The sequence below is a fragment of the Ctenopharyngodon idella genome, chromosome 15 (genome assembly GCF_019924925.1).
Source record: "Ctenopharyngodon idella isolate HZGC_01 chromosome 15, HZGC01, whole genome shotgun sequence".
NCBI lineage: Eukaryota > Metazoa > Chordata > Actinopteri > Cypriniformes > Xenocyprididae > Ctenopharyngodon > Ctenopharyngodon idella.
Window position 1 is genome coordinate 32501415 of NC_067234.1, and position 72089 is coordinate 32573503.

The following is a 72089-nucleotide window of genomic DNA, read 5'->3' on the forward strand; positions in this document are numbered from 1 at the left end:
TATGGTGCAGCTGTGCTTCAGGCGACCCGGCTCGAGGTTTCTCAAGCCAACATCAAAGTTTGTTCACAAAATTTAGACTCTAGTTGATATTTGCTATACTATTGAAAATTGACTTTTTCGCTCTGTAATTTTATAAAGCCTTGTAACGTTTTACTTTTAAAGGGTTAGTTCACCCAAAAATGAAAATTGTCATTAATTACTCACCCTCATGTTGTTCCACACCCGTAAGACCTTCGTACATCTTCAGAACACAAATTAAGATATTTTTGATAAAATGCGATGGCTCAGTGAGGCCTCTATTGCCAGCAAGATAATTAGCACTTTCAATGCCCAGAAAGCTACTAAAGACATATTTAAAACAGTTCATGTGACTATAGTGGTTCAACCTTTATGTTATGAAGCAACGAAAATACTTTTTGTGTGCCAAAAAAAAACAAAATAACAACTTTATTCAACAATATCTAGTGATGGGCAATTTCAAAACACTGCTTCATGAAGCTTCAAAGCTTTACAAGTCTTTTGTTTTGAATCAGTGGTTCTGATCGTGTATAAAACTACCAAAGTCACGTGAACTATTTAAATTTCGAAACACTTATGATGAAACAAAGCCTTGTTTACTGAAATCACGTGACTTTGGCACTCCAAACCACTGATTCGAAACAAAAGATTCGTAAAGCTTTGAAAGCTTCATGAAGCAGTGTTTTGAAATCGCCCATTACTAGATATTGTTGAATAAAGTCGTTATTTTGTTTTTTTGGCGCACAAAAAGTATTCTCGTCACTTTATAACATTAAGGTTGAACCACTGTAGTCACATGAACTGTTTTAAATATGTCTTTAGTAGCTTTCTGGGCATCTGAAAGTGTTAATTATCTTGCTGTCAATAGAGGCCTCACTGAGCCATCGCATTTCATCAAAAATATCTTAATTTGTGTTCTGAAGATGGTCTTACAGGTGTGGAATGACTTGAGGGTAAGTAATTAATGACATAATTTTAATTTTTGGGTGAACTAACCCTTTAAGGTGCGATGTGACCTGGGTTAAAAAATAAAGTTAAAAGAAACATTAACAAGTAGAAACAGGAATAAAATATTTACCTGTCGGCCTAATCCAACCAAACCTGCAAATCCATCATATTGTGTATACCATGACATTAATCACAGCTTGACATTATATTTGCCAAGACACCATGGTTTCTTTGAAATATCTTGTAAATACTGCTGAAAATGAACATAGATGTATATTTCAAAGCACAGTCTAATCTGACACAATCACCATACTATGGCACCAACAGCTACTTTTTTTGAAAGAAAATTTTGATATTGATGTGTGGAAGAGAAAATAACATGTATGTTTGTGTGTATTCAGCAGTTAGACAGGACATTGTCGACACCCTAATTATCATCATAAGACTATATACTTTTAATATTTTTATGGTGTGCATAGCAATGTTCAACTTTTTTTCCTTTTGCCATTTCTTAATTAGTTGTTTTCCAGGCTGTATAAAACTGTTATTTCAGAATGTTAATGGACTTCATGTCTCTGCAATAAAACTTGAAAAGATGAAGTAGCATTATTTTAGAGTTGATTTGGTGGTAGAGTCGCAGGTGTAATCACCACCAGTAGGGGGCAGCATTGCAATAGAAATAAATCATCAGGTATCTATAGGTAAACGCAACAGTTGTGCAACAGTGTGCATGAATATGAAATAGATAATGAGAGGGGAAAACTAGAAATTTAGACCAGTGTTTTTGTTAACAGTTTAAGGAAGTCTTTAACTGTACTAAATAGTGCAGAGCCAATGGAGCTTTGCTTTGAATCTATTTTTGTTGTTGGAGCAAAAATTAACAAGCTACCTGGTCATATTTTGTTTGAAAGATGAGCTACGTGATATTAGCTTCTTATTTAACTGTTATATGAAAACAGTATCACACTCACAATCACAGCTGTTTCAACAGCTCTCTTGCCTGCAAAAATCTGCATTGTGTCATATGATTTTGAAAATGTTAAACCAAACTGATGCACAACATGCATATCAAATGACTTTCCTGCTCATTATTATTTAAAAAAGCTTTTTCCCTCTAATTATAGAAGAATCAACAACAAATGCGTTTCCCATATGAGAGCGTAATCAAGTCAAGGCACATGTTTGAGGATCAGATGAAAAACAGATCAGACTGTAGTTTTATTTTCATCTGCCTGAGCTCGTCCTCTCTTTCACTGTGATGAACATGTGCCAGATCTGTGAACTTTACACTTTGACCCCTCAGATGATGGAGCAGGGTGAAGGAGAGGACTCTGTTTGAAGGTTGGCATTTACAGGGGAAGACTGCGGGTCAAAGGAAGCTTCTGAGAGAGCCAGTGAAAGAAAGAAAGATGCATGAGCTTGACATAAAATAGCATCTGTCTCCCTGTCTGTTATTCTTGAGGTGTTTTGAGGAGGTTTTCAGTGTTCACAGGTAAAAGTGTTTGATCAGCTGAGGAAGAACAGAGACATGAATCATCCTGGAAAGTGTGAAACATCAGTTATGAATGCAGACAGATGTGTGAGAGATGTATAACCTTGTTTTTATGTAGCCTATTATAATGACATTTTGAGTGAATTATAATGACAATATACAGACTAATTAAAATCCTAAACCTTTTACATAAAAAAAGCCATATTAGATTTATGAATCTATTTTGCAATTGACAATATCCATTGATGCACGCACAAACAGGGTTTATTGTCATACAGTGAATGATTTAATTAGGCAAAATATCTGGAGGATACAGATACGCAATCACACACACATACAAAATAAATTAATAAAAAAACATTCAGAGTTGTTGTGGCTGTATTGTCTATTTTTGAGCATTTTTAGTTTTTATCATCTCTGGTAAGAAGAAAAAACAACAAGGGAGGTTTTAGTTATTGTGGGGATGCATGAGCACATTTATATTGCAATCTTAAGCATATCAGATAATATCAAATCAGTAGAAATATGTTTACTAAAAATAAAAAAGTCATTTTTCACAGTGCAGCTTTCCAACACCACGAATAACAGCACTGCTATAGGATTTTTGAAATGTATAATAAAACACAGTATTATTTCAAACTCACTTAAAAGGTATAGCTACTATGTAGACTAACTTTTAGTTCAAAATGAAGTCATCATCAATCCGTCTTCCAAAATGTTTTGTCTTATACCCTGAATCATGTGGTAAGCCTGTTATAAGTGTTTCTATTTTAGACCTGACGGGATGGTTTTAGCGGGAAATTGGGTACATACGTCACTCGCCCGTGCGTCATATCCTTAATAGAAAAGTTGCTTCGGCTACTTTGACGTGTGTCTGGTGTGGAAGTGGCATAGATTAGTTGTCACAACGAGCGAGAAAGTCGCTAAACCTCCAACCTCAGGGGAATCACCCATTTTAAACAAACGCCGAACAAAGAAAGTCAACAGAAACAGAAGTGTTGCAAAAGTGAGGTGGAGAAGGCGTTTTTTTACTCAACAGGTGAGTAAGGTATTTTATTGAGCGGATATATTGCCATATGTATCTCTTTAACAGAGTTCATTGTAAAGCATTATTGTGAAGGCTCATTTCTTTACGGTTGTTGTAGAGCTGTGCTGGAATTTATGTTCAAGGAAGTACCGTGTATGTTAATGGGTAAAGCAGTACTGTATCTTCGGCTAGTTAGCTTGAGATCCTTTCCATCTAAACTGGTTATATCTCTCAAGCAGCCCAGGCTCATTAGAAAAATTCACCTGTGGGAACCTTTTTTCAAAACGAAAATACGTAGCGCCATGTATGTTTTAATGTGAAAATGTCCACTGAGTGGCGCTAAAAGCGTGTTCAGTTTTTTTCCGAAACAGATGAACGTACATATGCTACGTTTTATTTTACGATGGATTTGTACATATCACCGTAGTTCTGATTTGAAATGTCTGTTGAGTGGCGCTAAAAGTGTAATGCTCCATTTCTTTTTAAAATAACAATCTACACTACACCTAAACCTACCCGATAGTGTTAAAGGATTAGTTCACTTTCAAATGAAAATTAGTCCAAGCTTTACTCACCCTTAAGCCATCCTAAGTGTATTTAACTTTCTTCTTTCTGATGAACACAATCGGAGAAATATTAATAAATATCCTGACGCATCCGAGCTTTATAATGGCAGTGAGCAGGATCAACGAGTATGAGCTGAAGAAAGTGCCTCCATCCACATCCATCCATCATAAACGTGTACTCCACGTGGCTCCGGGGGGTTAATAAAGGCCTTCTGAAGCGAAGCGATGCGTGTAAAAAAAAAAAAAAAAAAAAAAACAAACACAAAAAACATATTTAACAAATTATGAAGTAAAATATCTAGCTTCCACCAGACCGCCTTCCATATTCAAATTACAAAAAAAAACGGAACTGGCGTCGCGTCAGTAAAGCTTTTTCCGTAAGTTGAATAGGGAAGGCATAGGACGTATCGTAAGCTTTTTGAACTGCGAGAGTTTTACACTTTCTTCATGAATTGAATACGGAAGGCGGTCTGGCGGAAACTAGATATTTTACTTCATAACTTGTCTAACATGGATATTTTTCTTACACAAATGCATCGCTTCGCTTCAGAAGGCCTTTATATTACCCCCCTAAGCCGTGTGAAGTATGTACATGATGGATGGATGTGGATGGAAGCACTTTCTTCAGCTCATACTCGTTGATCTTGCTCACTGCCATTATAAAGCATGGATGCATCAGGATATTTATTAATATTTCTCCAATTGTGTTCATCAGAAAAAAGAAAGTCATATACACCTAGAATGGCTTGAGGGTGAGTAAAGCTTGGGGTAATTTTCATTTGAAAGTGAACTAATCCTTTAACAAAAGCAAATGTGGCATAAAAACGCCATCGTAATCATGCCATTTTAGCTTGTTTTTCATCTCTCATCTGCGAGCTCTTTTATCATGCATCATGTTTTCACGGGATTCGTACCCAAGGCTTACGCAATCCAAAGTACAATTTCGTACCAGCTGAGCAAGCTTGTTATGTCAGAAAAAGCGAAACATATGGAGCTGGTTAAGCGATGCAAAGTCCAAAATATTTGTTTACAAATCATGCACTTTGGTAAAAAGTGTTTTGAGATCATAACATAATATTGCGCACGGAGACGTGAAAACAAGTCTTTGTTAATCCATAATCTGACCCTGTAATCATAACTGTGTATGAAAACGATTAAAAGTGCTTACTGTTTTACTGCCTCTAGTGTTCATTTCTTTTGGAAACTGCAGTGATATGTACATTTTTTGCGTTTTGCTAAAATGTTTCCATAGGTACGTTTTTCCATGAGATCAGATTGCTCTTAAGCCTAGTAGTGAATGTTTTATGAGCAGTAGGATAACCATATTCATCCACACAGTCACGCACAACCAAAACACAACCAAGTGTTAAGATGCACACAGTTTTGATTTTTTTTTAGAGGCCCAAAAGTTACATAGGATACCTTTAAGCAAAACAGTTCCCAAATACTGTATAACTTTCTAATCATCCCTCATTTAAAAAAATAAAATAAAAAATTATCATTCATTGTCAAGGAATGTGCGAGAAAAAGTTCATTGTCCTCTCTAAAATATTTGTCTTTTATTTACAACGTGGGCAGAGAGCGATGTGTCTGGCATCATAAGAACGGCGATCTCGTTCCAGGCTCTTGCTTTGGACGGCCGTTGGTTGCAAAGACCTCAGTGGCTGCGGATGTCTTGTATGAATGTGGCCATGCATTTCTATTTCTCATATTGCACTTAAACATGTTTTGCAGTAAAATCATACACAATTGTCTCCTATTTCATTTTGATTCAGCTTGTCTTGTTTTGTTTTCTGGGATTGTGGATAATTCTGTTGGAAGGCTTTTTGAAGAAGAGTTCAAGGGAATGTTTTAGACAGAAAAAGCCCTTTTGATCTGCCGGCTGTGTGTGTGTGTGTGTGTGTGTGGCTGTGCCATCCTGTGGCATAACAGTTTCATTTTTATTGCCAAGTCAAAGAATTTTGAATCTCTGTCTGTGGAAAAACCTAATTCCGGCTTTGAAAATGCAGGACTTTGGGACAGTTGAGTTGAGCGACCCGTTCAGGCAATTTCAGGCCTCAGATAATGAAAGGAATCTGGAAGAAAAGAAAAAGAGGATTTGATACGAATTCAAATATAAAGAGCACAATGAAAATGTTTCAATATTGTTAAATGATTTCCCATATGATATGCAGCTTTTGTAATATTGTTCTGATAATGTTTGCATGAGTTATTCCAGCCGCCGGACTCCAAAAGAAAGCATGTGCTGTCCATTTGACACAGCAATCAGGCTGGCAAACGCTGACCCTCCCCTTCATTAAAGAGCTGCCGTATTTGTGCGGCGGCCATTTCATCAGAGCGTAACTGTACGAGTGACTGTGAGCCGGGATAGTGAGTTAGACAAGAGCAGCTGCTTCTCATCATGATACTGCCACAGGAGATTAGCATCCAACCATGACATTCACACACGCAAACACAGTCCAGATATTACAGAATCAGACCTCTGCAGATCACATAGAGCTATATACAAACATCTGATATGAGCGTGAAGCCTTTTACCCTATTATTACATGTTCAGGTTCAAAATCTCAGGTCACGAACAAACTGCGAGTACTAGGAGTGACAATCACATTTTGTAGTTATTCTTTCAGTTTACAGACACTATCACTATCAAAATTGCAATGAATGACATAGCGATTATATAAATTATTTATAATGTATATCTCATGAAGGTGTATAATTGCTGGTACTGTTTTTTTTAAGAATTAAAAATTAAGTTTATTTTTGGCCTTTTTTTGTTAATTGAGAAAACAATTACAGAAAATGGTGCATACAGGGAAAAGAGGAAGGTATTCAATCAACAATTGATCCAAACTAGAATTAGACGTACACACTCCAGATATTAGAGGATGTGCGCAAAGACTCAAACTAGCAGCCTGTAAATCAAATTAGAAGGATAAAGAAGGCAGACAGTAATAATGACCTTACTTTGTCCATACTGGCTGTACTGGTAGGGGGCGCTGTGCTCCATGCTGTAGAAGGAGGCCGGGCCGTAAGACTGTGGACTGGGCAGGTTGGAGAGGGCAGGTAGAGTCGACAGGGGCTCGATGCGCTGAGAGCAGGTGCTGCTGACGGATCCACCCGACTCCAGAGCGCCGCTGAGAGACGACAGAGAAAACTCAGCCTGGGTCTGATGTGCAACTCCAGCTGGAGTTATTAGTCCCATAACCTACAGAGAAAGAGAAAGATCAGAGTTCACCCTCAAACCATCTGTATTCACACACTGTCTGTTCTAAATAGTAGGTTGGTATTAGAGCATAGAAAATATTCTGCAGGCCAATTTTTGTCAGTATGATCACATTGTACTGATCATACATTGTATTTGTAGAAAAACAGGAAAGGTGTTATATATATATATATATATAAACCAATCAGGCATAACATTATGACCACCTTCCTAATATTGTGTTGGTCCCCCTTTTGCTGCCAAAACAGCCCTGACCAGTCGAGGCATGGACTCCACTAGACCCCTGAAGGTGTGCTGTGGTATCTGGCACCAAGATGTTAGCAGCAGATCCTTTAAGTCCAGTAAGTTGCGAGGTGGAGCCTCCATGGATCGGACCTGTTTGTTCAGCACATCCCACAGATGCTCGATTGGATTGAGATCTGGCGAATTTGGAGGCCAAGTCAACACCTCAAACTCGTTGTTGTGCTCCTCAAACCATCCCTGAACCATTTTTGCTTTGTGGCAGGGCACATTATCCTGCTGAAAGAGGCCACAGCCACCAGGAAATACCATTTCCATGAAAAGGGTGTACATGGTCTGCAACAATGCTTAGGTAGGTGGTACGTGTCAAAGTAACATCCACATGGATGGCAGGAAGGTTTAACAGCAGAACATTGCCCAAAGCATCACACTGCCTCCGCCGGCTTGCCTTCTTCCCATAGTGCATCCTGGTACCATGTGTTCCCCAGGTAAGAGTCGCACACGCACCCGGCCATCCACGTGATGTAAAAGAAAATGTGATTCATCAGACCAGGCCACCTTCTTCCATTGCTCCATGGTCCAGTTCTGATGCTCACGTGCCCACTGTTGGAGCTTTCGGTGGTGGACAGGGGTCAGCCTGACTGGTCTGTGACTCTGCAGCCCCATACGCAACAAACTGTGATGCACTGTGTATTCTGACACCTTTCTATCAGAACCAGCATTAACTTCTTGAGCAAGTCTGTTGGATCGGACCACACGGGCCATGACGCCCATGACCCTGTCGCCAGTTCACCACTGTTCCTTCCTTGGACCACTTTTTATAGATACTGACCACTGCAGACTGGGAACACCCCACAAGAGCTGCAGTTTTGGAGATGCTCTGACCCAGTCGTCTAGCCATCACAATTTGGCCCTTGTCAAACTCGCTCAAATCCTTACGCTTGCCCATTTTTCCTGCTTCTAACACATCAACTTTGAGGACAAAATGTTCACTTGCTGCCTAATATATCCCACCCACTAACAGGTGCCGTGATGAAGAGATCATCAGTGTTATTCTCTTCACCTGTCAGTGCTCATAATGGTATGCCTGATCAGTGTGTGTGTATATATATATATATATATATGTATATATATTCTGATCAGTGGGTAATTGTTTGGTGCATTCCAAACATTTGGTGAATATATTTGAAGTGTGCATGTTTTTTATAAAATACAATTGCCTTATTGCCCATAATCCCTTGGGTTATAAAAAATGGATTTAAAAGCAATAAGAGCCTTGAGACGCTGTGTGTTGTGCCTTTAGCCGGGACTCTATTGTTTAAATAACACACACACACACTTGCATGCAGATATCTGGATAGATCTCTGTGACCTGCAATTGATCAGGCAAACAAATAATTGAATTTGGGGATTGTTTAATCTGATTCTAGGACTAGAACAGAGCCAGAGGGCCGTACAGTGTGTGTGTGTGTGTGTGTGTGTGTGTGTGTGTGTGTGTGTGTGTGTGTGTGTGTGTGTGTGTGTGTGTGTACGCATTACTTTTGTAACCTAGAAAACACTGTGCTGCATTTCAGGAATGTTGCATGTGTGCTCTGGGGAATAAAAGTTCCTGAAGCATAATTGAATCTACCACCAGAATTATGGCCAAAATAAACACATACTCCAGTTGCTGCACCAAATAAGCACCTTTACATAGAAACAGAAAGAGAAAAGCATGTCTCCCAGGCTACAGGATCCTGTTACATCAGTGGATACAGTCAAAGCAGTACAACACACACACGGACACACGGTCACGCACATGGTCTCGCTTAAACCATTTCCCATAGTGGAGCAGGGAGTGATGTGTACCGAATTCACGATGGAATTCTGTTTTTGAAGCTCTGGAAGATTTTTCTCTGTCAGTTTTGGAAAATTTAGCAGGCAACAAAACCAAAAAAAAGCTAATACTTCACATTAAATTTACATTGTTAGTGGATAATGTTTAAACTTGATTTTTGCATTTTCCATAGAAATTCTGAGTGGGAGTCTGGGCAGTGTGACCATAGATGTGTATACATAGATGCCACATTCGACCGCTCCAGACGCTGCCGACACATCTGTCATCTTGGAATTGTCAACATTTCATGTTACTCACAGTAAAAATCAATGAGTTTTCCAAGATGCCACAACGTTTGGTTATAAAAACCATTTGCTGAAGTCTATTTACAGATATAGATATTCATATGTGTATAACTACAGCTGCAGATGCTCAGTCAGCTTGCTCTCAAGTGTTCATGAACAGGCTTTGACTGTTCCAATATGGCGAATGGCTTACGAATAAACGGCCCAAAAGAACCCACAAGTTACGCTCAAAGTTCAGTGCAAAGGAAGATATTTTCTTTTAAAAAATTCTGTTTAAGGACTACAACAAATGGCTGGTAGGGACTACAACAAGCTTCTTCCCGAGTTAGTGACATCACATACCTAAAATTTACATAAACCCCGCCCCCGAGAACACACAACAAAGGGGGTGAGGCCATGTTGGGCTACTTTAGAGAAGAGGAAGAGTTGTTGTAGAAGAGTGTTGTTGCCATGCCGTCATTTTACGCCGGACTGCTTCACAAACGAGGGTCAGTTCACATGAGATTAACATGACGGCACATGCTAGTTGATGAGTTGAATCAACTCCACAGCAACTACATAAATTTATCCACTAACCATTCAGAAACATCCAGTTTCATTTTAAAAGTTGTAACTTCTTCCTGAGTCTCTCTATCAGTGTCCCATTCCGGTTTGAACAATGTAAGGCTGAACACCGTTACTGACAATCCTCATTTTGGCTGCGTGAGATTCTCCAGCTTTGTTGTTGTTGAGCAACCGAAGCGCGAGCTGTTAAAGCTCCGCCCTCTTCTGGAAAGGGGGCCGGGAGCAGCAGCTCATTTGCATTTAAAGGGACACACACAAAAACGGCGTGTTTTTGATCACACCCAAATAGGGGCAAATTTGACAAGCTATAATAAATGATCTGTGGGGTATTTTGAGCTGAAACTTCACAGACACCAGAGACTTATATTGCATCTTGTTAAAAAGGCATTATAGGTCCACTTTAAAATGTAATTTATTCCTGTGTTCAAAGCTGAATTTTCAGCATCATTACTCCAATCTTCAGTGTCACATGATCCTTCAGAAATCATTCTAATATGATGATTTGCTGCTCAAGAAACATTTCTTATTATCAATGTTAAAAACAGTTGTGCTGCTTCATATGTTTGTGGAAACTGTGATACATTGTTTTCAGGATTCTTTGATGAATAGAAAGTTCATAAGAACAGCATTTATTTCAAATAGAAATCTTTTGTAACATTATAAATGTCTTTACTGTCACTTCTGATCAATTTATAGCATCCTTGCTGAATAAAAGTATTAATTTCTTTCAAATTTCATGTGTAAGACAGAGCACACATTGAAACATCCATCTCAATATTACGTTTGGATGCTTTGAATCTTAACAACATTTTTCACGTAGAGATGATGACAGCGAGAATGTGAGACTGTACTACACTCGCTCCACACCACATTCACACCCGTCAGACCTGTAATTCATAGCGGTCTGTCAGTGTTCTTGACAGACACCCCCCGGTGAGGCATTGGTGCGCTCTTTTACAAATGAGAAACATGTGCGGGTCAATCGTCCTATCTATCACACAGAGGGGGGTGTGAGTGTTGCTGTGTGTTCTGTGCATTGCTTTGCACGGTCCAGTGAAAAGCTAAAGATAACCGAATGAAAAATGGCCCGTGGATGACCCTCCGATGGTGGAATTTATCTGCGTAACGCGTCGTCTTTAAGGTGTGTAATAGTTTCTACAGAAGCCAGAAGAGCCCATTAAACTGACACTCAACAGGTGGGATCGACTACATTTTCCACTGAGTCACTTTCAACTGGATGTTTTTAAGATTTAAGGTCTTAACCAAAAATATGAATACCATTTATCACCTTTTTAGGCCGTGTTTTAAAATCTCCAAAAGTATATTCCAGGTTTAAACATCAGGCTGTCAATTACCACAGGAAATGAATTAGACTGATTCTAGACAGTTTACAGCTCATAGTTTTGTGCGTACATGAATTTGTCAGTAAAAACATATTATATTTGAAGTGGAGTGTCTAAAATTGTCCTAAACTGTGGGACTATTTTTCTGGGTTGATGAACTTCTGATAATACATTACTTCTGTATGATTTTTAATGCACTCTTATGGAGGATTGAAAGCTCCACAATAAATGTTAATAAAACAAATCTTTCATTAAAAAAATTAATCAATATTATAAAAATTATACAAAATTATATAAATATTATAAATATATTAATAATATATTACATTTTAATATGATAATTTAAAAAAACTATATGAAAATATATTCATATTATGAATATTAATAAATATGATATAGCAGAAATATAATAATATTATATTACATATTAGTATACTTTAAATAATATGAATTTATTAAATATTATGTTTGTATATTTTTCACTGAATATATATATAAATTATATAATGTATAGTAAATTTATATTTCTCCATTGGAGGAATGTCCTTTATATTCTTTGATCTATCTATGTTTTTACATAGTTCTTACCTGAGAAGACAGTCCATTACTGATGGAAGAGTTTGCGTGACTGTTATGAGGTCCAAAGGTATCTGAATATCCTGCGTAACCATGCCGACTAGAGAGACAGTAGGAAGCCCCGCCCTCCTGCCCCGCCCCTCCAGAACTCTGATGACTCGAGGGCGGCGGCAGCGGCTGAGGTCTGTGTACAGTACTTGAATCTGAGAACAGATACAGTCGCCAGTAATGGTTACAGAATACATCAGGATATATTTTATGTAACATTGGATTTTATATATAAAATGTTTACCTTGAGAAAGGCTAGCAGGTGGGTACGGGCTCTCTGACAGCTGATAGGGGGAGAGACTGGACATAGCCGGATGTGAAAAACCACCAGGGATCAGGTGATTGAACGCCATGAGCTGATTGGCTCCCGCTTGCTTCCTCCAACGAGCTCGTCTGTTACTAAACCACACCTGAGAAAAGACAAACATAGGAAACAGTTCATATGAAATTCTGTCTATTCTAGTTGAGGTGTCTCGGTGTATTTGTACCTGTACTCGTGCCTCTGTGAGTTTAGCTCTCTGAGCAAGCTCTTCTCTGGTGTAGATATCAGGGTAATGTGTGCGTTCAAAAGCTCTCTCCAGCTCCTCCAGCTGTTCGGCCGTGAATGTTGTTCGACTTCGCCGCTGTTTCCTTTTCAGCGGCAGATCGGGCTCAGATTCCACGTCTGAACCTTCATCAGAAGGACTCGCTGAAACACACACAAAAGCAAAGAATAGAGAATGTTTTATACAATCTATAACTGTTATTTAGAAAATGCATTTAAAATGTAAATATTTTATTATTATTATTATTATTATTATTAATGTTTTGAATATAATTATATAATATAAATATATCAATAATGTAATATAAATATAATATATTACAGTATAATATTATAATTGTCTAAATATATATATATATATATATATATATAAATGTAATGCATTTTTAACAAATACAAAATATTTAAATTATATATTTTTACATTTGTTAAAAATGTATTATATATAAACATAAAACATATGACATAAATATATATATATGATTAAATTATTTAGAAATTTATGTGTGTGTAATTTATAATATATAATTTTTTATATATTATATATTTATGTCATATGATGTTTTATATGTTAATTATATGTTTTATATGTACAATTTTCTAATGTATAATAAAAACAAATTAAAGTTTAGTATTTTGGAAACAGTAGAGGTTAATGTAAATGGTAAATTTTATACCATAAATAATTTTCTAAAATTGTCTAAAATTATATACACACACACACACACACACACAAATATATATATAGCAGCTTTTTCTCAATTTTAATGCTATATTAGTAGCAAATAATAGTAGCGTTTTTGTGAAAGGCTTCAGAACCAGGCTTATTTTTGGATGAAAGAGAAATACAGTGGAGGAGAAAAGAAAAAAGCAATGTGCTGGATGATCAGAATATTAAATGGAAAAAAAGACGAAACTATAACAGAAAAAGATAATAAATCAAAACACGACACATTTCTTAAAAAAAGTTAAAGTGGAATTGTTTTTCTTGTTTCAAACAGAAATCAGCCATTGTACCTGAGGACTCATTGAGTACTATGGGAAATTCCTACAATTTCACAGGGATTTGGTAGAGGGAACGCTGAACCATGTGGAAAACTGTTCATCAGCCTGGAATGACTTCACAAAAACATGCCAAAAGGAGAAGCTGGTAACTATATATTCATGGGGCTGGAATTAAAGAAGACTCATATTTATTTAATTTATATTCTACAGACATTGAGCTATTAGTGCATCACTCTCTCATTCTCTCTTCCCCTCAGTCTTTGTTGGATTGATTTGCACGCTCCATCTGTGGAATCCGTCATGACGGCCAGGGCTCTCAGTGGAGGCCATCACCTGCCCTGGAGGGGGTGGAAGGGGCATACGGAAGGCCAAAGGTGGGTGTGTGTGGGGCAAAAAGGGAAAGGGGTGGGCGGGAGTAGTTCAAGTGCTAATTCTCTTCAATAACCCATTCACAAAAAGCGAAGAAGCACCTGAAAATTCAGATCTGGATGCAGACAGATAATTTAAAGATCTGAAATCCATTCAAATCTAATTCTGATCCATTCTAGGAATAAGAGCTGAATAATGATTCATATATAGGTTTTCTGTGCACTCGCAAATCTAGCGAGAATATCTATTTCAGTCATGAAACTCTGGCACAGGCTGATAGATCCTTTACAGGCAATCTGCAAGCAATCACATCATTACCACATGGCACATGCCTTGAGGAAATTGCTTGCTCAACATTTAAACAGTCTGGTTCATTGTTTGCTGTAAGCTAGTCCTGTAGCTCCCTATCAGAGTTCCTCTGAACCCCTCCACCTCCCCAGCTCCACCTGCCTAGATCTGCTATGGGATTTATGTAAATTTATTTATGCAGCAGCAGCATATCTTACATGCTCACAGTAGCGTTTCTGTGTATCTTTTAGCAGTAGCAAGTCCATACTTGCTCTACAGCAGCAATAATCAACAGCAACAGGAGCAGTGTAGCAAAAGAAAAAATAACGACTTTTCAACAATATCTAGTGATGGCCGATTTCAAAACACTGCTTCGACTCTTTTGTTTCGAATCAGTGATTCGGATCGCATGTCAAAATGCCAAATTGCTGAAATCACGTGACTTTGGCCCTCCGAATCACTGATTCGAAACAAAAGATTTGAAGCAGTGTTTTGAAATCAGCCATCACTAGATATTGTTGAAAAGTCATTATTTCGTTTTTTTGGCACACAAAAAGTATTCTCGTCGCTTTATAATATTAATATTGAACCACTGAACTCACATGAACTGTTTTAAATATGTTTTGATACCTTTCTGGATCTTGAGAAGTTCAATGGCTTTGCTGTCTATAGAGGCCTCACTGAGCCATCGGATTTCATCAAAAATAACTTAAGAAGGACTTACGGGTGTAGAACGACATGAGGGTGAGTAATAAATGAATTATTTTCATTTTTGGGTGAACTAACCCTTTAAACCATTTAAGTTTTAAAACCAACAAGCATGAGTACTGTAAACTCATTTACATTGAGTTAAATGTACTTATATTTTAGTGTTAGTTTAGTCAATCATTAGAGTAAACTCAACAATTTTAAGTTTATTCCACTCATTCAGTTTGAATTCAGGTAACAAATCTAACGAAGTCTTAACAGCTATATAGCTACTTAAATGATCTGAGGAAACCAATTGCCTTAAAGTTAATCAAACTCAAAGTAATAAAGTTACATAAGACTAAGCAAAAACTAAAATTGGTACAAAGCGATCTAACTCTTAAATTTATTGTTGTTGGTGTAACCTAATAGGGTGACTTTATAAATTTTACATTTTATATATATATATATATATATATATATATATTGTATTTTTGACATTTTTTTGTATCTTGAACTTAGATGTTAACACATCAAACAGGCTGATGTTTTTTTATTATGTTTGTCTGTATAAATATGCTCTAGACATTATCAATATAAATGTTTCTCAATAATTCTTTCTCATGTCACGTAGTGATTGAAATGTGGCAAATTGGAAAAATGCCATCTCAAATGAGATTAGACTCTGGAAGGGTAGATTATCAGTGAACAACAACTTAAATTTTGATCGGTTTCTCACACTAATCTATTGTAAGGCTTGAAATACAGTGCACAAGTTACATAGACTGCTTTAATTATACTTCTATGGTGCTTTTTGTCATTTTAGAAGCTTGACAGACATGTGGAAAAGAAAGAAAATACAGGATCGTAACAACACAAGTAAAATGGTGTCAAAATGTTCATGTTTGATATCTGATCATCTGGTTGAAAATACTTAAGCACTTGCATTTTTATATTTTTGCTGACTGAACGAGAATCAACAGAAGGAAAGAGCAAACAGTAAACACAGGTTTAATTGAGGCAGAAGAATACAGACCGCAAGCGTCTAAACACACAGAACCAAAACCCAAACGTCATGGAAATGGAACCACTGGACAATCTAGAGATATTCTGCCTTCTGTAAATACACAGAGTGTGTGTTTGCCATTGTATGTGTGTGTGTGTGTGTGTGTGTGTGTTTTCAGGTCTTTGGCATGTAAAGTTAGTGTGTAGTGCACATGAGTATGTGTTTTAAGGTCTTGCTTAGATATTTTAGCTCTCCGCTATGTAAACGGTGCGGTCACTAAAAGCATCTCCAAAGTTTCTTTTCAGCTCTGGGCCCTCGTTGCTTAAATTCAATATTTGGAGGTGAAATATCACCCCAGGCACATGTACCTTGTGCGTTCATGTACACAAAATCCACCTAAGAAGTTTTGTTAATACTGCAGGATGGCGAGAGCATAATCCAGCATGCAGTTTGACTGCAAAAAAATTAAACTTTTATAAAATTTCTTATGAAACTTTTATAAAAACGTAAGACTTAAAGGGTTAATTCACCCAAAAATGGAAATTATCCCATGATTTACTCACCCTCAAGCCATCCTAGGTGACGTTCTTCTTTCAGGCAAACATAATTGGAGTTATATTAAAAATATTCTGGCTCTTCCAAGCTTTATAATGGGAGTGAATAGTAACCATAACCATAATAGTAAGCCCAAAAAAGCACATCCATCCATCATAAAAGTAATCCATTTGACTCCAGGGGAATAAAGGCTTTCTGAAGTGAAGCGATGGGTTTTTGTAAGAAAAAATATCCATATTTATAACTTCATAAACTAGAATCACTGGCTTCTGTACACCAGTGTTAATTTCATTAACAAAAACTATGAGGAAAAATGTTCGTTGATGACCTTTTTTTCCATGACTAAGACAAGACGATGAGAGACGACACCAATGTCATTAAACGATAACGTGACTAAAACAACACATGCAATATCGTTGACGAAAAAAGACGAGACTGAAATGTGTCTAAAAGACTAAAAACTTTACCAAAATCACTCTTTTGAAATCACATTTTGTTTTTGTTGAATAGAGACAAAACATTACAGACTGTTTTTACAAGCGTTCATGCTAACGGTTACTATTGCTAAGAGTGCAATGTCAATACAGCCTGTTACCTTGATTCAAATTTTTCATAAGCCTAAATGAATTGGTCTAAAGAGAAAAATTATAATGACTTTTGTCTAAAGACTACATTTAAAATAGCTATCGAAATTAATGTTGGTAACTGTAGTTTGACTAAAAGTAACAACTAAAACTAGACTAAGAGCATTTTCGTCTTAAGATAAAGACTAAGACAAAAACAAAAATGGCTCCCAAAATTAACACTGCTGTACGCGAAACGATTCCGGCAGAAGACTGACCTCTGACCAGATGCGTGACGTATTGACGAACGCGGAAGCGCAGAGGATAGGGCAAAACAAAACATGGGTCACAAATTAGAAGTCTAAAATGAGAACTTTTACAGAGAAACATCGGAGGAGCTTGAGTTTGTTGCACAGCCCTATTTGTTCAAACCGTGAGAGGCGTCTAAGCTTATGCTACTCCTACATCCTACGCCATATGCCGGTACTCGACTCGACTCCACAAAAACCCATCGCTTCGCTTCAGAAGACCTTTATTAACCCCCTGGAGCTGTATGGATTACTTTTATGATGTGCTTTTTTGAGCTTCAAAATCACGGTTACTATTCACTCCCATTATAAAGCTTGGAAGAGCCAGAATATTTTTTAATATAACTCCAATTATGTTCGTCTGAAAGAAGATAGTCATATACACCTAGGATGGCTTGAGGGTGAGAATGAAAAATGAAAATTCTGTCATCATTTACTCAACCTTATGTTGTTCCAAACCTGTATGGGTTTCTTTCTTTTGTAGAATACAGAAGAAGATATTTTGAAAAATGTTGGTAATCAGACAGTTGACTGTAGCCATTGACTTCCATAGTATTTTTTTTCCTACTATATGGAAGTCAGTGGCTACCATCAACTCTTTGGTTTCCAACATTCTTCAAAATATCTTCTTCTGTGTTCAACAGAACAAAGGAGCTCAAACAGGTTTGGAACAACATAAGGTTGAGTAAATGATGACAGAATTCTCATTTTTGGGTGAACTATCCCTTTAAGAATGTTTAGATTTTTGTAATGGAAAACAAGACTGAGTATTGCAGTATTGTGCTTAGCTTTAGACTGGGCCAAGCGGCAGAGGTCCAAGACAAAACCATATGTGCGTGTGTAGCGCTCTGAGTTTGTGTTTTGGTGTGTGTTCTGATTCTCTTGGGGGCAGGTAATGAAGAGGGCTAATTGAGCCAATGACATGCCCCCTCGCCATCAAAAACAGCCAAAAAAGAAAGACAAAGAGGGGAACAAAAGAAAGCTTGGGAACAAATGCAGCGTCTCGAAGAGGGGAGAGCGAGGCGGGTCCTTTTCAGCGGCGAGGTTGGCTGAGTGACTGCCCGACTACATTAAGCAGTACATAGAGAACTAACAGATGCCGGAGACAGAAAGGATGAGTGACAGCTCGTGGGCCCATCTGCCCCCCAGCGTTTAGGAACAGAGAGAAACAGAGGGAGGACTTGACTTGCTAAAGAGCAACTGTGACCCTCGCAGCTGCCCTCAAACAACCACACGTTTCAGCTCTGCGCCAAATGTGCTCTTCGTCTGTTTAGCCTCTTTTTCTTTGCTTTTTTGGCTGTGTGACTTTTGTGAAAGAAGCTAGTGTGTACGCAACTATAAACATTTCAAACAGTAGTATGGAGCATGCTGTGGCCTCATCGCATAACACGTTTAATTTGCTGACTGGCATCAAGTTATCAATTACAGATGATTATTTTGCATTTTGAATCCAAGTTTGTGTAGAAATGCATTGACTACTGTTTAAAAGCAAGGATGGATATTCAGCAAGGATACTTTAAATTCATCAAAGTTGACAGTAAAAACATTTATAATGTTACAAAAGGTTTCTATTTCAAATAAATGAACTTTCTGTTGAACCTCCTAACTGTTTTCAACATTGATCATAAAAAGATTAGCATGCTATCGCAAACATAGTCGCTGCCTCCGAAACCACGTACTGAGTAGATACTACATTTGAATTTGAATTTACTTTGCGACCATTAAAAAAAGTATGCTCTATATAGTATGAAAATGGGTAGTATGAATGAAATTTGGACGTACTGCATCTGCCATGTTGTTACTGTCATGTGACCTACCAGCGTTAGTTGTGTCGCTTTATTACCATTCATAAATCCTCTCCCATGGCCTCATGGGATAGTAAAGTGTCCATTGAATGTGCATTTCAGAATCTCGGCGGAAAAAGTAGGTCATCCAGGGACTTTTTGCCAATTGTTTTTCTAATTCTATGTATTTGGGCATACTATTTAGTAGGGAAGTATTCGATTTCTGATGCAGCAAGTCAGTGTCTTATGCTGAAGGGAATATGGGTTAAAGGATTAGTTCACTTTAAAATGAAAATTACCCCAAGCTACTCACCCTCAAGCCATCCTAGGTGTATATGACTTTCTTCTTTCTGATGAACACAATCAGAGTTATATTAATAAATATCCTGATGCATCCAAGCTAAAAATTGGCAGTGAACGGGACAAACAAGTATGAAGTTCAAGAAAGTGCATCCATCCATTATAAACATACTCCTCACGGCTCCAGGGGACTAATAAAGTCCTTCTGAAGTGAACCAATGCAATTGTGTAAGAAAAATATCCATATTTAACAAGTTATAAAGTAAAATATCTAGCTTCCACCAGTCCACCTTCTGTAGCAGTTCAAAACGCTTATGCTATGTAGTACGCCTTCCGTATTCAGCTTACGGAAAAAGCTTAACTGACGCAACGCAAGTAGAATACGTAAGGCGGTCTGGCGGAAGTTAGATATTTTACTTTATAACTTGTTAAATATGGATATTTTTCTTACTCAAACGCATCGCTTCACTTCAGAAGGCCTTTATTACCACCCCGGAGTCACGTGGAGTACGTTTTGCTTTGGATGGATGCACTTTCTTCAGCTTTATACTCCTTGTTCCCATTTAATGCCATTATAACGCTTGGATGCATCAAGATATCTATTAATATAACTCCGATTGTGTTCATCAGAATGAAGAACGTCACATACACCTAGGATGGCTTGGTTAATTTTCATTTGAAAGTGAACTAATCCTTTAAAAGAGGAAGTAGTCACCTGCCTCTCTAAACATACAACAATGCAACCTTTGCTCCCTGGAGGTCAAACACCATTGACCTCAGACTGCTCTGTTTAGCAATTGAAAACACATATTCAGACAAGTGTTTGCTGACTGTCTCCTATAAGAATTTACTACCTAAAAATTACAGTTCAGCAGGAAACTGCACTTAGTGATTGGGTGAATTGATTCGTATTTAATAAGTCCTATAGGTCAGTTATCAACTATCCAATAAATAGCAGCCTTCCTGAACTCTCTCTGTTGTTTTCGTGCTGTCTATGTTATAACTCACACACACACACACACACACACACACACACACACACTGTAATTTTGCCTTCAGGGTCTGAACGCAAGCAGACACGGATTCCTAAGTCTGCTGACCCTGACACTGGACACAATGGAGACAGTTTTGTTTGGGGGGTTTCCCCGCATTGTCCATCCCACTGTACTCCTTTCACTGTCTGTCTCTCTTTTGATCAGAGAAGGAATCAATGTATGCTTTAATGTTTTTATATAAGATAAAAATGTTACTCTGTACTCTATCATTTCACTTGTTGTTTCTTATTCCTAACCCAAGACCATATTTTTCACCTGTAACTCCTCCTAGAGATTTCAAGCTACAGCTTCAGCCTGTTCTGACTTGCATATATATTTCCTTTCTGATCAGAATGAAAAAAATCCCATTGAAGATTCCTTCCTTAACAACACCTTAGCAACCCCTTAGATGCAAGGAAACACGATGCATTAAGAGTCGGGGGGTGAAAACTTTTGAACAGGATGAAGATGTCTAAATTTTTCTTATTCCGTTTAAATATCTTTTTTTTTTTCATTTAGTACTACCCTTCGGAAGCAACAGAAGATACTTGCATGTTTCCTGGAAGACAAATAAGTACAATTTACCTTGATCTTTGAATTCAAAAAGTTTTCACCCCCCGGCTCTTAATGCATCATGTTTCCTTCTGGAGCATCAGTGAATGTTTTAACCTTTTTAAATAGTTGTGTTTGAGTCCCTCAATTGTCCTCCATGTGAAAAGACGGATCTCAAAATCATTCAGTCATTGCTGTAAAGGGTTCAAATATGCAAATAATGCTTGAAAACTGAAGAATCTGCAGGACCTGGAGGATTTTTTCTGAAGAACAGAGCTCAGTTTAACTGCTCAGAGCAAACAAGAGACTCATGAACAATCATCACACAACAAACAAACAGTCGTAGATCATCCAGGTAACCACACACAGTATTAAGAATCAATGGCACACAAACTTTTGAATGGGCTAATTTCAATAAATTCAGCTATTTTTTTGTCTTGTGGATTATATGTAAACATCTTTTAAGTAAAATATCTTACATAGGACAGTACTAAATAAAAAATAACATGCATTTTGTATGATCTCTCTTATTTTGTTAAAATTTTTCACATTTTCACAGATTCTGCAAGTGGTTCACATACTTTTTTTTGCAACTGTATGTAGAGCTGTGCAATAACCATGCAGCCAAGATTTGCTATATAGTATTGCTTTATGTGAGTATACTGTTTGTACACAGGTGGACCACACAGAACACCATAGCAACTGTCTAGCAACCACTTCTCAAGTACTCAAAACAAAATAAACGTCACATTTCAGTGCTGTTTTCAACTTTCAGGCCAGGCTTTGTCTAGCAAATTTGGTCTTGATGAAGTTTCCTTTTTTAGGTCTTCCTGGTAGTGCATTTGTGTTTTTGTGCTTGTGCGCATGTGTTTGTGTTTGCTTTGGCTTTCAGAGTAAATTACGAGCCGCTGACTGCACACTCCATGGTGCCACACAAACCATCCCGCATTGGGCCAGTTGGCACTATTTGTGAATGCATGTGTACGTGTGTGCATCCATGCATGTGTTTGCATGTGCATGCGCATATGCTTGGCGGTGTGTGCATATGTGCGTATTATAGGGGTGTCAATCAGTTTTGACTTTTTAAAATGCATTTTGCAGTAGCATTTTCTTTTCTGGGCATGTTTAAATGCATCTACTCCAATACAACACAATGATTTATCACAGCTAACAGAGTTAATGTTCTGGCAAGTTTCACTCAAAGTTATGAACAAACATTCTTCCAGTAACATTCATTCCAAGTTATCTGGTCTTAAATAATGTAATCAAAAACATTATGCATAATTCATGGAGCATTTTTCTGAAACATTTTAGTTGCACTTTTCAAATGTTACTAGATGGTTCCAAGAACATTCAAAAGTAACATTCCCAGAATGTTTGCAAAATGGAACTACCAAAATGGAACATAAAATGGAACATTCCTTAAATGGACAGTTCGCCCAAAATTGAAAATTCTGTCATCACTTACTCAAGTTATTCCAAGCCTATATGAAGTTCTTACTTCTATTGAACACAAAGAAGATATTTAGAAGAATGTTTGTATCCAGACAGTTGACGGTAGCCATTGACTTCCAAAAATAATATGGAAGTCAATGGCTAGTGTCAACTGTCTGTTACAAACATTCTTTAAAGGGGACATATCATGAAAATATGACTTTTTACGTGTTTAACTGCTATAACCGGGTCCCTGGTACATCTACCAATACAGAAAACGTGAAAAAGGACAACTCAGTAACTTTTTTTTGGCAAGCCTTTCTAGCAAGCATGTGAAAAAACAAGCCGCTCAGATTTCACTCCCTTAGTGAAGTAGGAAGGGGATCTTATTATAATATTACCGCCCCTTAATCTGTACATTTCCACCCGTAGCGCTGTTATTTCGAAAACAGTGTACCAGTTCAAACGCCATGGCAAAAGTTCGAGCAAAGCATTATTCTACTCAGAGTCTCATTAGCTTGGATAGCCTGCAAGTTGACCCTGGCAAGTTTGATTGCTAAAAAAAGAAGCGTTTCTGTCCAAGCGATATTTTGGAAAAAATATTAGGCCATTCACAGCATTTGATAGCAATCATAAACGTTAGCCTGGTGTGTATGGCTCTGTTTGGCAAACAGGTACGCTATGCATAGTGGGCGTCCATACGGGTTTTGCACAAAAGATTAACATGACGGCACATGCTAGTCGATGAGTTGAATTAACTCCACAGAAACTACATAAATTTATCCACTAACCATTCAGAAACGTCCAGTTTCATTCTAAAAGTTGTAACTTCTTCCTGAGTCTCTCTATCAGTGTCCATTACTGACGATCGTTATTTTGGCTGCGTGAGATTCTCCAGCTTTGTTGTTGTTGAGCAACCGAAGCATGAGCTGTTAAAGCTCCGCCCTCTTCTGGAAAGTGGGCAGGGAGCAGCAGCTCATTTGCATTTAAAGGGACACACACAAAAACGGCGTGTTTTTGTTCACACCCAAATGGGGCAAATTTGACAAGCTATAATAAATGATCTGTGGGGTATTTTGAGCTGAAACTTCACAGACACATTCTGGGGACACCAGAGACTTATATTACATCTTGTGAAAAGGGGCATTATAGATCCCCTTTAAAATATCTTCTTTTGTGTTTAACAGAGGAAAGAAACATGTACAGGTTTAAAACAACTTGAGGGTAAATGATGACAACGTTTAATTTTAAGGTGAACTATCCCTTTAATGTTCACATAACCAAGATGATACATTTTTTAAACATTAAAAAAAAGGTAGTTTTTGAACATTCAGAGAACATTCATAAGTAGCATTTAAACTTAATAGGAAGGTTAGCAAAACGTTCTTAGAGCATTTTTTGTTTTATTGAGGATGGCAAACAGTGAGATTTCATAAGCTTCAGACTCCCCGCACACACGCCAACATCTTTGAGTCTTTAAGATGAAATATGGAGACAGTATGAAGGAAAGGGTTCAGGAATCAAGCTGTCGCCTTTTCAAAAGAAGGGTGTAAATACTGAACTCAACTTGCCTGTCTGTGTCTCCCAGAGAAGGAGGGGCGATGGTGGGAATGGAACGGACAGACAACGGCCCACAGATATTAAACCGAAAATGCGCCGCAGGCCAAGAGAGGTAGAACGGGGCATGAAGAGGACGGAGGAGAAAAAGAGCAAGGCGTGTTTGACTCATTGGCCAGATGAAAGTGAAGTTCAAATAAAGAGCCTGATTTAATCGGCTCGGGCAACTCGCGAGACGGGCAGAGCGTGACGGACGGGCTTTGTGGCAGCGCGCATGACGAGAGGCTCGCCCCCATTGTGACTGGCGCTCCGGGCCATGAAGGAACAGCCAAGGAGAACACTGGTCCCTATTGACCGAAATAGCCTTTAATAAACTCCCATCGCCATTAAGTGTGACACTGCATCCCGATCAGTATTATTTAGGGAGCTGAAGTGGTGTTAGCAGGGCATTGGTGGCAGTCAAATAACGTTCACCTTAATTAGTCACGCAGGGACAGGCTGTTAGCTCATTAAATATCATTATAGAACAGAAAAACATCAGTCACTTCAGCTGTTGGCCAATAGGCAGCGAGAAGGCAAAAACAGACTCTATTTTTCACCAACTTTTTTCCTTTGAATTTCTCTGAAGCCTCTTTGCACAGTAAATGGTACAGCTGTCCTGTCCTCTTAACAATTCATGTGTTGTCATATTTTAATAGCCTATTTATGATCAATCTGTTTTAATCATTTCTCCTTCAGAGTTCCACAGAAGACAAAAGTCATAAGTTTGGAATGACATGAGGGTGAGTAAATTATGACCATTTTGTTTTTTTGTTTTTTCAAATACAACCATTTTTTTTAGTATATAGATTTTATATTTTATTATTTTAAGTGAAATGCAGAACTTCAGCTAGGATCCTCATTGTCATTGCAGAATTAATCTATCATTGTGGCCACATTAAACCTTCTCTTTCCAGATTTCCGATGTTTAACTCATTTGGTGGTTTCGGTATCCCACTCCCCTCATGCCTGTTGCCATTATATTTATGACAACTTTATGCTTAATTTAACTCATTTTAATAAGAAATTAATGAATTAATTATAAGAATTATTAAGAGCTGCTGTGCAGCCAAAATTATATACCAGTTATCACTGTAAAGCTGCTTTGACACAATCTGCATTGTAAAAAGTGCTATATAAATAAAGGTGACTTGACTTGACTTATTACAAATGAATACACATTTCTGTTATTTAAATGTCTGCTTTTTATATACACTACCAATCAAATGTTTGGACTATTTAATGCTTATTATGAATATTTTCCACATTTTAGAATAATTGTAAAGTCATCAATGCTATGAAACAACACAAATGGAAATATGAGAATTATGCATTGTTCAAAGAATGAAATTGTATAGAATCCAGCTCTATACATTCTGGACATTCTCTCAACTAACTTCTTGAGGAGCATCCTGGAATGCTTTTAACACTATTGAAGGATTTCATGTGTGTTTTGGACACTTGTGTCTGTCCATTTAAACAAACAAACAAACAAACAAAAAAAACTTTAGACTGGTATTGTAATTTCTTTCTTTGTTATTGGCTGACCATTGCCAAGTGATGGGAATCTTTGAGTTGGAATCCCCATTATAGGCCATAAACTGTTCAAGCCATTTATTAAACATAATAAATATCATTCTTATTCAATTTGTTAGAGTCACATCTTTCCAGCAACTCCAGATCAATTATGATTCTGCCACAGTTCTGTCTGAAATCTGTTTGTTGGTAAATGTTTATATTCACATATAAGCATTCATCTCCCGCATCAGTTATGGTAAATAAGCATGTTTCCTTGACGTGCGAGAACCAATGAGGTTCATTCTCGCGCATCAAGCATGTTCGGTTGAGCTTCTGTTTATGTTCGCTGATCAATGTTTACATGTGAATAAAAGCCTAAATTCAATCTGTTCATCATATAAAGCAATCGAGTCTCTTCAGAAAATTTGGACTGGACTGCTGAATTCATATGGAATAGTTTTACAATCTCTTTATGAACTTTTTTGAAGTGTCAAAGTGTAGTTGCGATAGGCTGCCAATGGAGGGACAGAAATCGCTCAGATTTCATTAAAATATCTTCATTTGTGTAGCGAAGATAAACTAAAGTCAAACGGGTTTGTAACGACATGAAAGTGAGTAAATGAATGCAGATTTTTCATTTTTGGGTGAATAAAGAGGCTATAAAGGGTTTGTAGGATCCACTCACATCTGTCTGCTAGAATCCCATCGATACTGTGTCCGCTCCTGCGGGCGTGTTCTTCCTGCTCGCGCTTTTCGATGTCCTCTTCATCCTCCTCCTCGTCTTCTTCCTCCTCCTCGTCACCTCTCGCGCCGTTTTTGCCTCTCATGATGCGGCTTAATGAACTCACTGAACAAGAGTTGAACCGTATGTAAGTGCTCTTATTATGTTATCTTTTTATATAGAAGTAAACATTTTAACAACGTTCACAAAAGTTAGATCAATTAATCAAGGGTGCGTGAAGAAAGATTTGTTTTCTCAAATTGTTGCCGTCGCAACTTCAGGGCTTGTACGCGCGCGAACAGAAATCGTGTTCGAGCGTACATTGACAAAAAATAAATATCGTCATTGTTTATCTCTGTATTATCTATAGATTATATACATATCACAAAACTTTAGTGTTTTTGTTTAGGCTACGTATTTAAGATAATTGACAACTAATTTGGGGAAATAAAGCCAAAGTCATTGAAAAAAATCAAATAATTAGCACACTGTCTTTCGTGTATTTTATTATGTTTATCCCATACCTGATGGTACGTTGTTCCGGTCACAAATTCCCTCTTTGAGCAATTTATCCCGAATTTCCCAACTGAATATTCCGGGATTTTCCCGTTTATATTCCTCAACGCGCTTCTCCACATCTGGAGATGTAGTCTGTTAAAAATAATATAAAAATCAGTCAACAAGGTTCCTGATTCAGTTCAAAATATTTCAAATTCATAATGTCAGCAGACAGTCAGCGCTTTCGGTCGACCTGTTGCTTTCAGTTTGCTCACAAAATTCCTGCACGCCCAGCTGCGATAGATGAATCCGCACTTCAGGGCCTCACCTTGGATTTACTCCCGCCGATGGCTCCAGGCCGGATGGATCCAGTCTCCTGATATCGACACAGGATTTTGGAGACGCATCCGTGAGAGACTCTGAGCTGGCGGGATATCACGCAGGGCCGGATCCCGTGATGGGCCATCTCCACTATCTTGTGCCGAATGTGGTTCGGTAGAGGCCGGCCGTTGATGAAAACTCCTCCAAGCTGGTTGACTCGACCCTGACCCATCGGAGTTGAAACTGCATTGAAGCAAACTCAAACGATGTCAGTGGAGAGACGGTCATCGAAGTAGAAACATAAAAGAAAGAAAAATGTATGCCTAAACAATTGAAGTGTGCTTAAGGAAGGGGTAAGATAGGCTCCATGAATTTGCATTTAATTCCCTGACATAATTCGTGTTGCCTTAAAAAAACATCAATGTAATCGCTGCTTTAAAGTTTTAGGTATGAAGTAAATTGGTGCAAAGGTTCAAAGTCCTCCAAACTCCAGTTTTTCCATGCTCCGTTGCATTTAATTAGAATTTAGAAATGTCAGGAATTATGCGAAAGAGTTAAATGGAAACAAATCTGTTGATAATGATGAAAACAAATAAAAACAATGATTCCGATTAAACATCTTCATAGCCTGAACTTTATGTTTTTTAGAGAAACAGAAACCAACACATTGATCTGAAGAACCTAATCTAATAATAATCTAACATCAAGCACTTTGAACCTCAAGCACCAAATAGTGAAATGGTTATTGTTTCTTAATAAGAAGGGTTCTTTTCTAATCCAAATAACCGCTAAAGAACATATATTTTTATTTCATATTATTTTTTATAATTACATAATATAGGCTTTTAATATTGTAACATAATATCTGTATGTTAGCAAAAGTTTACATGGCTACATTTTAAGAAAATAACATCAACGTTTTCGGCACTCATGCAAACCAAATTTCAAAATAAATTTAGGCTACATTTGGCCTCAAATTTCTGCTATTAAATTAAAATATTTTAATGTGCATATTTTAAATGTAGCCTAATATTATTTTACCCTCCATAGGGAAGCCACTGCGGGGATAGTTTTGAGGGAGAGATGGACGCATCATCCTGGGAACGGTCCCTGCCAAGCCGCTCATTGCTCCAGGGCAGCGCGTTGACTAAAAGTGCACTTCAGACAAACCACCAGGGCTTAAAAAATGCATGTAAATATTCCACGATCAAAAAATTATTATCTCCGATTGTCTTTTTGTATTCCTCAAAGAAAACATAAAGTAGATGATGAAAGGAAAAGTTATCAGTCGGATGCAGTCTCTCCTCATTTGTGGTCCTTCGTTGTTGTTCTCATTAGGTGACGAGAATTATAACCGCCGCGTTATTGTTATTAGCAGACGTTTAGGATGAGCGCGAGTTCTAAACTACTGAGACATTTATGAGTTTGCAGAGACCTCCTTGTCTATTACTCGAACAGCGCGTTTTGATTGGTCCACAGGATCCCGTATCCGAGAGCTGATTGGTCTAAGAAGTACACTTTTGCTTTCCTGAGCGTTCAGATGTGGACGTCGAAGATACTTCAGCGACTGTCATGTGTTACCGACTTAGCTCCTGCTAGAAGATATTATGTAGGCCTATGACTAAATTATACTGAAAAATATTAAGCTACTTAATATTTGACAGGAATTGAAGCCATTTAAATTAACAAAATAAGTTATTCACTTAAGATGATTGACTCAGTGATTTAACTCTCTCAGTTCTGACACACACACACACACACACACACACACACACTGACTTCAATGACATGTGGCTCTTTTGTTGGACTAAAAAGAAACTTCAAATGTTTTCTTTCTGCCTGCGCGCGGGGACAATGGGGCGCACGCGGGAGGGAAACACGCGGGGGAAACGGGGGTCCTTTCACGTGCAAAACACTCGATTATTCTCTCTTACTTAAAAAGTTAAATCAACGCCAAATAGCCTGGACCCTGGAGACACCGACCCAACTATTTAATGGAGAAGTTAACAATGAATGCGTGTGTGTGTGTGTGTTTGTAAATGAGTTTCTATTCGATGCATTAATTGCATTATTTCACGATTATTTCTATTGCATTATTTTCCTGTCAGGTTAATATATTTTCATTTTATATTTATCTGTTTATATCTGCTGTAAATCATCTTATATTCCTACATGAGGCAGAATACAAAATCCCTTTAAATGTCGAGAATTCATAGAACGTCATGACGTTTTTCTTTGTCTCTGAAAATATGAAGGTTCCAAATAGAACCAAACGGATTCGTAGGAGAATGTTTGAAACACAAATAACACAGAATATTATGCTTTTTATTTTTTACTTTCATTTTGAAAAGTCTAATAAATTAATATGATATATAAAAAATCAGTAGGCTAAATCTTTATTTCTTTATAATACATGTTGGGTTCTTTTTAAGGGTTTATTCAGCATTAAACTTAAAAAAACAGCAGAAGGTGACTGGTTGGAAAGGAGATCGTGGGGAACAGGCAGGGGTATGATGCATGTTTCAGCCTTTTGAAACACCGGATCCGCGTGTCGAATTCATTTTTGGAGAACATATCTCGAGCAGAAGTGCGCTCTGATGAGAGCTTAATTAGTCATATCATCAAGGGTCAAATATCAATATTCTCTTAGCAAATAGTGTCAAAATAATTTGAATCGGTTTTACAGTTAGATAGTTTGTATAATGGAAGACAAAGAAATCTGAATAGTTTTATGTAACTGAGATCCCCTACAACATAACCTGATGTTGAGTATGCTGGTCAAAACTGCCATTAAAATTAGACTTGCCAGTTTTGTCAGAGAATGAAAAAAAATATATAAACCTGTACAAGAATGTACACGCATACCATTTGACCATACAATGAACTTCTTGAACAGTGCATATGTTGTTTGTGTCATTTGTCTTGTGATCTGTCTTGTCCAGCCCGAGGAAGGTCACCACCCTTTTAACCTCAATTAGATGGGGTTCACTGAGAGAAAACGTAAATCCTCCCCAAAGACAACTTTAGAATAAAATCATCTGTCCTGCATTTACTGCCACAAGTATCCTGGAGCTCCAGGCTATACAGGGAACGCAGCATGGAGGGCAACGTCGTTGAGATACCTTACTGAGACACTTAGCCAGGTACTGGAAACATTTATCATTCATTGTCATGCTATATTATAATAATCACAATTTGAAGCAAGATACAGGTCAACATCACTGTCAGTGTTGGGGGTTACGCATTACCAGTAACACGAGTTACGTAATCAGATTACTTGAAAAAAGTAATCTGATTATGTAACTGGCATTACTGGTAATGTTGAGAGAAATCTTAAGTGCAGAGGCACTGTGTGCGACATGATGGGTATTGTAGTTCTAGACTAAATGTGAACAGACTAAATCATCTCACTTGCACAAAACAGATTCAGTGTTCCTTAAAATGAATAAAAACACTGAAATGCAAACTCAGAATATTACGTAAACCTGCAATAATTAAATGTTATACGTTATGCATTTTATCTCACTTTATTAACCCTCTGGTACTGTTTGCGTGTCAGTCAAAAATGACAGTTTTTTATTTCAATGAAATGGTTGCACAATATTTTAGTTTGATAATGTTTTTTATTTAACATTTTGTATTTTTAGGGGATATGGTACTAAATTATATTTGTGCAGTAGTTATAATCCATTTATTCACTTTTTGAGCTTAGACTTAAAAATGAAATTTCCAGCTTCAGCTGTCATAAATCTTGAATGCACTGGAGCACAGACTGAAGTTTGGTCTCTTTTAAAAGGCAACACTTGGCAATTTTTATATGGAATATATATTTTCCAAAACACGTTGTACTCTAAAATCAAAGCCATAAATCTAAACAAGATGTGCTCCAAATTTGAAGTTGATATCTCAAAAAATGAGCTTTCAGTAAGATTTTGTTTGGGTGCAGTAAACGCAGTAAAGTATACATTTCTTTAAAAAAAAAAAAAATTTGTTCAAAAATGACCGAACAGCACCAGATGGTTAAACAATGTCTTTGTTTTTGACCTTCAATGATCCAATTCAGCCATACTAATAAGCAAAAAATGACTTAAGATAAACAGCATTTTTTTATTTGTTATTTTGTTTTATTTTATTTTTTTATTGCTGAAGTAAAAGTGTTGAACTTTATTCTCTTGCAGGCATACTAGAAACATTTTGTGTGAAACTTTTCGCATGAAAGGGCCTTTAAATTTTTTTTGTTATTATAAAACAAACATGCAAACCCAGCACAGATGAGAAAAAGTAATGCAAAAGTAATGTAACACATTACTTTCCATAAAAAAGTAACTAAGTAACTCAAATAGTTACTTTTTGGGAGGTACGCAATATTGTAATGCATTACTAACACTCTAAGTTATTACTAAGTTACCTTGGTGAATAGTTGTCTAAAAACACATCAATTTGATCCTTTGTTTACATGACAAAGAAAAGAAAAGGCTCAATATTTTATTTACAGTAACATGTAAATGTTACATGTATGACAGTGTTACCTATATACTGATGTAACATGTAAATGTTACTGGGAATAAAATGTTTAATTTATATACATGCACATACATGCAGTAATTTCACAATGTCTATATAAAATAAAATCAGTGTCAAGACAACATCAATTTTCTTCATTTTCCTCATTTATTAGCCAACCGAGAGGTGAGTTCTTGTATGTAAACAGAACGATTTCAATGTGCAAATACAATTCAAACAGGTTTCACAACAATTATTGAGGCTTAATAGTAAAAACACACATTTCCTAATCTCTAATAAACATATCACAGAGTATATAAGGGCTGTGTACAAAGCCCATGACCCTACGTAGTGTTACTAAGAGGGCTGGAGTGCATTAAGGGAAGTATAGTCGTCCCAGGCAGTAACACTGGGTTCAGGTAAGTGCTGTGCAGTCACTGGGCCAGTGTGTGCGGGACAAACGGACATATATGATGAGTGCACATCAGGCCTGATGGTCCAGACAGTCACAGCGATAGCGGTACCATGAGAACGAGGGGAGGTCACACTCAATAGTATGGAAATGTCATTTTATACATTTTGATCATCAATATCATTCTTTACAGTTTGGTCCTCATTTTGGTTAGTCAGTGAGACCAAGTTTACGCCAAATTTCAGTTCTGTTTCCTTTTCAGGCTCACATCTATGAAGCATCTGGACCAGGACAGAGTATAAGAGCATCTTATCTCCTTTCCCCATCCCTGTTGAAAAGACCAGCATGGATTGAGTTTTGGTTCCCAGTTACGGGATGCTGGTTTGTCCCTTCCAGGCTTCTTAACTAGCAAGACATTCTTGGTCCACCAGCTTCACAAAAACTCTAAATTTTTCCACATAGACCAACACTAACCAGCGGTTTATCATCATCTTATTCTACTGTTCAAAAGTTTGGGGTTGGTGAGATTTGTTTTTGAAAAAAAGTCTCATGTTCACCAAGGCTGCATTTATTTAATCAAAAATACAGTAAAAACAGTAATATTGTGAAGCTGTTTTCTATTTGAATATATTTTAAAATGCAATTTATTCCTGTGATTCAAAGCTGATTTTTCAGCATTATTACTCCAGTCTTCAGTGTCACATGATCCTTCAGAAATCATTCTAATGCTGATTTGTTACATTTTTTTCAGGATTCTTTGATTAATGTAATGTTCAAGAACAGCATATATTTGTAATAGATATCTATGTAACATTACAAATGTCTTTACTCTCAGATTTGATCAATTTAATGCATCCTTGCTGGATAAAAGTATTACTTTTTCTTTCACAATAAATAAATAAATAACTTACTGACCCCCAACTTTTGAACAGTATTTTCGTCTTTTCAGTAGGGATTAAAAAGCAGTAAATGAAGTAAATCAAGGTCATTGTGTAAAGTAACATAAAGTGACATATAGCCTATATTGCCTAATAGAATGGCAGGAGAAGCTGAGAAGCTGGTGACTACATAACATTACTGCACTACACTACTTCCTGTACAAGTGTTGAATTGAACAGCAGTTTACAGCAGCTAATGGCTGTTTACTTCTTTAACACTCAGGAACATAACCTTTGCACGTCTAAATCACTGCTGCAATAATTCAAATACCTCCCAAATTCATTTTATAAACCTTCCTTACAAAAAAATTTAAGCAAAACCTCACATTACTACACACAAATGACTGCATCACTACACTTGTCCACCAGCAGAGGGCAGACCTGGTTTGATCCATCACATTTGCCTACAACAACAGCACAACTTTATCGAATATCAAAGAGTAAGCTTATATAAAATTCACTTGATAATTCCTATTAAAATGTTCTATTCCTTCAATAAATAAACAAATAAATAAAAAGGAAAGGCACATAAGAGCTAATTTAAAGAAATAGTTAAATGAAAATTATTTAGCTACCCACCCTCATGTTTGTTGTCCTTTTTGGAGCTTGATAGTTTTTAAATATTTGTCCTTTTGTGTTTCACAGATAAAGTGACAGGATTCAGGAATAACATGAGGGTGAGTAAATGGCAGAGTTGTATTTTTTGGGTAAACTATCCCCTTAAAGAGAATATGATTTGTTTACCATTCTAAAGTGAATGGCGTTAACTTTAAAGGTGCGGTCACATTAGCGAAATTTTGCGTGAAAAAAAACAAACAAACAAGCATTTTAAGTGTCAATATCGCAAAGAAAGATGTATGAAGCACAGCTCCCACAGAAGTCACCTTGAAACCAAGCAGCTTTCTGATGGCAGTTTGAACAAACTTGAACGAACGAATTTTGCGTACGCAACATTTTTGCCCTCACGCTAGACAATCAAACGGACTCCGCAATTTCGCGAGCAACGGTAAACGTGACCCCACCTTAATAGAAATAAATACCGATGTTTAGGGCATGAAGTGTCGTTAATCGTCCTCATAAAACCATTAAGTCTAAAACGATCAGCTGAACCATATTCAGTAGGGCTATAATGCCAAAGCTGGCTAGTTAGAATGTGTTTTACACAGAAGTTAACAAGCCACAGTTAGCTGGATGAATATATCAGTTTGTGACATCAAGACAAATGACCTATGGGAGAGATGCAAAATTTCATAAGTGGGTCAGTAAACACTCGAAAGCACCTCTTGGCTGCAGTCCCAGTGTGTGAGTCTTTATCATTGATTTCTCTATAGCTGCATCCTGTCACTGCAAGGACACAGCAAAACTCTAGCTGCTCCTCAGGTGTCAGATTCCTGTTTGCCTCATCCACTGTGCACGTCTTTTCTAACACATCTTACACAGAGATAGAGCTTTTCACCAACACTTTTTAAATGAAACATCATCATCATATCAAATACCCTTTATAAATGACTGATTTGTCATTGCGTAATGTACAAATGGGAAATCGGCAGTAGCTACTGATTTGATTAACAAGGAAGCTTTTGTCAAGCGAAGAAGGCTTTTCCAAGTATCTAGTTTTTGTTTAACATCATGCAGCTTGTTTTCTTCTAAACTAGGTACATTGGTACTGCGCATCACAGGTTTCTATGGTACAAAAATCAGATGACTGACTTGATTAAGTGAGTACTAAGGTAAATGCATTGTGATGCTACGCACATTAAAAGCACACACAGACGATAGCAAAAAGAGATTGTCAGTTAGTCGTCAAATAACACGGTTTCACCGTGATAAATGCATAGGTGAAGCGAGAACAAAGAGGTGGTATAAAATTCACAATTTCCATAGTAAAGCTATTGATCCATAAGAACAAAGAGGTCTACTTTTTTCAAAGACAGATAAAGCGAGTTGATGACAACACCCAGTGGCGATTTTGAGATTATCGTCCGATAACTGTATCTGCTTGGCCAATTCACAGAAATGTTACTTATCTACCAGATTTTAGTAGTGAATTTTCAGTAAATAAAATGTCAAATCTCACTTGCTGTGATGAAATTGGATTCAAAAGTCTGAGACCACACTGAAAATGTGACGTAAACCGAAGGATTTGAAAAAAAAAAAAAAAGGTTATGACCAAATAGAGAAGAAATATTAAACATTCTGCACTAATTCTAGGTCACTAAGCAGATCTGTGACACTGACCAATTTTTCAGTTAAACTTTGTGCTCACTTTTGCTGATAATATAATCAAGTAGTACATTACTGTTGCTCAAACAGTAGAGCATGACGCTAGCAACGCCAAGGTCATGGTTCAATTCCCAGGGAAAGCATTATTAACTAATAAAATTGATAGCTTGAACGCAATGTAAGTTGTTTTGGATTAAAGTGTCGGTAAAACTGTATTTTGATAGTCCACTTTAGGTAGTCTACTAACAATAAGTTACTTTGCAACTACATGTCAACTAACTCTCATTAGAGTATTAGTAGACTGTAGTAGCGGCCTTTGCTATATTTCACCTGTTTAACTTAAAACGGGCCTCGCAACAGAACAGGCCTCTGCTTACTCTCGAAAAAGAGCACCAAAATGAATAGAAATACTTCCAAAAACTAAGATATGGTGCAAAAAAGTCTCTAAGTTCTTGTTTTTAAGATTTATAAGCAATATCAAATGAGCAAAAGTGCTGTTTTCCTGAATATCAGCACGTTTGCAAAAGTGATATTGATTTTATACAACAATTCAATAAATAAGTTAATAGGCTTTTAGATGACTTACATTTTAGACACAATATTGTCTGTTTTTCCTCTATTTTGCCAACAAAAATAGTTTCAAACAGTAGAGTCATTGCATGTCTCTGAGCAACACAGTTTCAGTTTTGTTACTGAATGTATCTGCATTTTTGAACGAATTGTTCTAATAAATGACTCGACGACTTCTGCTTTGTCCCTGAATGAATCAGCCGTTTTGAACTAATCGTTTGACTAAATGATTCAATGACTAATTCGTTAAGACAATGATTTGCTGCCACCTACAGGCGGTTTTTGTATCATTTCATTTTAGCTGAGGGACGAAGATTGAATGCTGTTTTTGTTTTCGGTCTTGATTGTAACAATAGTTCTGATTAAAGAGTTAGAATGTGCTTAGAAATAGAGTAATAAGAGAAATATGTGATCATTTTAAAAAATATAACTGAGAAAAGGTAATTGCAGTCGCATTGCACAATGTTTTTGTCTGTCCGACTGTTTACTTGAAAGGGGCCTCCAAATTGAGATAGATAATGATAACTATATTAGCGTCCACACTAGCGGATGATATTGTTCTGTTTATTGTAAGCGTGCTGCAGTTTTTTCATCTGCCGCTTTAAATGCTTGAGCTCGTTAAAGCAGGATGGATTCTGATTGGCTGTCAATGTTTCTATCATTCATCACCAGCTGAAAAAAAGTTCTGAAAGTGATTCCAACAATATAGTTTCTTTGTGCTGTTATCGTTATTGTTGTAGTGTGAACTGTGTTATTCTTTTATATTTAGAACGATTTTTAGAACTATATCTTTATCGTTATAGTTATCGTCCTTGGTGTGAACGGGACTTTAGAGTTCAGATTAGTAGAATAAGTTGACGTAGTTGCAAAGTTACTCATAGTCAGTAGAATGTCTGTTGGGGAGCATCAAAATAAAGTGTTAGCAGATGTTAAGCAGACAGTCTATTAATACTCCAATGAGAGTTAGTTGACATGTAGTTGCAAAGTTGCTCATAGTTAGTAGAACGTCTAAAGTGGACCATCGAAATATAGTGCCAAATACATAAATATACCCTTAAGTAATGGAAATGTTGGATTAAATTATAAACGAATACAAAATAGAGGCATTTTCACTAGTGTTTCACAGACCTTTGAACCCCACTGTATATTGTGGCTCCAAAACCACAGTCTGAATGTCACTGCATCAGTGCTGCACAGTTTTTCACAGAACCATTTTTGCAATGACATTTAATCATTTGGTGGTTTTTAGTGGATGCATGAAGTCAGTTCTTCTCAAGCTCACACAGGTGTCCTAGCAGAAGATCTGCAGGTGGATGTGCACGAATATGAGGCCCATGAAGAGCAGCACAAGAATGGACAGGAAGGAAAGGGTGACGCACACGTATATGGTTGTTTCAGCTGTTCTGGGACAGTGTGGTCATAGTGGACTCCATCAGACAGGTTGTATATCCAGTAGTTTGGTATACGGGCGGTATCTGATGTGCCACAGCTGCTCACGTGTGCAGACACTCCTCGCACGGCAAGACTTTGGGCTGAAATACTAGCACTCGTACTCCACGTAGGGAAACGACGGCCCCGTACTACAAGTGATCCAATAGTGACTCATTAGATACTTCTATAAATACCAGTCCGTCTTTAGCTATTCAAGTTTGCTATTCAAGTGGTAACTATATTTTCCAGTTTTCCTAGTACTAATTGAATAGACGCCAGTGTGAATTTTTAGTAACATTAGTAACATTTTTAAGGAAGGTTCCATTTGTTAACATTAGTTAACATGAACTAAGAATGAAAAAAGACATCTAAAGCATTTATTATTCTTAGTTAATGTTCATTTCTACATTTACTAACGTATTATTAAAATCAAAAGTTGTTTCTGTTAATATTTTTGGTAACAATTTAAAATAAGGTTTCATTAGTTAACTACTTTAGTTAATGAACTAAGAATGAACAATACTTCTACAGAATTTATTTTAACATTTACTAATACATTATTAAAATCAAAAGTTGTATTTGTTTACATTAGTTAATGCACTGTGAACTAACATGAACAAACAATGAACAGCTGGATTTTTATTAACTAACATTAACAAAGATGAATAAATACCATAACAAATGTATTGTTCATTGTTAGTTCAAATTAGTTAATACATTAACTGATGTTAACAAATGAACCTTATTGTGAAGTGTTACCATTTTTTAATGGACCTAAGCTAGCATGAACTAACAACAGATGCATTTTTATTAACTAATGTTAACAAAGATTAATAAATACTATAAAAATGTATTGCTCATGGTTTGTTAATGCGTAAACTAATGTCAACTAATAGGACCGTGTTGTAGCTATTCTGACTAATCGTTACACAAATATAAACAATTGTAACTAGTGAGATAAGAAATGTTACTAGTAAGTATAGCCTACTGTAAAAAATGATTTTTCAAAGTTGTAAATAAAACAAAAAATATTGGAGTGTTTTACAAGAAAATTCTATTTCAGTCTTTCTACGTCAAAATTTCATAATTCAATGCGTAATTAATTTACTAGCAATTTCTAAGATAAGTTTTTTTGGGATTTACTGTAATTAAACTGCCTACTAGTATATAAAATATACTGATAATAACTTAAAAAGAAACTATTTGGTTGCCTATTAAGGAATAAAAGCTGAAAGAGCTTGTAATTCGATGCAGATCTTCTGTCACGCGTTTCTCCGGCTCGCATTAGTGGTGGCAGAGGAGCGGCCCGTCTCGTGCTCCGGTCTGTCTTTGAGCCAGTAGAGGAGCCACGTTACCATCGCCGACACCATGGCGAGGATGCTCGCGACCGACAGACAGAGTGGTCCCGCGGGCGAGGGCGGCCCGCCGTGGCTGTGCACAAATATGAGGCCCATGAAGAGCAGCACGAGCATGGACAGCAAGGAGAAGATGACGCACACGCATCCGGTGGTCAGCGCGAGCCGCCTGCAGTTGCGACAGCTCTCATAACGCGAGACTGAGTCCTGGGAGAGTGTGGTCGCGGTGGACACTGTCGTGGTGGACGGTGTCGCGTGACCCGCCATGGACGCCGCGGATGCGTCCTCCTCGCGCCTGAGCGCCACGAGCGCTGGGTGCAGCGGAGGCGGGTGGGGCGGCAGAGCATCTTGAGGCACAGGGTCCGAGTCGATGTACAGAGGGAAGTCCTCTGTGACCTTGGTGTTGTTGGGCAGGTTCTGGATCCGATAGTCCGGAACGGGCGTGCGGTGGCGGCACACGGGGCAGCTGATGCGCCACGGCCGCTCCTCGCACAGCTGCAGCGCGTGCAGACACTCCTCGCAGAACGTGTGCAGGCATTCCAAGATCTTGGGCGCGCGACGGTCGAGGTCGAAATAGTTGTAGCAGATTTTGCACTCGTACTCCTCGTAGGGAAACGCCTTTGGTGCCGGGAGACCAGGCGGCTCCGACCCGTTAGCTGCTGCATCCGCTGCCATGGCATCTCGCGCTGCCTCACATCCTCGACACAATGGGCGCGAGGCAGTCACGCGAGCCGCCTTTTCTTCTCTTTATCCTGTCAGCGAAAGCCCGTGCTCCCGTTAAACCCGGACATTTTTGTGTAAGGCCTTTTTTAGAACGGTTCTTTTAGTCTCCGAGCACGCTGAGTAGCCTGAATAATTAACCGTATCGTTCCAGTCCGGAAGGGAGGTGATGTAATGCCGCCTGAAGGGCGGCTTTGCTCTCATCCAGAACCGATGTGTGGCTGCGACCGCGCCGAGCCCGGAAAGATGCGGGACGCTGGAATCACACCTCAATCAAAGCATCAGACACGCGTCTGGGTCAAACGGCACGAGCCTTTCTGCTAAAGGATGCTGTTTACGTCAGTAGATTTAACTCCTTTTTTGCTGTCTCTGTGTTTTCTTACAATAAAACATTCCCGACTGGAAATGAAAGCTGGTCATTTAACCGTGTTTATTCCCCATTATGAGTCATTTACCTGTTTGCTCGCTTGCTCACGTTGTTGTCATGGAAACTAATAACCCAGAAACAGGTGACTTGCCCACTATTTCAGGTTCATTCATTCACAGTTCCCATACACCCTCCATTCAATCAAATAATAAACATGTTCTCTTTTTTTTTCACGTGAAATGACTTTTGATATAATTCTTAACTCTTATTAATATATATATATATATATTAGAGCTGCACGATTAATCGTAAAAAGATCGCGATCTCATTCGTGCTGCCGCGCTGAGCCAAAGAGCAGTTTTAAACCACACAGTAGTTATTTCTGTTACAAATATCAAGTTATCAAAGTTTAAAATTAGGATATAAACACTGATGTCTACGATAGCGATAAAAAAAAAGAGCAAACCGCCTTTTGAAACTAACTTTGGCTTCAAATAACGGTTGTTTCAATTACATCTTACGCCACTAGGTGGCGACAAGTGACTGTTAAAACGTGTATTTGTCATTGAATCATTCATTCAAAAGATTCGTTCAAAAACAATGATTCATCCAGTAATGAAACAAGTATTTACTAACTATAATACTAACTATTTTATTTAAAATTTAATTTTGACAATTTAGTTGAATAATTGAATAACCAATGACAGACAAAGCAGAATCCCAGTAGCCTAAAAGAGATTTTTCTGAAAGGTAAAATTATTCTGTGACTTATGTAGGCCTACATGCATATGAATATTTACATATATAATTGTCCATATTTTAATTCAAGATACACTGATCAAGCATAACATTATGAGCACTGACAGGTGAAGTGAATAACACTGATCATCTCTTCATCACGACACCTGTTAGTGGGTGGGATATATTAGGCAGCAAGTAAACATTTTGACCTCAAAGTTGATGTGTGAGAAGCAGGAAAAATGGGCAAGCGTAAGGATTTGAGCGAGTTTGACAAGGGCCAAATTGTGATGGCTAGACGACTGGGTCAGAGCATCTCCAAAACTGCAGATCTTGTGGGGTGTTCCCGGTCTGCAGTGGTCAGTATCTATCAAAAGTGCTCCAAGGAAGGTACAGTGGTGAACCGGCGACAGGATCATGGGTGGCCAAGGCTCATTGATGCACATGGGGAGCAAAGGCTGGCCCGTGTGGTCCGATCCAACAGACGAGCTACTGTAGCTCAAATTGCTCAAGAAGTTAATGCTGATTCTGATAGAAAGGTGTCAGAATACACAGTGCATTGCAGTTTGTTGCGTATGGGGCTGCATAGCCTCAGACCAGTCAGGGTGCCCATGCTGACCCCTGTCCACCGCCAAAAGCACCAACAATGGACATGTGAGCATCAGAACTGGACCACGGAGCAATGGAAAAAGGTGGTCTGGTCTGATGAATAACATCTTGGTGTCAGATACCACGACACACCTTCAGGGGTCTAGTGGAGTCCATGCCTTGACAGGGTCAGGGCTGTTTTGGCGGCAAAAGGGGGACCAACACAATATTAGGAAGGTGGTCATTATGTTATGCCTGATCGGTGTATGTAATAGAGACACCGTTTATTGAGTGATTTCACTCAATTAGGTTTTAATGAAAGCGAAGATGTATGAAATGTACTTCTAATTCATGGAAATACTGAATAATAACCCCATTAATTACAGTACAAAGTATTACATTTAAAAATAATAACACTAGTAACAACATGCCACTCGGGTCAATTCTGGTGGCCCATCTTACCCCAAAGGTCTAATATCTTTTTTCTTCAAAATAAAAACTTTTACTTTTACACCACAAATCTAAAAACATTCATGTGTCCACAAATCCCTCATTAACAAATAGAAAAAACTTTGATTTTCAACATAATACAATGTCATACATCACTATTTTCCAGGGACACAAAATTAGATCAGTTAACCGCAAAACTGTTTAGGCTGACTAAATCTCACATATGTTGATATTCAGATGAAAGGACAAGCGTAGCCATTCACCAGAAGTGCTGAGATGAGATTTTGTGTTATCTATTAAGGTGGGTGGGTAAGAAAATCACATGGCAGGAGTGACTCACTTGTGACAGGTCATTCTCCATGTGTAAACATGTCAGCCAATCAAAATAGCCATAAGCTTCTACGTCAGCACACTTTCACGCTCTGTCACCTGCAGCTGTAAAACACACCTGTGAACGCGGGCTGGGCTGGGTGCGGCAGCGCGCGCGCGTGCCAGAGCTCAAACTTCGCGCGGCCATGTGGGGGGTCATCTCGTACCTGAACAGCCCCGAGCTTGTGGTCGGCTTCCAGCGGTGCTGTGGCCTGGTTCTGAGAGAGACTCGCTCGTTTATAACTCAGAACGGATGCATAAACGCGAATGGATCCGATAAGGACGGTCCGGTCACGATCCACCGGCGCAAAGCGGAGCAGGTGGCGAACGGGACGTCACGCGCACACGACAGTAACTCCAACTATAAATGCGGCAGTTCACAATATGAAATCAAAGTAAGTAAATCAGATTTAAAAGACGCTCTTTATTCAGCTGAATTGAAAACTTGAGTTTCTCCTAATTGAAAGACGGTGCGTTTAAAAAACAAATACCGGACGACAAGATTTTCCTGTTTCTCTGGTTGGTTTAGAAAATCAGAAGTTTATTAAGCACATTGATCTCACCATGTTTTTCAAAATACATTTTTGTTTCTAATATATACATTAAGCTATGAACTGAAAGGTAGATCACTTAAATTAAACATCTGCATTCAAATCTTAATGACATACCTTGCATTAATAACACAATTTAACAAAAAATATTAAATAATAATGCTTATACCATATCAGTTGTTAATGTGGATTCAAATTTTGTATTTTCATAATTTGAGTGAACTATGGAAAAGTTAAACTGTTTGATATGTGATGGTGCACAGATAAATGGTCTTACAGCCCTCCAAAATGTTGAAACAATATTAAAAAATAAAGTTTTATATTTACATCTTAAATATTGAGGTCAACTAAGAACTGCTTGTGATTCCTGTTTGTGGTTTGTTGATGTGATGAAGCAGTTTATTCGATTTCTCTGTGTACAGGAGCATCCCAGGCCTCATTATGAGGTGAGGAATTGGATTTTCTACTTCCTGTTTGTGACTTCAGCCACTTTGGGGCATGAAGTCTTTTACATTACCTTTCTGCCCTGCATCCACTGGAACCTCGACCCCTTCCTGTGCAGGAGACTCGTCAATGTGTGGGCTGTGAGTGGCTGAGAAACACACACACACACACACACACACACACACACACACACGCCCTGTGATTAATAATGACATTGTGTGCATAGACTTATACTGTTGGGTCTTCGTCCACAATAGAATAGACAGAAATAGAAAGTCTTCAACAAAATTTGAATTGGACAGCTGTAAAAAATTAACCACATAACACACATCATTTCTCTTGCTCATTTTTCTGTGTTTCTGATCACTTTATGCTATTTCCACAAGTTTACATATAGTTTCCACAGCAACAGCATCAAACTGTATTTGATTGGTTCACCTCTAGAATCTATGTAGCTATTTATAATGAACTAAATTTAACATGAGAGGTGGAGTTATTCATGTTTTCAAAGTAACATTCAATGAAGCTTCATTTTGAGTTGTGTTTTGCTATATCTCCTGACACTACTGAACCAGGGTTATTATTGTTAACTAAAACGTGAACCATTAAAGCATTTTTGTTACTTGAAATAAATGTTAACTGAAAAACTTGAACTTATTTTATTTTAGCTAGTTGCCAAGGCAACATATTTATCTTTCGTTTAGTTTAACTTTAAGTACTAAAACAAAAAAAATAAAAACTATATACACATATTTTAAAAAAAGCTAAATAAAACTAAAACAAAAAAATGACAAAAACACAACAAAATAACTGAAATTTTACCTAAAATCAACTCTTAGGCTGTGTTAAAAACCCTCAACACTTTTGCATTCCATGTCAAAAAAAGACTGGCCTTTTAAAAAAAATTGCTTGTAAATCACTCTGTTATGCTGTATTATCACCAAAAATTGGATTCAGTCTTTTCTGTCAATTTGTTTTCTTTCAATTAGCACAGGTTTTGTATTTCTTTGGTTTTGGATCTGATTGATCGTAGGCCTCATTGATCTGAGCTTATAAAAATTGTTCTGAGCTGAAAAAAGCATTATTTGTGGATAAATTTGTTAATATTCAACAAAATATGGAAACAATTTGCACTGTTTATCACACTAGTGTGCTTTAATATTTAACCTGGAAGTTTGTTTTGAAATGCTTTTATTTTGTACAAAATGGCACAAAGTCACACATGTGGTGTTCCTTGTCAAAAATCACCGGCCTTAAGTGTAACTCACAAAAATCACAATTTTTTTAAAAAAAATTCTCAAATTTTGGCGAAGTAGTTATACCCTGGGTGAGTAAAGTCAGTAAGTTTTAGTCCAATGTGATAACCTTAGCATTTTTGGGAAAAAGAAAATCCTCTCTGGGTCAAAATGACCCGAACACAACCTGAGGGTTCAAATGAAAACTAAAAAAGATATGAAAATAACAACTAATTTGGATTCAAAATATCAATAAAAACTATAATGGTATATTAATGATACTAAAGTAACACTGGAACGCTTCACCTCAATTTGGCAGTAATATTTGCTGTAACTGCTAACAAAAAGAACCAGAAAATTCCATGTTTGGGAATGAAGTATGCTATTATCAACAGTACTTTTTTGTATTTCCCTTTGCCTCATTTACATCTCATTTCTCATTCTCTCTCTCTCTCTCTCTCTCTCTCTCTACAGGTGGTGATGTATATTGGGCAAGTAATGAAGGATATTTTAAAGCTGCCCCGTCCTCCATCGCCCCCTGTGGTCAAACTGGAGACGCGTGTGGATGCGGAGTACGGATTGCCATCCACACACGCCATGGCAGCAACAGCCATCTCATTCACGCTGCTTCTCAGTGCTCACGAGAGAGTAAAGGTCAGACACACACACTCGATTGAGAACGTTTTGAATGTGGCTTAATTTTGCATAGTTTACTGAAGGGGGCGTGGCCATCTGTCTCCATCAGTCAGCTCAAGTCCCGCCCACACATCTGCTGTGTGGCATCATAATGAACTCTCAGTAAATGACTGTCAATCAGTGTCAGTTATATGGTGCCATCCATCAGCTTTCAAACCTTTGACTCTTGATGGTGTTTCTAAATATTGGGTCAATTATAAGTCTAAATCTATAAACGTACATCTGTGCTTCTTTAGAGTCAGAGATTTTAAAATAGGACACACAGTGGCACATGTATATAAGCATTATAAAACTTTATTAGTGGACTATAAAGTTGCATTCCCTCCCTTAACCCTTTGGTGTTGAAAGGATGTATTAAATTGAAAAGTGGCTGTAAAGTCATTCATAATATTACAAGAAGATTTCTATTTCAAATAATTGCTGATTTTCTGTTCATCAAAAAAGTTATGGTTTGAAGCAGCACAACCGTTTTTAACATGGATAATAATCAGAAATGTTTCTTGAGCACTGAATCAGCATATTAAAATAATTTCTGAAGGATCATGTGACACTGAAGACTGGCGTAATGATGCTGAAAATTCAGCTTTGATCACAGGAAGTAATTCTGGAAATGTTAGGACATTTTTTTTTTAATTTAAATAAAATGAAAACTAAATGACTTGCAAATCACACGAGCCAATATTTTGTTCACAATAGAACATAGATAACATAACAAATGTTTAAACGGAGATATTTTCCACTTTTATCAACTAAATGAGCTCATTTCAAATTTGATGCCTGTTACAGGTCTCAAAAAAGTTGGCACAATAGCAACAAATGGCTGAAAAAGCAAGAAATTTTGAAAAGATTCAGCTGGGAGAACATCTAGCAACTAATTGTTAATTGATATCAGGTCTGTAACATGATTAGCTATAAAGGGATGTCTTGGAAGTAAAGATGGGCAGAGGCTCTCCAATCTGTGAAAGAGTGCATAAAAAGATTGTGGAATACTTTAAAAACAATGTTCCTCAACGTCAAATTGCAAAGGCTTTGCAAATCTCATCATCTACAGTGTATAACATAATCAAAAGATTCAGAGAAACTGGAGAAATCTCTGTGCGTAAGGGACAAGACCGAAGACCTTTATTGGATGCCCGTGGTCTTCGGGCCCTCAGATGACACTGCATCACTTATCGGCATGATTGTGTCAATGACATTACTAAATGGGCCCAGGAATACTTCCAGAAACCACTGTCGGTAAACACAATCCGCCGTGCCATCTGCAGATGCCAACTAAAGCTCTATCATGCAAAAAGGAAGCCATATGTGAACATGGTCCAGAAGCGCCGTCGTGTCCTGTGGGCCAAGGCTCATTTAAAATGGACTGTTTCAAAGTGGAAAAGTGTTCTATGGTCAGACGAGTCCAAATTTGACATTCTTGTTGGAAATCCCAGACGCCGTGTCCTCTGGGCTAAAGAGGAGGGAGACCTCCCAGCGTGTTATCAGCAATCAATTCAAAAGCCAGCATCTCTGATGGTATGGGGGTGCATACGGTATGGGCAGCTTGCATGTTTTGGAAGGCACTATGAATGCTGAAAGGTATATAAAGTTTTTAGAGCAACATATGCTCCCCTCCAGACGACGTCTATTTCAGGGAAGGCCTTGTGTATTTCAGCAGGACAATGCAAAACCACATACTGCAGCTATTACAACAGCATGGCTTCGTCGTAGAAGAGTCCGGGTACTGAAATGGCCTGCCTGCAGTCCAGATCTTTCACCTATAGAGAACATTTGGCGCATCATTAAACAAAAAAATACGTCAAAGACGACCACAAACTCTTCAGCACCTGGAAACCTATATCAGGCAAGAATGGGACCAGATTCCAACACCAAAACTCCAGAAACTCATAACCTCGATGCCCAGACGTCTTCAAACTGTTTTGAAAAGAAGAGGAGATGCTACATCATGGTAAACATGCCCCCGTCCCAACTATTTTGAGACCTGTTGCAGGCATCAAATTTGAAATGAGCTCATTTTGTGCATAAAATTGTAAAATTTCTCAGATAACATAACAAATGTTTAATCTATGTTCTATTGTGAATAAAATATTGGCTCATGTGATTTGAAAGTCTTTTAGTTTTCATATTATTCAAATTTAAAAAACGTCCCAACATTTCCGGAATTCTGGTTATATTTAAATAGAAAGTCTGTTTCAGCCTTGGTGAGCCTAAGAGACTTCAGTTAAAACATTAAAAAAATCTTATTGAAAATGGCTAAACTTTTGTCTACAAAAATTACTAGCTTTTAGTTACTCCATAAAAGGAAGAACTGATTTGAAAAATGATTCTTTGTACGTAAAGGAAACCAGAAGGCTGTATGTGTGTGATTTAAGAGTAAAAAAGGCCATTCCAGTCAATTATACATGAGCTCTACTGTCCCAGAATCCATTGAGCCCATTCAGGAAATGTTCTTCATTAACTTCCTGTGAAAGACCCCCAACTGACAGAGGAAAAAAGAGAGGAAAGGAGAGAGAGACAGATGGAGGGACAGGGAGATGGATAGAGTAAGACAGAACAGAGGAGGCAGGGCAGCTTCATGAATATGTAAAGACTCTTCCAATGTTGTCAGTGATTAACAGAGTCCTGAATAAATCCAGTGGGAAGAGCACATGTCAGGAGAGAAAGGGATGTTATTAGAAGAGCTGCCAGACAGAAACACACAGAGAGAGAGAGAGAGAGAGAGAGAGAGAGAGAGAGGGAGGAAGAGACGACGAGGAAAGATGGATGAGAGGAAAAGCTTGATTGGGTGTATAGTGGCTTATCTTTCATGCTGCACTACTGTTTTTAAAGGAGTAGTTTATCCTAAAATAAAAATTAAGTAATTTAGTCACCCTCTTGTTGTTCTAAACCCAAATGACTATATTTCACTTATGTTTGGTTCATAGACACACAAAAGAGATTTTGCAGAATGTTGCTGCTCCTGTCCATACATTGAATGTGAATGAGGACTGAGGCTGTTGAGTTTGAAACTGACAAAATCAGAAGTGTCATTAAAAGTAGTTTACATAATTCGATGTGCACTATATTCCAAGTCTTCAAAAACTAAAAGATATCTTTGTGTCAAGAAGAGATCAAATTTACTGCATTATTTGTGGAATATCTTCTCCTCTGCCAGAGCTTTTAAATCTTATTCGTATTCATTTACATTCACATATGACCCCTTTTGACAAATGTGACATCAGACTGACTGTAAATAATATAATGTTCATTTTTGACTGAAATGCTTGTTTAATAAGGTGTTTTTGTGTCTTAGTTCCCGTTTGAGCTGGGATTGATTGTGGCCGTGGTTCTGTCTGCACTGGTGTGTCTGAGTCGTCTTTATACCGGCATGCACTCGGTTCTGGTGAGTCTGGAAGAGAGACCCTTTAAAATGAACATGCACTTTTGCGTTTGATATGAAAAATTTATACTCCTGTATAATTCATATAGTCTGGATAGTCTCCATAGATTTTACCTCTAGTTCCTTTAATACAGCAGTTGTGTTAGTGGATGTGAAGAAGGCAAACATTTGGCCTATTGCTCATGCTTATATATAAAATATGTACTTTTTTATATATATATATATATTATATATATATATATATATATATATAATATAAAATGTAAATATTATTAAATTTGTAATATAAAACAATAGTCTTGATGTTCACTGTGTATGCATGTATTATGTAAGATTTTATTGAATATGCAATATGCATATGCCTCTTAGTTAATATGAGCTCATAAATGCTCATGTCGTTCCACACCCGTAAGACCTTCGTTCATCTTCGGAACGCAAATTAAGATATTTTTTGTTGAAATCCGATGGCTCAGTGAGGCCTCCATAGCCAGCAATGACATTTCCTCTCTCAAGATCCATTAATGTACTAAAAACATATTTAAATCAGTTCATGTGAGTACAGTGGTTCAATATTAATATTATAAAGCGACGAGAATATTTTTGGTGCGCCAAAAAAACAAAATAACGACTTGTATAGTGATGGCCGATTTCAAAACACTGCTTCATGAAGCTTCGGAGCGTTATGAATCAGCGTGTCGAACCAGCGGTTCGGAGCGCCAAAGTCACGTGATTTCAGCAGTTTGGCAGCTCGACACGCGATCCGAATCATGATTCGACACAAAAGATTCATAACGCTCCGAAGCTTAATGAAACAGTGTATCTTCAACAAAAATATCTTAATTTGTGTTCAGAAGATGAACGAAGGTCTTGCAGGTGTGGAATGGCGTGAAGGTGAGTAATAAATGACATTATTTTCATTTTTGGGTGAATTAACCCTTTAAACAATTAGTAAAATGCTGTTTAGCATTTTATTTTAGCATTAAGTCTAGCTGTTAATGTGTAGTTTTAGATGGAGATAGCATATCACATTTCAGGTCACCTGCCCATATAAATTCACACAGAACACCCTAGCAACCACATAGCAACACCTTAACAACCAATCAGAACACCCTAGCAACCCCATAGCAACACGTTAACCATTTAGAACACCCTAGTAAGCAGCTAGAAACATCTTAACATCCACTTAGCATAGCAGCACGTTAACAACCATTTATAACACCTTGCCACCAGCTAGAAACATTAACAACCACTCAAAACACTCTAGCAACCACATAGCAACAAGATTACCGCTCAGAGCACCTTAGGAACCACATAACTACAAGTAAACCATTTAGTAACACCTTGCAATCAGCTAGAAACATCTTAACCACTTACAACATCCTAGCAACTGCATAGCAACACGTTAACAACCACTTAGAGCACCCGTAGAAACCACATAGCAACATAACCACTCAGAAAACTCCAGCAACCCCATAGCAACGCGATAACCACTAAGATCACCCTTGCAACAAGAAACATTCTAACAACCACTTAGAACACCCTAGCAACTGCATAGCAACATAACGACTCAGAACACCCTAGCAACCCCATAGCAACACGTTAACCATTGAGAACACCCTTGCAACCAGCTAGAAACATCTTAACAACCATAACAATTATAACATCCTAGCAACTGCATAGCAACACATTAACAACCACTTGCAACAATAAACATTCTAACAACCACTTAGAACACCCTAACAACCACATAGCAACATAACCACTCGGAACACCCTAGCAACCACATAGCAACATGTAAACCATTTAGAACACCCTTGCAAGCAGCTAGAAACACCTTAACAACCATTTACAACATCCTAGCAACTGCATAGTAACATGTCACCAACCATTTAGAACACTTTGCAACCAGCTAGAAACATTAACAACAAATCAAAACACCCTAGCAACCCCATAGCAACACGTAAACCATTTAGAACTCCCTTCCAACCAGCTAGAAACATCTTAACTACCACTTAGAACACCCTAGCAACCACATAGCAACACGTTAACAACCACTTAGAACACCTTGCAACCAGCTAAAAAAAATCTTAACCACTCAAAACACCCTAGCAACCACATAGCAACACGTAAACCATTTATAACACTCTTGCAACCAACTAGAAACATTAACCACTCAGAGCATCCTAGCAACCACATAGCAACACAGTAGCCACTCAGAACACCATAGCAACATAACCACTCAGAACACTTTTGCAACCAGCTAGAAAATGATTACATTTTTCATAATTATGCCATAAAAACTGCATTATAGCGTCAGTATGACTGTTCATAAAACTAGTTGAGCCGCATGAATCTAGAATTACAGAGTCTGATACTAATGACAGGAAGCTAAAGTGAATCTTCCTCTCTTCCTCTCAGGATGTGATTTGTGGCGTTGTAATTTCAGCCGTCATCATGGCCGTGTCGTACCCGTACTGGGGAACCGTTGACTACCTGCAGCTCCACAGCCCCATCTCCCCCTTCGTGGCAGTGGTGCTGCCCCTCTTCCTGTCCTACAAGTACCCAGAACTAGACCATTACAGCACCACACGGGGGGACACCACCATTATTTTAGCATGCAGTGCGGGATGTTCAGTCGGATACTGGGTGAATGAGCGTTTGGGCTTGACCTTTGACCTAGCTGGGCCTTTTCCAGTGACTCTGCCACCTCTGACCCTTGCGGCCTTGGGCCTCGGTGTGGCACGGTTCCTGGTGGGGTTAGTGATGCTGGTCCTGACCCGGCAGACGGTGCGCTGGGCAAGCCTGCGGGTGCTCTGCCGGATTTACGGAGTGTCTGTGAGTGACGTCGACGCACGCAGGAGGAAAGAGATCGAAGTGCCGTATAAGTTCAGCACGTATGTTTCCATTGGACTGGTCAACAGTATCTTGGTGAACAGAGTGTTTGTGATGATGGGACTTTGGGATTTGGGAAATTCTGTATAATTTCTCAGTTTACAGGTGAGACAGAATCCCTCTCCATCATACATTCTCAGAGAGAAATTCACATTAGTCTTTGTCCAGAAATAACTTGCACATTTAACCTAACTTCTCACATTAAACAGAATTTGAAATTTTGAAAAATTTTGAAAACTGAATTACAGTTTGTGGATGTTTTGTGTTAGGGCTGGGTAAAAAAACAAAACAGATTTCTTAATTTTAATCAGTTCACATTTTTATGAACCAATATCAATTTGTAAATCCCAAGAATCGATCTTTTAGTCTATGAATGAACAGAACATTGTAGCGTGCCTCCCATCCGTTAAATCACAATAAGCTTTGTTACTTTTGATATTAAACAAAGTCTCAGATTTCAAATTATGTCCATTTTATTTATGAAATTCAAACAATACCGTTTTGGCGCTCTTTAATGTGGCGTGGCAGATCACTGTTGCCGCCTCAGTTCAAGTGAAGAGGCAGTGCGGAGCGCACGTGAAACGATCATCTCTTTCTCTTTACTACCAGTTACAGCGCAAAATAAACATGAATGAACATCAGAAGGTATGTTAAAAGTTACAGTACAACTTACAGAAATCCGTATCATGTCTCATGTAATCGCTCAGTCTGTTTCAACTGTGGAAATATGTCATAAAACAGCTTAACAATAGCTGTGTCACATAACATCACATTTACCTCAGAAAAGCCATTCAGTGAGCATAAACTCGTTAGTCAGCTAGAAAAATGAACTCTAGATTGGAGCTTTTTGCTAAATATATGCACCATATTACTTATTCATTATATTTTTACTGTTCTTCAAAATGTATGTTTGAAATCAGTCACGTATGACAGCCACCATTGAAATGTTTATATTTAAAAACTAATTGGAGTAGAAACGTAATTATGTAAGTTAGTATTATAACTTTATTATTATAAAACTTCCTTGTGTTTAATAAGTGTCTGTATACAAACTTCTCGGGTTAACAGTTACAAATGTAACCATGGTTCCCTGAGAAGGGGAACGAGACACTGCGTCTGATAAGACGCTAGGGGGGAACGCCCTGGCGTCTTGTCAGATGCAGTGAGAGTTCCCATTCGAAAGGGAACTTATTTTAAACTTCAAAATTATAGTAATGTAGTAACCTACCAACTGACTCCTTGTATAGTTTACAGCATTAGTTGAGGGATTTTTGTTTCCTTAAAGTACACATGAAATCAGAATTGACCTTATTTATTTTGTTAGCTCAAATTGCTAGTTTTGTGGTGAACAATTCATTCGTGCAAGTCAATCCACACAAAAAAATTGTTGGCTTCGTAATATTTAATCAAAATCTGAAAATGCTCCTCCCCTCTTCAACGGTGCCCCTTCTCTAATGACATCAGTTTGACGGCTTGGGTTGGAAACGCTTAAACCACTCCCCTCCGACCGTTAGTCTGCTATGAGCGAGAGATGGAGAGGAGGAGCGCTAAAATAAAACCCTGCCCTATATTCAATATTCTGTTTCACTTGGAAATACGTCACAACACTGGAGAAAAGTCGTTTGCAACTTCCGGTTCACGGGGACTTTAAGAAAAAAAGCCATGTAGCGTACCTGATATATATGCAAAATAATTGATATCAAATCAAATTGAATCGGAATCGAATCTAATCGCAAGCTTGTGAATCGAGATTGAATCGAATTGTGAAATTTGTGTCAATACCCAGCCCTATTTTGTGTAGTTTCACTTGCATTTTTAAAGGAATATTCTTGTTTAAATACAAGCTAAAGGTGAAGTGAGTAATTTCTGTGCCACAAGAATCACCAAATGAAAGCCTAATGAAAAAAGGCTAATTATTAACTCTATGCCCATCTGCTATAAAGTAATGCAGGAGTCCTAAAACCTGGAAATTAGTTGGCATTTGTGTGATTGATCACCTAACTTTAACTTTTTACTTCTACCGATTAAAGTAGAAACATAAAAGTTTGTGAATATTATCTTGCATAACAAATGTGCAACAAATGAACAAAACGTGTAAGAATCATAAACTTTTGTTGGACACAGAGCATATTTTCTGCAATAATCCAATAGCCAATATAAAAATCCTTTAGGGTTTTTGGTGAGGGAACCAGGGTGATGTGAACTTCCAGTTTAGCCTACAAAATTATGTCATCCCTCCAGCATTCTATTGGTCAGACAGACAGTCCTGCCCTAAACCCCATTGGTTGAGTCAGTGTTGATGTTAATGATCAAATAAATAGAGTGATATTTTAATCACACTTTTTGTGTGATCATCCAATGTATGCCTTACATGAAGATGGGATGTGAGAACATTACACATTTCACCTTTATATTCTCTGGAGAGGAACTGTGGCAAACTGTTGATTTCTACATTCGGCTTGTACTTTTAGTTGTAAAAAGTGCAAAAAATGAACTTCCATAGAAAGTTCGTTTTTATCAGATGATGTTTGACATAATTTTTTACTAACACATAACAACACCTGTTATAAAATGCTTTGACTGCCTCAACTCTATGAACATTTGTCCTACAATTATTTTTATTTTTTTTTACCATATAGTTATGCATTTGATATTTATTACAAAATGCTGAAGAACATATTTAGTACTTTGGCATTCAGGATGTGTGTTTATGAGCTTTTACAGATGTGGTGAAGGAAATGAATAAACACAGTAAAAATGGCACTTAAAAAAAGTGTCGCCTCTCTCCATCTGCCTCCATTTCTCCGTCTGTTTGTTTTGCATTTTTAAAGTGTTGATGTAGACGGTTTAACAGTTCATAACAGTAAAGAAACCACAAACATGCTTCTCATGTAGCCACAGACCCTTACAAACGCAGTGTACACACAGACCATCCTTCCACACACAAATTAAAGACACGCCATAATAGCCTCTAATCTCTTTCCCTCTTACATATATAGTTCAGACACGGAAGACAGACGCTCCTACCTCGACTTTTTCACATATTTAGAATAATATTAAGGTAATAAAATATATGAAATAACACAAATGGAAGTATGGGAAGCTAATCAGGTCATTTTATCCATATAAACTGAAGCTTTTAGGGTTTTAATATCATGAAAAACATGTTCAGTCAAATGCCTGCCTGGTATGGTTTATCTGGAGATCAGGTGGAGCCCGTCTCTCTAGCGCTGACATTTCTGATAACCTGTTAAACCAGACACTCTCTCATCTGCCATCTCAAACCACACACACAGATTTTGTCTTGTTAATCAGTGATCTGGACTCCTGTTTAATGAGTTACAGCTGAAATATATTCACACACACGAGTTTCTTTTAATATACCTGTGATTAATTCTAGTCAACAGCAGACATTTACACTTGGTTTTCAAGCATCAGTGCAGTTGGAGTTGTTTAACACCCTGATACACACACACACACACACATACTGACATGCTCAGCAACCTGCTTTTAACAGACATACAGGTAACACAACTTCATTCATCATAAGATCCATTAGCTTGTGAATAAGCACACTGTCTCACTGTTATTTACTGCCTACTTATTATGTGAGTCTCTGATTCCTCTTCTGTGAGGAGGGTGAAAGGAACATGGGTAGTTGGCAAATAACATCACTTCAGTCAGGCCACTTTCGTCAAATGTATATTTATTATAATGATAAATGCATACAGATAGTGTTGGCGGTATGGTTCTGTTCTGGGCAAACTCCACACGCCCGTCCATGCAGTCAAGCTTGGACAGAGCGGGGAGAGCAGCAAGTCAACCCCCCCTTGGGGTACAGAACAGATCCTGTAATCATATATACATAAATTACACAATCACAATTTACATAGGTTGTTGTAAGCAAGCTAAAATACATGAGGAAGGATGACACAATGAAATTACTGTATGCAGAAGACAGTGGTAAACAGACATCAGATTTGATTACAGATTCCAGCTGGATGGAGGGGGAGTTAAGTGCAGCGTGCAGCTGAGCAATAGAGAGAATGAATGAATGGGGATTTAAATGAACCGCTGTGATTAGTGTCACATCTGGATTGGTACACATTCAGAAACAGCTGACTGTCAGCTGGTGCAAGCTTGACTGAGGTGCCCTGAACTAACGAGACGCTTGATTTATCTTTTTTTCAGCATGATTTTAGGTTAGAATTAATATATAAAGGAAAGTGTATATTTTAAGTGCTATAGCCTAATTGGTCTTGCCATCCATCCATCCTTCTCTCTCCATCCATCCACTGTCATACTATCCATCTGTCCATCCATCTCTCTCCATCCATCCACTGTCATACTATCCATCTGTCCATCCATCTCTCCCTCCATCCATCCAGTCATACTATCCATCTGTCCATCCATCTCTCCCTCCATCCATCCACTGTCATACTATCCATCTGTCCATCCATCTCTCTCCATCCATCCACTGTCATACTATCCATCTGTCCATCCATCTCTCTCCATCCATCCACTGTCTTACTATCCATCTGTCCATCCATCCATCCTTCTCTCTCCTTCCATTGTCATACTATCCATCTGTCCATCCATCTCTCCATCCATCCATCCACTGTCATACTATCCATCTGTCCATCCATCCTTCTCTCCATCCATCCACTGTCATACTATCCATCTGTCCATCCATCTCTCCCTCCATCCATCCAGTCATACTATCCATCTGTCCATCCATCTCTCTCCATCCATCCACTGTCATACTATCCATCTGTCCATCCATCCATCCATCCATCCACTGTCATACTATCCATCTGTCCATCCATCTCTCTTCATCCATCCATCCATCCATCCGTCATACTATTCATCTGTCCATCCATCTCTCTCCATCCATCCACTGTCATACTATCATCTGTCCATCCATCTCTCCCTCCATCCATCCATCCAGTCATACTATCCATCTGTCCATCCATCCATCCTTCTCTCTCCTTCCATTGTCATACTATCCATCTGTCCATCCATCTCTCCATCCATCCATCCACTGTCATACTATCCATCTGTCCATCCATCTCTATCCATCTCTCTCCATTCATCCATCCATCCATCTCTCTCCATCCATCCATCCATCCATCTCTCTCCATCCATCCATCCATCCATCCATCCATCCATCCATCCATCCATCTGCCGTTCCATCCGTCATTCCATCAATCCATCCATCCATCCACTGTCATACCGTCCATCCATCCATCCATCCATCCATCCATCCATCCATCCACAATCCAAAAAATTGCTTGTAAATTGCTTTGTTATGCTATATTATCACCAAATACTGTATTCAGCTTTTTTGTCATCTTGTCATCTTTCAGTTAGGACAGATTTTGTATTTCTTTTTGGATCTGATTGAAAGTAGGCCTTATTGATCAGGGTAGCATTTCCCAAAAGCATCGGAAGCTTAAGTTGATCGTAGCTCCATTGCCACCAGTGGAGTTACGATCAACTTAGGATTACGATGCTTTTGGGAAACGCAGCCCAGAGCTTATACACCTCAATCTTTGAGTAAAAAAAAAGCATTATTTGTGGATAAATTTGTCAATATAACAAAATATGGGAAAAAAATTTACTGTTTATCATACTAGTGCTTAGGGGTGTCCAATTTTAATCTAATGCAATAATGTTAGTTAGCATTTCCAGGAAAAAGAAAATCCTCTCCCGAACACAGAAAGGTTAAAATAAGCTTTAGATGAAGTACAGCAAGTCATAATAGAGGACATTGCCTGATATCCGCCAAATACATGCAAAAACCAACAAATGTTGACAGTTTTGGTTTATTCATACATATTTATTTGTTTCTATGTTGTAAAATGTGCTGGACACAGACATACAGCCATGATGTTTAATATCAGAAAAACATACTAGCAGTGGACAAGTTGAGGTTTATTAAAACAGAGTGATTTATTCTGAACATACAGTAACACATGCCGTCGTGACTATAACTCATTCTCCTAAAGATAAACACCCGGTAATGTGTGGATGCAACTTCTGAAGGAGGAGCCAAGACATTGACCAAAATGGAGGGGTGTGGCTAAGATAATTTACATTATGACATCACAGGAAGGGCTCTATGTCGATATCGATGGCAGAGCAGGGCATGGTCAGCTCAAAACGACTGATGACATCAGGGTGAAGGACCCCGAGGTGTCCGATGCTTTTGCCATTAGACAAAATCTCAGCACAGCGGCCAGGGAAGAAGGTGGAGTCTGTAAGAAAAATGATCAATTAAATTAGTATTGTTATTATTAGTCAACTTCAGTTATATTCATTACTAATTTTTTGTTCAAAATTTATATATTCCACTTAATAGCTTTATTTTAAAGAACGAAAACAATTTGATACAGTTTCATGACATTTTAAACAGTCTCTTTAAAACTTTTCCATCCATCAGGTGAAAATAAAATGAGGAAATGAGCATCTGACTGTCCAGTAATAAAAAAAAAATCCTAGCAAAAGAACTATAACACTTCCTGTGTGTTTAACATTTTGCTGACCTACTGCTCGCATATAAACGCTGTTAAATATTAACCACTAAAATAAATCTTTGAATATGACTCAGAGAGCTCATAAAACAGGTGCACAAACGGATCTCACTCAGAGGAAGGACACCATGTCGACCTTTAACATTTATGACTCACCCTCTGCCGCCTGGATGTGGTATCCTTGGTTACGGCCTGGTTTGACATCCAGCAGCTGCATGACCCGGTCCAGAAGTCCATGGATGACTTCAAACCCTGGGCTCTTGTTGTAGTAAACGGCACAGAGACGCCTGTTGTTGCGGGCTCCTACGTCTGTGAGACAGATCAAGTTCAGAGACTGCTTATTAGCATGCATTACTTGATTTTGAGGACGTCAAACACACCTTTTGTTTCATCCTTCAGGACAACATCTGAAATCTCGAACAGTTTGAGAGGAAGGGGCATCTTCCTGTTGGCAGCGATCGTTTTCAGGAGGCCAGGAAGAAGAGAGGTGCGCGCCACCTAGAGGCCAGTTTGGTTTAGTTAGTCAAATCTCTGCGTTACGACCAACTGATTGAAAGTTACGAAAGCACCCACTAGTGGACAAAGGTGAGAAATGCTAATCAGATCTGTAAAATCTATTGTGGATGGTGTGCATTACCTGAAACTCTGCAGTCTTTGGGTTGGAGATGTGGACTGCTCTGGTTTCTGCTATGTTTTTCCCGAGTTTATCTGCAATATCTTCTTGTGAACACTGCAGAGAGAGGGGGAAAAGGCCACATTATGAAAAACGATAACACAAATGAACGGAAAAACAAATATACAGCAACCAATGTTGTAATTTGTTTGCGATGAACAGTCTTTTAAAGTTGGCAAGAAATTAATCAGACAAAATTTATATTTTAAATGCATGTTATTTATCTTTTTTTTGTGTGTGTGTCCAGTGCATCTCAAAATCATTTAATAGTTCATGTCCTAATTTTTTTTTTATATAAAATAAATAAATAAATAAATATAACAAATCCTATTGGATATACATCACAATACAGAAGAATACATCTGTTGATACTTCCTTTTCATCATGACTTTTAAACACATAACACTTAAATAGGGCTGGGTTGTCAATATTGATTAATCAATTTAAATCTATCTTCATTTTGATGAACCGATATGGATTCTTAAAGTCCCAAACTAATCTTTTAGTCTATACCGTTTTCTGTTGCGCATCTCCCATCAAATAATCACAATACACTTTGTGGTTTGTTACTTTAGATATAAAACAAAATCTCAGCTTTCAAATTGTGTAAATTTACTATGAAATTCAAACAAATACTGTTTTGGCACTCTTTAATGTGGCATGACAGATCGCTGTGGCGCCTCAGTTCAAGCGGCACATGACCGATCATCTCTTCCTTTTTACTACTAGTTATAGCACCAAATAAACATGAATGAACATCAGAAGGTATAGAATCGAGGTTGTGAATCAGAGTCTAATCAATTTGTGAAATCGGTGTCTACCCAGCCCTAAAAACTAAGAAAATTGACAAATCTTGTAAAAACTGCCTATTTAATTCTAATGCTTAGAGAGAAGGTGGACAATGGCCATGAAATCTAAATTACAAATGTTTTGACTGCAAGAAATCTTATAAATGGACTTTAGGGAGGAAAACGTGCAGGATATAAACCTAATAAAAGAGAAAGGAGTGATTTCTAACCAGAGCGAAGGTCAGAGCTTCAGTAAACCCGGCGGCTGCAAGGTCTTGCCTCAGCAACTCCGTCAGTTTATTTAGCGGGAGCTGCAGATACAAAAACACACATGTAAGTGTTGTAACATCAGCACTGAACCTTTAAAGTGATCTCCAGTTTAATTGGTCAGAATGAATGTTTTTCGTAACCTGATTAGCTACTGTGTACGTGCGTGGAGTGCTTCTGACGATGTTGTTGAAGCCGTACGCTATGGCAGCATCCTCCATGATGTCACAGGCATGGATGACATCAGAGCGTGTGGGCGGGATCTCAACCTGGATCTGATCACCCTCACCGCTGATCTCTGACCTCAAACACATCCGGGTCAGCAGCTGAGCGATGCTTTCTGCTGATTCACTGAGAAAGAGCGCAGAGAGTGTGATCAGGGTTCAATCTACTGACCGAGCCTGAGAAACAATGAAGTTAAAGCTCTAATGCAGGGGTGATGAACTCCGTTCCTAATGGACAACTGTACTGCAGAGTTTAGCTCCAACCCCAATTAAACACACCTGAACCAGCTAATTAAGGGCTGTGTCTGAAAAACGCCCCCTATACCCTCATTCACTATTCCTTACATTAGTCCACTAATATAGTTCACTTGAAGGAGTGAATGAAAACGAGTGAGTGAATTCAGACTTCATTTAGTGCGCCGGAAGGGCTGCTGTTTGTGCTTACGTTTAATAATCGTTTGAAATTAGTAAACTAACAGCTACAGTAGTAATGAAAAGATTTATCTTCAACTCTGTCATGTATAAAACATTAATTAAACAATTTAATAATCAATTTAAAAGTAATTTATACCTGTATGATATTACGCTGTAGCCACATTGGATGATTCAGCTGCAGACGCCATCATCTGGCGAGAAGCGAGAATTCATTCGACACACGACTATCACAGTGCATTATGGGTATTCTCTAGCCGTTGACCATACATCGGTTGTACACTCATTATTACAGTGCATTATGGGATTGAACGAGTGCACTCGATAACGTCCACTATGGTTTCGGACACCACTACAAATGGCTGTCCGCTCAAATAGCGCTCTATTTAAAGGTGCAATATGTAGTATTTCTGTCCGCTAGAGGTCGCTAGTGGCCTACTCAAAACAAAGGTGTAGCTTGATGACGCCAAGTTTGAGCGCGGAATCTTGGGACATGTGGTCTTCACCTCATAGCCGGTGGAAAAGAATTGGGATAGGACTCAGGAAGAAATCATGTTCATGGATGCGATTATTAACGTTACTGTTGTATGAAGCAGAGCAGGACCAAGTCTTGTGGGAGCCGGCGCCGCTTCTGCTTTTCCGGTCATGAGTATGAGGTAACACAGCTCTGTTTATCATATTAGATACATTTGAGTGTGTTGAAAATGTTATAACGTTACGTTAACTGCGTTCGCTCAGGTGGCTGCTGTGAGAGACTGTTGCACAGTGCAGTAAGATAGATCTATTTTAGAGTATCATATTAATAAATGCTGGATGGCTTGTGTTGATAAATGGCATGCAATTAATTTTAAAACGTATTGTATGATGGAGAAAATGCTGTATTACTGTTACTAAAAATAAAGCTGCTTCTGATTATGCTATGTTAGCTACTTGACAAAATAGTGTTTTTCTCTGAGGCATGGTAAAGCATGGTACTCGCCAAAAAAAAAAAAAAAAATTTATTTAAACAATAAGACTAAACGTGTTGAGCTATATAACAATTAGTTTTCTGTCTATAAATATATCAAAACAGTTGTTCCCTTGTCTATTAAAACATGTACATATTAAAGCGTCTTTGGTGTTTCCATGGTTTCTACAAAATAATACCGGAAGCCGAGGGTATACGTCCCGGAGCCTTGCTTAAAATTGCAATTTTCTTTTGATTTACAAATAGTTGCAAACATTTGGGATATTGTAAGTACTCAAGTTAACAAAATGTATAACACTGGCCTAGTGGTTTTTGGATATTTTACTGCAAAATTCTTACATATTGCACCTTTAAGGGTATAGAGGGGTGATTTCAGACACAGCCATAGAAACTTCCAAGCAGGCATTTTGGAGCTGGTTGGAGCTAAACTCTGCAGGACAGTTTGACATGTGCTCTAATGAGATCAAACGTTTAAAATGTGCTCACTTGATCCCAACTTTTTTGTTGATGAAGTCCCCAGACAGTGTCTCCGTCCTGTACGCCAGCTCCTAATGTCAAAGTCAACAATCAGCAAATAACAGAATGACTTTCAAAAAAGGCATAGTTTATTTATCATTAATAATTACATGCTTTGCTCCTTAAAGCCAAGAGAATGTTATTTTTAATCTGGAGTTAATAGTCCTGTATACAAGTTAAGCTCTATAAACAGCATCTGTAGCACAAAAATAATTTAGACAGATTTAGATTTTGTTTTTTTTTTGTTTTTAACAAATAAACCAAAAATAGGTTTACAGCAATACATGTAGGGTTTGCATGTAATTTTCTTTAATTCATATACACTACCATTTAAAAGTTTGGGGTCAGTAAGATTAAAAAAAAAATTAAAATAAATAAATAAATAAATAAATAAAAAGAAGAAGAAAAGAAATTAACACTTTTATTCAGCAAGGATGCATTAAATTAATCAAGTGACAGTAAAGACATTTATAATGTTACAAAAGATTTATTTTTCAAATAAATGTTGTTCTTATGAACTTTCTATTCTTCAAATAATCCTTAAAAAAAAAAAAATGTATTGTGATTTTCACAAAAACAAGTAGCAGCACAACTGTTTTCAACATTGATAATAATCAGAAATGTTTCTTGAGCAGCAAATCAGCGTATCATAATGATTTCTGAGGGATCATGTGACACTGAGGACTGCAGTAATGATGCTGAAAATTCAGCTTTGATCACAGGAATAAATTGTATTTTACAATATATGCAAATAGAAAACAGTTATTTTGAATTGTAATAACATTTTACAATTTTAACTGTATATTTGGTCAAATAATTGCAGCCTTGGTGAACACAAGACTTTTCAAAAACAATAAAAACAAAACTTTTGAACCCCAAACTTTTGAACAGTATTGTATATAGCATTTTTCCATATTCTTTATGTACCGTTTATAAATGTTTGTTATTTGAGCTGTAAAGTTGTCCTTATGAGATGACACTACTTGTCTAGGTGAACTTCAAGGTTTGTGCAGCTGCTGTAATTCCTGCGGGTCGACTTTGTTCCATGTAAACAGCTTCACGGATTATGTCACAACCCTTTCTGGATATTGTGTGAAAGTTACACGATCATGACCATCAATAGAGCTCAACTTGTATTTCACATGGCATATTCCATTCATTTCAGTGTAGCTGTGTGGTTAGTTCAGTTATATTGTATATGCTATATTGTAGTCATAGAATATTGCAATTAGTATTAAGTTAAAAACTGAATACATACAGGAAACATGCACAATCTGCCATCAGGATAAACAACCTCTGCCTCCTCAACCCTGAATAAAGAGACAAGCACATCTCAGTACTGAATAACATACTGACCGTGTGAGTGAAAACTGGAGCCACTATAACAGAGTCTGTACTGCGGTACTCACGTGAACGGCTCCTCGCAGTACTCACTAAACATGGTCACTATCATGTCCAGTGTGATCTTTGCCTGCAAAAAACATAGACACAAAAAATGTTTAAAATTTCAAAAACATCCTGTAGTTCAAACAACTTGTCAATTGGGCTACAGATATAAAAATATATATGTATACATATATTCATGGTTTTCTATTTGAACTAGTGCTGTCAAACCGATTAATCACATCTAACATAATGCGATTAATCGCAATTAATTGATTTGACAGTACTTATTTGAATATTTATCAAATCCATGATCCTTTTTCAGGATTCTTTGATGAATAGAAAGTTTATTTGTAACATTTACTCTCACTTTTGATCAAATTTATGCATCCTTTCTGAATAAACGTTTTTGAAGAGTAATGTATATTATAACAAAATATACCTATTGAGGTCTGACTGCATCGGTTAACAGAATCTAAGCTCATATTTGATGTCAGTAAAGTGGTTTACCTTTGTGTGGTCTGTGGCTGTGCACTCAATGAAAACATTCTTTGTGTTTAATGAGATTTTGCTGTGGTCCCCTGGGAGAGAGAGAAATACAAGACTTAAACAAACAGATCTATCTGCAGAAAACTGCACAACAAAATCACAAAGCTTAAGAATGAACAGAATTGTATTCGTTCCTATCCATGTTCCTCTGAAAGCATACGTGTGTATTTAACTCACCGTTGATGATAGGAGGCATAGACAGGACGATTCCATTACTGTCATATATGATGGGGTAGAGAGGTTCGTTCTCGATGATATGCAGGTAGTGCTTCAGATGACTGTCAGTCTACAAAACATTGAAAGTATTCATAAAAGAACTTATTAACAGTAAGATTGATTAAATTTGATGCAGTCTAGGGTAAAAATTGGCAAATAAGCTACTAATATTGTGACCAATCAGATTTCACTTTACGTTAGGAGAAGTGACTGAATGTGGCCAATCAGAATCCATCTGGCCCAGTGTTATTTTAGTATCATTACTATGCTATTATATATGTTGTTAATATTTTGAATAAGATTTTAAATTTTAAAGTTTTAGTAAATTTGTTGTGTTTTTGTCATTTTAATTAGTGGTTTGGTAGTGGTCTGTGTTGCAGAGTAATTATACTATATTTAAGTATTGAGTAACAATAATTAACATCATGTATTTACTATATGGTTAGGATTATGTTTAGGGTTTAAGATTAGTTGTATGTAATTATGCATAATTTACTGTTATTACTATAGTAAATACATGTAATGTGTAACGGACAAAGTGTTACTTTTTTTTTTTTTTTTTTAATATCTCTTAGTTTTTAATTTTTGTTGTTTTAGTACTTCAATTTAGCCTAAATGAAAATAATGAAAATGTGAAATGTTGCTTTGGCATCTAGCTGAAATAAAATAACATTTTGAAATAAATATATAAACATTATATATATATATATATATATATATATATATATATATATATATATATATATATATATATATATAAGAAAAATGTCTGATTTCTGCAAAGATATAAATTTATAATTTATTATATATAAAACATATATAAATAAAGACAATTATATTATATATAGTATGTATTTTATTATATAATTATTAATATATAGCTAATAATATATAATAATTAATAATATATGATTAAATATATAAACAGCACTTGTGTATATATATATTTTATTTCTATTAATATTTATTTCAAGTAATGAAAATGTTTTTTGTTTCAGCTACCAATAATAACCCTGATTTGTCAATCAGATCAATTTGTCAATCAAACAGCCAATCAGATCTCACCTTATAGAGGCTCATGAGCTCAGTGGCGGTGTACTCTTTGCTCTGATTGAGCGGTTTGAAGCGGATATCTGTGGGCGGTTTGGCTGTGTAGGTGAATGGACCGGAGATGTTGTCCAAATCATGAGTTCCAATGGCAACCAGCGTCCTTTTCCTGATGAGAGAAGAGCACAGTGACAAAACATCAGAATGTGCAGTAAAACTTCTCCTGATAAAACAGCGAGTATGTGCGTGTTGACTGGCCTGCAGATGTTCTGGTGCAGTTTCTCCTGCAGCTCTATGAAGCTGTCGTATCGCTCCTGAGTGAAGGTGATGTTGCGCAGTACAGCTGCTACAGCGTACGGCCTCACAGACGCCGTCTACGTGAACACGCAAATATCATCTGATTTCAGCACGGCAACCATTACATTCATTTATATGATCTCTCCATTCTTCACTACGGCTGATGGTTTCTCACTGTACTTCAGCTCTTAAGAAAATCAATATAATGAAACCTCTATACTGAAATATGAGACTGATATAAACCTCCTCCGTTATGACCAGCCGCTGAGGCTCTCCTCCATTCGCCGGACTCACACGCTTGTACCGGGGAGCTTCCATCCTAAAAACACAAAGAGTCACATATCAAACACATGAAGGCATCTGACCAATAGCAGAACCACAAAAATGGAGTCTTACCTCTGCTTGAAGACCTGCAGACCCCTGACAAGACCCTCCAGACACAGCAGATCATAGCGGTTGGCTGGAACGTCGATCTTGTACAGCACAACATCAGACGCCCCCTCTGCCTTCTCATCGCCCTGCTCACGGCTTATGATGTCCTTCTCTGACGTCTACACATGGAGAGACAGACAAAGAAATGCACTGATCAGATTCAGAAGCACTAGTATCCGTTTAGAAATTTTAAATAATTATATATTATATATATATATATATATATATATATATATATATATATATAATATATAATATATTTTGTTACATAATTCATTATATATGTGTACATATAAATATATATACACACACATTTAAAAATATATAATTACATTTTATTAGAAAGACAAAAATGATATAGTATTTTACATTATATTGTATATTGTCTTTTATATTACATATTTTATTATAGAATTCTTAACATAACTAAATACATATATATATATATATATATATATATAATAAAATAAAGCAATTATATATAAAATTATATATATATAAATATATTTATACATACAATTTAAAAATATATAATTATATATTATTATAAAAACAAATAAATTATATAGCATTTTACATTATATAATATGTTGTATCTTATATTACATATTTTATTATAGAATTCTTAACATATAACTAAATATATAAACACATAATTATATATAATTAAAATAATATGCACACAATTTAAAAATATATAATTTATTATTATAAAGAGAAATAAATTATAGTATTTTATATTATATATTGTATCTTATTTGTTACATCTATTATTACAGAATTCTTAACATATAAATTATATATATATATATATATATATATATATAACAATTATATATATTTAAAATAAAAAATAACAATTATATGTGTGCGCATATAAATGTATATCTATATAATACACATTTAAAAATATAATTATATGTTATTATAAAGAAATAAATTATATAGTATTTTATATTATACATTGTATCTTACATATTACATCTTTTATTATATCATTTTTAACATATAACAGATTATATATATATATATATATATATATATATATATATAAACACATAACTATATATATTTAAATTAATTAATAATTATAATCACATAAAGGTTTGTTAAAACAAGGGCCTGTCGTTTCTTCTTATCTGATCAGCTTGTAAACAAAGATAATTTGATACAACTTACGATTTCGTCCAGCTCGAGGCCAAACTCGAAACATAGTTCATCAAATTCTTCATCCGCTAATACACGAATAGAAAATAAAAGAAATTGTTTAATGCAGAAATTCGTCGCATTATGATGGCGTCATCAGTGGGCATCCAGTTTGACATCTGAGCTTTTCAAATGAATGAAGAATAAAAATAATATTACAAGAAATAAAACATTACTGCATTCAAGCAGCACCAGACTGGAAAGCTGTATATATTAAATATAAGAAAAATCTTAAGTGAAATTGTTAATATCTCAGAATAATTAGAATCTGATGCAATCGCTGCGACACATTTGGAGAAATGAATCACATGTAATTTCAATTTGTTTTGAGTCTCAACGTGAATTTGTTCAGTAATGATGAGATGGGCCAGTAGAATAAATGATATATAGAGTATAATTTGTTTTATTGAGATATTCCTCCATGACTTCCATAGATGCCGACACAATCACGCTCTCACACTCACACACACTGAGCACATTTCCCCTTCTAACAACACACTAATGAGTGCGCTCACTTTATAAAACTGATGAATGATAAACACTTACTGTATGTTTGTCCCAGAGCTTCAAAGAGCAGATCTCTCTTCACACTGACAGTCGGCATGGTCGCAGCTGATCACCGGGGTCTGATCTATTCGGAGGATCGAACGTCACACGAACACTCTTTCAAAATAAAAGCCCATATAGAACGACATATATTTAAAAAAATAAAAGTCCCAACAGGGAACTTGAAAAATTCACTTTGACATGACAGCCTACAAAGAATAAATTTAGATAGATAGATAGATAGATAGATAGATAGATAGATAGATAGATAGATAGATAGATAGATATGTTATACATAACTCAATATAACAGCTATTGGAGAGTGTCTCCAAAAATAACTATATATATATATATATATATATATATATATACATGTGTGTGTGTGTGTGTGTGTGTGTGTGTGTGTGTGTGTGTGTTACTGTGGCTGTACTATATAATTTCTGTCAGTGACATACTAATGTTTGTACAGTTGTTCTCCAGTGCGGTAGGTGGCGCTCTCTCCCCGCGCGCTGAACGTGTCTCAACGTTCGCGGAAGGTTGTGTTGAGTTTCTGAGCTTCAATCTCATGCGGCCTTGTCGCGATAATCCAGTTTACACATGTTTATTCGGATCGAGGATAATATATCCAAAAACATATTGAGTTAATAACGCCCATGGACATGGATGCGGTGAACGCCTTTAACGGGGAGGTGAGAATTCGCGTTTTATTTGCCTTTTACCGTTTACCATTAGCCGAGCGCGCGCGCCAAGCTCCTCCAAAACAATCCTTGTTTATATGTTTGTTGCTCGTTAGTGGATGAATATCAGACTGTTTTTGCAGTTTAAACTTTGAAATAGTCAAATAAAAACCTAAATATAGTTAAGCAGATGTGATAAGAGTATGAATAAAGTTAGTTTGTTTAGTGACCTTCCACCTGTTCGTGCTGTCAAATTGCGCTTAGTTGAAATTTGATTTAGTGCTCACATCATGACTTTTATGGTTATAAAGATATTAAATAAGGGGTACATCATATTTAATGAGTTTAATCTAGTTTTGACAGGCTGTTGTAATAGAATTGAATGTAGAGAGAATTTCAATGGCGCCCCTACTGGTTCAGATACTTCACAGATGATTTAATCAAGTGCTATAATGGTGTTTATGGGCTCAAAACCGAGATCTGCCGTTTTCACTGAGTTTGCTATGAGGTTAAGTGCTGTTTTGTTCATTTTGATTTTATCTGTGTAATCACAGTCTTTTACTTTTGAGTTTGAGGTTGCCAGTAACCGAGCTGAAAGTTTTGCGTGTCATTTTGGTTGTTTTGATCTCAGTTATTACTTAGACAATAATTTTTTATAAGGGTAAATTTGACATTTTTTCCTCCTTTGTAGATGATGTCCATGATGGACATGACTCCCCCGATCTCAAGAGCCAAAATGATGTCTGTAACCAAAGCAGGAATCAAAGCGATCAAGGTATGTCAGAAGAGAAATATGGATGTTGTGAAGGATCTTGGTAAATTAACAAGAATTAATTGACTTGTCGTTGTTACTTGTTCCAATTATTTTGAGTTTGCATTGATTTTTATAATCTTATTTAAGAAACGTTTTAAAAGATCTGTTTTGCATACAATCATATACTGATGTTGATGTGGTCATGTAAACATTTTATAAGTTACAGGAGAAATGATTTATGATTTCAAATTCTCACATTTTTTTTTGTGTTGCCTATTTATTGATTTTGATAGCTGATGCTGATCATTGTTTATTGATTTTTTTTTTTAAAGATGTTATCTCATAGTTATTTGTGTTTTGACACTCACTTTAAATAACAATTTTTTTGTTGAAATTTTCTTTTGTGACTGAGTTTTTATGATTTATTTGCTTTGTTAGCTTTACAAGCACGTTGTTCAAATCGTGGAGAAGTTCATCAAGCGGGTATGTAATTAACTATATACTGATGTTCTTGTAAAGATGATTGCTGTTATTATGGGAAGGTGTAAAAGATGTAATGTTGTTATTTTTCTGTCAGTGTAAACCAGATCTAAAGGTTGCTGGTCTCTATGTGGTCGACTCAATCATCCGACAGTCCCGCCATCAGTTCGGCTCAGACAAAGATCTGTTTGGTCCGAGGTTTTTGAAAAACTTCACTGTAACGTTTCAGAACCTTTTCCAGTGCCCGGCCGATGACAAGGTACTGAATAATCACCTCCAGATCTTACAGTGAAATGTTTCTGTGCAGCCAGGTGAATTTTATTGATGGATTTTGTTTGATTTGTAGGGGAAGATATTGCGTGTGTTGAATCTGTGGCAGAAGAATGACGTGTTTGGCATGGACGTCATTCAGCCGCTGTTAGACATGGCCACGGCTCCAGTGCTGCCTGTTTTAGAGAATGGAACCACAGTTGCCGGTAAATGAGCAAATGATCATGTTTGTTTCTATGCATGTTTTTATTATGCTTTAATCTTTAGGTTTTGTATCTGGCCTTTTGAGTCAAAGTCTCTGCTCACCAAGGCTGCATTTATTTGATCAAAAATACATTAAATTCAGAAATATTGTGAAATATTTTTACAAATTTAATTGCGTATTCTACTTGAATATATGTTAAAATGTAATTTATTCCTGTGATCAAAGCTGAATTTTCAGCATCATTACTCCAGTCTTCAGTGTCACATGATCCTTCAGAAATCATTCTGATGTGATGATTTGCTGCTCAATAATTCTTGTTGTTTTGACTTTCAAGACAATTCTTATTATCAGTGTTAAAAAATAAACAGTTGCGCTGCTTAATATTCTTCGTGGAAACCATCATACATGATGAATAGAAAGTTTAAAAGAACAGCATTTATTTGAAAAAAATATTTTGTAACATTATAAATGTCTTTACTGGCATTTTTCATTAATACGTCCTTGCTGAATAAAAGTTTTCATTTCTTTCAACAACTACAACAAAAAAATAAAATAGACTCTAAACTTTTGGATGGTAGTACATATGAAAAATTCAGATGAACGCCGCCTTCGTCAAAAATGAGATAATGATATTGAGCGAATGCTCTCCACACATAGTTTACGTTCATCAAATACTTTCGCTTCAAATCTGCTAAATCCCAGCGTCAGCCCATTCAGAAATACCGGTTCGTTGTCAGAAACCGCTAAACGTCACTTCCCTTTGTCAGCAAAAGCCTCTAAGTCCACAGAAGAACCAATCGGAAGACGCAAATGGAGTCATATGATTTCAAGATGAATGACGGTGCGCGTATGAGCCGCTTTCAGTTGCCGAGCTGCAAGTTTTTATTGTGTTGTCCATCGTTACAGTGGCGATGACAGGAGTAGCATGTAAACACAACAGTGTTCCTTTTGCTGCTGTAAAAATGACAGAAACGGACATTTTACTATGTCTTGTTGTCCAAGGAGTTGGACTTAGAGGTTTTTGCAAATATAATTGTTAAATACCAATGAATTGACTAAAGTGACGTTTTTGAAATTAAGGCATTTTAATAACTGACTAATAACCTTTTCATTGCCATTAAAGTGAAATTACTGAACCTAAATCTAATTAAATATCTGGGATAGTGTACGAGAATTTACTGTAAACTGTATCATATTCAAACTAGCAGCCTGTAGTTCGCTGATCTGTGGTTTAAACTGTAGCATGATCTCTGTTGTTAAACGGCACTTTTCATTGCTTTTTGTAGCTCCTTCAGCCATGCCAATGCCAGTGGCAGTGCCAGAGTCAGTGCCAGCACCAGTGCTAGTACCAGCTGTTGCCACGGCAACACCCGCGCCCACCGTTCAGGCCCCAGTGGCCCTCGCTGCAGTCGCTCAGCTCCTCCAGGGCACAGGGGGCGTAGAGGTAACAGACAACACTGAACTCAAATTTTATTTATAAAGCACTTTAAAAACAATAAAAATGGACTAAAGTGCTGTACATAAATAGCTTAAAGCTCTAAAAATCAAACAAAAAATCTGAGATGTTTGTTTCAGTTACAGCAGCTGCTCCAAACTCTTCAGCAGGCCGGAGGGGCGGGGCTTCCTCAGTCTACTGCCCCGCCCACTGAGCAGAAAACATCATTAGCTAAGGTAAATCATCTGAATTGTTCCTCCATTGTCCTTGTATGTCTACTTAAAGGGTTAGTTCACCCAAAAATGAAAATTGTCCCATGATTTACTCACCCTCAAGCCATCTTCTTTCAGACGAACACAATTGGAGTTATATTAAAAATATCCTGAGGAATAAATAGAGTGGAATCTGGAAGATATCAGCCTTATCTTGCAGTTCTTATGCTATATAGAAACCACAGAGCTAACGCACGGTTTGGAGCTGTTAATTCACTGCCTGTAACATTGTGTTTCTGGTTTGACTCAGTCTCTGCTGGATCGTTTTGATTATGATGATGAACCCGAACCTGTGGAGGAAAAGACCGAACCAGCCCCCGCTGCTCCTATTACCATGTAGGACATAATAAACTCTCATTCCTCTCTGTTCACATACAGTAAAATATCATTTGACCTTTTTCCCCCCAATATTGATTTAATATTGTCATTGTTTACAGAAACCTCCCTCCAGAATTACAACAAGCCCTGCAAGCACATCTTCTAAGTCAAATCGTTAACCAGGTATTTACTCTGGCCTACAGAGCTTTAAAGAATAAGGACAAAAAATAAGGACTTTGTCAAAAATATTTTATGCAATCAAAGTGTTTCCTCATGTCCAGACACAGATGCAGGGTCAGATGGCGTCCCAGGGTCAAGTGCCGTCCCAGGTTCAAGTGCCATCCCAGGGTCAGGTGGCACCCCAGGAGTTCCCATCGATGGTTCAGACCCAGATACCAGATAATCCTCCTCAAAACTTTGAGGAGAGCATCATACAGCCTAGCACAACCCAGCAGCCACAGGTCCTGAACATCATCTCTACACCTTTAT

The 72089-nt window shown here is 37.3% G+C and overlaps 5 protein-coding genes across 6 annotated transcripts in view; 2 read left to right on the forward strand and 3 right to left on the reverse strand.

Moving 5' to 3' along the window:
* Window positions 1-4825: 4825 nt before the first annotated feature.
* On the reverse strand, window positions 4826-28679 carry pax3b (paired box 3b). Of its 2 annotated transcripts, none has more exons than XM_051863378.1 (9): window positions 28294-28679; window positions 27260-27495; window positions 26958-27084; window positions 26398-26559; window positions 12658-12857; window positions 12414-12579; window positions 12134-12324; window positions 7014-7259; window positions 4826-6126 (listed from the first exon to the last, which is right to left on the reverse strand). In XM_051863378.1, exons 1-9 carry the CDS (start codon window positions 28376-28378, stop codon window positions 6109-6111), a joined length of 1431 nt encoding a protein of 476 aa, XP_051719338.1. In that variant the 5' UTR covers window positions 28379-28679; the 3' UTR covers window positions 4826-6108. The 2 variants fall into 2 exon arrangements, with proteins under 2 accessions (XP_051719338.1, XP_051719336.1); XM_051863376.1 differs by having other exon boundaries at window positions 7019-7259; window positions 28294-28678.
* Window positions 28680-31354: 2675 nt separating this feature from the next.
* LOC127495928 (E3 ubiquitin-protein ligase RNF152) lies at window positions 31355-39863 on the reverse strand. Its single transcript, XM_051863395.1, has one exon. The coding sequence runs from the start codon at window positions 39357-39359 to the stop codon at window positions 38592-38594; it is 768 nt and encodes a 255-aa protein (XP_051719355.1). The 5' UTR covers window positions 39360-39863; the 3' UTR covers window positions 31355-38591.
* A 2099-nt stretch (window positions 39864-41962) lies between these two features.
* On the forward strand, window positions 41963-53900 carry sgpp2 (sphingosine-1-phosphate phosphatase 2). Its single transcript, XM_051863380.1, has 5 exons — window positions 41963-42311; window positions 42890-43051; window positions 44621-44800; window positions 48135-48224; window positions 50640-53900. Exons 1-5 carry the CDS (start codon window positions 42063-42065, stop codon window positions 51201-51203), a joined length of 1245 nt encoding a protein of 414 aa, XP_051719340.1. The 5' UTR covers window positions 41963-42062; the 3' UTR covers window positions 51204-53900.
* Window positions 53901-56931: 3031 nt separating this feature from the next.
* farsb (phenylalanyl-tRNA synthetase subunit beta) lies at window positions 56932-67325 on the reverse strand. The gene is made up of 17 exons (XM_051863344.1): window positions 67190-67325; window positions 66617-66672; window positions 65402-65556; window positions 65249-65324; window positions 64967-65082; window positions 64727-64877; window positions 63623-63731; window positions 63407-63477; window positions 62923-62984; window positions 62772-62823; window positions 61484-61545; window positions 59518-59725; window positions 59338-59418; window positions 58284-58376; window positions 58027-58144; window positions 57803-57955; window positions 56932-57370 (listed from the first exon to the last, which is right to left on the reverse strand). The coding sequence occupies exons 1-17, from the start codon at window positions 67245-67247 to the stop codon at window positions 57219-57221; spliced, it is 1773 nt and encodes a 590-aa protein (XP_051719304.1). The 5' UTR covers window positions 67248-67325; the 3' UTR covers window positions 56932-57218.
* Window positions 67326-67687: 362 nt separating this feature from the next.
* Window positions 67688-72089, forward strand: part of scaf4b (SR-related CTD-associated factor 4b) — a 32168-nt gene continuing 27766 nt past the window's right edge. Inside the window, exons 1-10 of the mRNA XM_051863342.1 lie at window positions 67688-67878; window positions 68558-68641; window positions 69059-69103; window positions 69198-69359; window positions 69447-69576; window positions 70862-71019; window positions 71151-71246; window positions 71533-71618; window positions 71720-71783; window positions 71882-72061. Coding sequence (XP_051719302.1) covers window positions 67843-67878; window positions 68558-68641; window positions 69059-69103; window positions 69198-69359; window positions 69447-69576; window positions 70862-71019; window positions 71151-71246; window positions 71533-71618; window positions 71720-71783; window positions 71882-72061 — 1041 coding nt within the window. The 5' untranslated portion in view covers window positions 67688-67842. The remainder of the gene's footprint in view (window positions 67879-68557; window positions 68642-69058; window positions 69104-69197; window positions 69360-69446; window positions 69577-70861; window positions 71020-71150; window positions 71247-71532; window positions 71619-71719; window positions 71784-71881; window positions 72062-72089) is intronic.

Bases quoted from the DNA above. Each gene is read 5' to 3' on its own strand.
- LOC127495928 (XM_051863395.1), bottom strand. From the start codon at position 39,359: ATGGCAGCGGATGCAGCAGCTAACGGGTCGGAGCCGCCTGGTCTCCCG.
- farsb (XM_051863344.1), bottom strand. From the start codon at position 67,247: ATGCCGACTGTCAGTGTGAAGAGAGATCTGCTCTTTGAAGCTCTGGGA. The intron at 63,732-64,726 runs GTGAGATCTGAT...AATGTTTTGTAG, and splicing joins AGCTCATGAGCCTCTATAAG to ACTGACAGTCATCTGAAGCA. The intron at 61,546-62,771 runs GTATGTATTCAG...CTTTGACATTAG, and splicing joins GCAGATTGTGCATGTTTCCT to GAGCTGGCGTACAGGACGGA.
- sgpp2 (XM_051863380.1), top strand. From the start codon at position 42,063: ATGTGGGGGGTCATCTCGTACCTGAACAGCCCCGAGCTTGTGGTCGGC. The intron at 43,052-44,620 runs GTGAGTGGCTGA...CTCTCTCTACAG, and splicing joins GACTCGTCAATGTGTGGGCT to GTGGTGATGTATATTGGGCA. The intron at 48,225-50,639 runs GTGAGTCTGGAA...TCTTCCTCTCAG, and splicing joins CCGGCATGCACTCGGTTCTG to GATGTGATTTGTGGCGTTGT.
- pax3b (XM_051863376.1), bottom strand. From the start codon at position 28,378: ATGAGCGGCTTGGCAGGGACCGTTCCCAGGATGATGCGTCCATCTCTC. The intron at 12,858-26,397 runs GTGAGTGGATCC...TGTGTGTTTCAG, and splicing joins TGGGATTCTAGCAGACAGAT to CGAGTCCTTCTGATGAAGGT. The intron at 12,580-12,657 runs GTACAAATACAC...GTCTTTTCTCAG, and splicing joins TCACAGAGGCACGAGTACAG to GTGTGGTTTAGTAACAGACG.